The 72,089-nt window shown below is 38.6% G+C and overlaps 1 protein-coding gene and 1 non-coding gene across 2 annotated transcripts; one reads left to right on the plus strand and one right to left on the minus strand.

Annotated features, from left to right (window-relative positions):
- Positions 1–7,724: 7,724 nt before the first annotated feature.
- LOC139031514 (placental prolactin-related protein 4-like) lies at positions 7,725–22,748 on the minus strand. Its single transcript, XM_070456923.1, has 5 exons — positions 22,694–22,748; positions 12,536–12,726; positions 10,436–10,528; positions 8,495–8,674; positions 7,725–7,793 (listed from the first exon to the last, which is right to left on the minus strand). The coding sequence occupies exons 1-5, from the start codon at positions 22,746–22,748 to the stop codon at positions 7,725–7,727; spliced, it is 588 nt and encodes a 195-aa protein (XP_070313024.1).
- Positions 16,381–16,487, plus strand: LOC139031655 (U6 spliceosomal RNA). The gene has a single exon (XR_011484159.1). It is a non-coding gene; the product is annotated as a U6 spliceosomal RNA (small nuclear RNA).
- Positions 22,749–72,089: the final 49,341 nt, after the last annotated feature.

Raw genomic sequence — 72,089 nt, forward strand, 5'->3', positions numbered from 1 at the left:
AATCATTTCAACTGAAGAGAGGGAAAATGTTCAAAATAATCATGTTTGCATGAGTTTGCATAAAGCCTCAGGGATGGAAATATTTTTGAAGTTAGGCAGAAGAGCAAGAGACCTGATTGTCCAGGGTAAATAAACCTTGAATCTGGAACATAAGAGAGCAAGTTTGCTGCCCTCAGTGGGTTCCTATTTGTTTTTTAAATCACCTCCTTTTCTTCACCTCTACTCCCTACATCGCCGCCTCTGCTTTAGTATTTCTTTTCCCGTGGGACAGATACAGTCACCTGTTAACATACTCTACAGTGTATTTGGACCCATGGTTTTGTGGGTTATCTGCCTTCCCTGGGGCTCAGACGGTAAAGCGTCTGCCTACAACACAGGAGACCTGGGTTCAATCCCTGGGTTGGGAAGACCTCCTGGAGAAGGAAACGGCAACACATTCCAGTATTCTTGCCTGAAAAATCCCGTGGATGGAGGAGCCGGTTAGGCTTCAGTCCATGGTGTTGCAAAGAATCGGACACGACTGAGCGACTTCACTTCACTTCTATCTTCCCCAGCTAAAATATAAGTTCCATGAGGACAAGTGTCTGCCTGTCTTATTTACTGATGTAAACCAAGCACCTATAAGCGTGCTTGAGGCAAGTGGGAATTAAGAGAATATTTGTTACGTGACCAATGGCAGAGTACTGTGGGCTTCTCTGGTGACTCAGATGGTAAAGAATCACCTGCAACGTGGGAGACCTGGGTTTGATCCTTGCATTGGGAAGTTCCCCTGGAGGAGGGCATGGCAACTACTCCAGTATTCTTGCCTGGAGAATCCCCAGGAACAGAGGAACCTGGAGAGCTACAGTCCATGGGGTTGCAAAGAGCTGGACATGACTGAGTGACTAAGTACAATGTAGCACAGCTGAGTACTTTAGTGACTGAACAACAATATAGTTTCAGAATTTAGTGGTTTTTATTAGCTAGTATAACTAAACTGTTCTGCAGTTAATGATGCAAGGTTAAGGTGCTCTTCTGTTCTCTTTATCACCATAAACATAAAGTACATTTGGAGATAAGGTTTTAGACACAATATGCTAGCTAGAATGTATCTTTGAAAAAAAAAACCAAATAATGTTAGTTGCTTTCTTTATCCAAAAATAAGTATATTCCTTTAGGAAAAGAGTACGTATATGGGTGTGTGTACATTTTTTTGTACATATATGTATATAAACCAATATATGTTTGACATATAAAACAGAGTGATTATATGATCATCATACATCTATAACATATATAATGTTATATTAGTTTCAGGTGTACACTGTAATTATTTGATATGTGTATATATTGCAAAATGATCACCACAGTAAGTCTGGTTAACATCTGTCATGATATAGTTACAAGGTTTTTTTTTGTAATGAGAATTTTAAGATCTCTTAGCAACATTCAAACATGCAATAAGTGTATTCATTTTTCAATTTAGTGCAGTTAAGTGGGACAAGTCATTCCAAGTCTTAGCATTAAAGAATCATGTTTGAATAGTAGAATTGAATAAGATTTCTCAGTTCCAATTCATATAGAGCTTTCTTGAAAAATCCACCCCTGATTAGGCCCACCTGGCTGCCATCACACTTGGTATGATGTGCAGGCAGAGATCTGTCTTTAAACCATATGTTTCTTTTCCACTTGTCCATGCATTTTTTCCCTCAACATCTTTCATTGCCTCATCTGTCTTCCTTGTATTTATTATCAAAATATGTTATAATTATGGCAGAAGACGTCTAAGTAGCTAGAGTTTCATCTCCTGCATTTTGGAAAGAGGCTCCGAAGGAGTTCTTCCAATATTAGAGTTTTACTTTCAGGAGATTAGAAAGATTTTCAGTTTCAAGAGTCTATCAATATGAATATTATCTTAGGACTGAACACTTTTGATTATTTGATTAGTTATTAGCCGACCTTCTGCTGAGAGTAAGGCAATGAAGGGATAGTAAACAAGTGTGGATTCAGGTGAAAGGAATGAGAAACTCTTGGAGGAAGTAGACACATGTTTAAGGAGAGCATTACTTACGTTTTGTTTAGGATTTGGGTTAGGCTGGCTCTGTAAAGGAATGGATTGTTTTTGTTTTATTTCCATTCATCCTCTATGCTTTACAATGTACATCTTATTTAAGTGTTGAAAGTGACCAGTGACTTACCGCTTGTTATCACTGGGTAGTCCTGCTTTGGTTCTGGTATTTGATAGATTCTAGCAGAGACTATTGAGTATACTTATTTTGTGATTTGCTGTAGTAACTTGACATTTTTTGATGATTTCTGGTACAAAGTGAATGAAATACAGGAAAATAAAGTTCAGATGCTTTTGGACAAAGCCTTCGTTTATCTCCTCCCTTCTCTCTGACTTTCCAGCCATTTATTTACTCATCTAGTCCCATGTTCTTGGATGCCTTTTGACTCTTAATATCTGCCTCATTCTGTGTGTGTGGTTAAGGACTATTTCTTTTCCTATATCTTTCCTATCCTTTGCTTCTTTTAGCTTGGCAGAGCGCTCTTTGATTTTCCTTTAGTGTCATAATATTCGCAGCTGTTTCTGGGCTGCTGCTTTTTCTCTATCAGTCTCAACACCCACAGCCTGTCAGTACAGGTTAATATTTCTTTTTGTCAATTCTGGACATACTGCTCTCTTGCACTAAAATTTCCTGTTGCCTTGCAAAATCATTACAAACTCTCCAGTTTGGCATAAATGATCCTCCCTAATGCATAAACAATCCTTATGGGATTCTCTCCATTGTAATCCTGCAATAATGTATGTTGCACATCATGGCAGCATAATCATGAGAGATGTATGTGTGTTAAAAAAAAATGAATATTTCTTGTGTTTTTGTCAGACTTGATTATTCACTGATACCTTATATTGCTATATATATTAATATCTCAGCTCCTTTAGTCCCTGATGTAGTAGATATGTACATCATAAGATGATCCTAAATGAATTGACAGATATTCTGTCTTCCTATTTTTGCATATTAGTATCCCATCAGTCTTTCAAAACTCCATCATACAGCCATCACAGTGGTATTACTACAAAAACTCCTTGTTCTCACATCCAGATGGCTCCTAGCTGTACTTCAACCCACTGTAGCATGTTGTTTGACATCACTTCTTATCCTTACTTGGCTCTGCCATCAGTTCAGTTCAGTCACTCAGTTGTGTCCGACTCTTTGTGACCCCCTGGACTGCAGCAAACCAGGCCTCCCTGTCCATCACCAACACACGGAGCTTGCTCACACTCATGTCCATTGAGTCAGTGATGCCATCCAACCATCCCATCTTCTGCCACCCCCTTCTCTTCCTGTCTTCAATCTTTCCCAGCATCAGGGTCTTTTCTCGTGAGTCAGTTTTTCACATCAAGTGGCCAAAGTATTGGAGTTTCAGCTTCAGTATCAGTCCTTCCAATGAATATTCAGGACTGATTTCCTTTAGGATTGACTGGTTTGATTTCCTTGCAGTCCAAGGGACTCTCAAGAGTTGCCTCTAACACGCATAGTTCAGAAACAGAAATTCTTTGGCAGTCAGCTTTCTTTATAGTCCAACTCTCACATCCATACATGACTACTGGAAAAGCCATAGCTTTGACTAGATGGACCTTTGCTGACAAAGTAATGTCTCTGCTTTTTAATATGCTGTCGAGGTTGGTCATACCTTTTCTTCCAAGGAGCCAGCACCTTTTAATTTCATGGCTGCTTTCACCATCTGCAGTGATTTTGGAGCCCCCAAAAATAAAGTCTGCCACTGTTTCCAGCTATTTGCCATAACGTGTTGGGAACAGATGCCATGGTCTTCATTTTTTGAATGTTGAGTTTTAAGCTAGCTTTTTCACTCTCCTCTTTCACTTTCATCAAGAGTCTCTTTAGTTCTTCTTCACTTTCTGCCATAAGGGTGGTGCCATCTGCATATCTGAGGTTATTGATATTTCTCTTGGCAATCTTGAGTCCACCTTGTGCTTCATCCAGTCCAGCATTTTGTATAATGTACTCTGAATATAAGTTAAATAAGCAAGGTGACAATACAAAACCTTGACATGCTCCTTTCCCAATTTGGAACCAGTCCTTTGTTCCATGTTTGGTTCTAACTGTTGCTTATTGACCTGCATACATATTTCTCAGGAGGCAGGTAAGGTGGTCAGGTATTCCCATCTCTTTAAGAATTTCCCACAGTTTGTTGTGATCCACACAGTCAAAGGCTTTAGCAGAGTCATTGAAGCAGAATTGATGTTTTTCTGGAATATTCTTGCTTTTTCCATGATCCAGTGGATGTTGGCAATTTGATCTCTGGGTTTCTCTGCCTTTTCTAAATCTAGCTTTAGTATCTGGAAGTTCTTGATTCTTGTACTGTTGAAGCCTGTCTTGGAGAATTTTGAGTGTTACTTTGCTAGTGTGTGAGATGAGTACAATTGTGTGGTAAGTTTGAGTATTCTTTGGCACTGCCTTTCTTTGGGATTGGAATGAAAACTGACCTTTTCCAATCCTGTGGTCTGCCATATAATATAGTAATTTTTGTGTTTATGTCATTCTTTCTTTCTGCACAACTTGAGAACCATCTTCTGGACAATAGAGATTCAGTTAAGTCCTTGTTGTCTCCATGACACGTGATTTACTAATCTAATTGGTCGCTGAACTTTAGGCCTTTTCATTTGTTTGTTTCCGTTCAATAACCACTGCTACTGTTCTTGCTATAGCAGGACGGTTTCTTCAAGTGCAGTCTTACTTGAAATCTGTAAAGGAGGGAAAAATCAATGCACTCTGGATAGCAAGGGAATGACTGGTTTAAATCTACCCCAAATATCCTCTTTTCAGCTACTTCTTGCTGTCTCTGCAGAACGCCTATGACTCGGGTCAGTATTGTCTGAAATCTCTAGTATTCTGTTTATATGTCATGGTTAAGCAGGGAGACACCTTTCATTATCACCATCGGTATTGTTGATCCAGAGTCATAAATTTATACTTGGAATAAGCTTTATAAGAGACAAATACATGAAGATGTGTGGGCTATTAGTCAGTGTATGTTTCCTACAGTTGCTTTGTCCCCCTTTATTGCCAAATTTCTCCTCTAATAAATACCATCTTCTTTGCTAGAAATACCTAGACACTGAAGGAAAGAAAGTTAAGAGGGTCACACAGTGAAATTAGATATTTTCAGCAATAAAGGATTTGGAAAGCAAGTGCATACAGGTCTTTACCATGATCTTCTGCAAGAAAGATGGCATTTTGCATGCATGCAGGAGCAAAAGGAGAGATTAATAGATGAGTTTGAGGCAGAGTATTCTGTCATCTTCTGAAAGGTTTGGGTCATCACAGCTAGAGGCAGGAGCAGGACTCAGGCAAAGATAACCCTGGCTTTGAGGGAAGAGATTGGCTTTGCTGGACAGTGTTCCTATATGTGTGTGAAGGGTGTCTATTTATGACACTAGAAAATTTCCCTGGATTCTGTGCTGAAGAGGTAATAGGTTTTGTCTCTAGAACTACGTCGACTCAATTAGTAGCAACAAAAGAATACTCCTAATACAAAGGACAGTTTCAGAAAAAGAGGAGAAAAGAGAAAGTGGAGGTAACAGGAGATGATATTTGCTCTTAGGGCATTAAAGTTAAATCATATGTATATGGGTCTTTACCAAATACAGTATTTTAATACTAATAGCATTTCACCCTTCAAAACCCAAATCTTTTATTCACTTTCCCTCTTCTGTTTTTCCATCCTGTCTTTCTCTTTCCTTCCTCTTCATTCCCCTTTCCCTTCTACCTTTTTATTTCCCATTGTCTTGTTTACTAGAAATTCCTGCTAAAGCCATAAAGATACTGCAAAACCAGCCCAGCAACCTTACGGACTTCTCAGGGGAGCTCGCCCAGAGATTGGCCCTCATCACAGTTTGTCTGGAGGCAGTTGAATAAGGTGAGCAACCCTAATTCAGTCACATCTTTGTAGTCTCTATAGAGACTTAGTACGTTTGGAAGGTTTTGTAATTCAGGGAACTATAAGGGATGTTTGTAAGGCCAAATAATTATTTACAAAGATAGTTACTATAAAAGGAGGAAAGACTGGTATCTCACTCCTCAGAAAAATGTTTCTTTATGGACCCAACTTTCTGATCTACTCTATATCTATGTGACCAGACAGAGAATTGTCCAGAGACCTCAGCAAGGGGATCAGATGCACACCAGCATTTCTGCCATTCAGTTGTTTGGAGTGTTTATGATACATGGGTTTTCTACGGGTCAGCTAGTGGGTAGCTGACTTTAGGCTAATTGAGCGGGGGAAACAGAGAGGCTGTGGAGAATACTGCAGGTGGTGAGCTGTGGGAGCCAGAACATTTCCCCTGATTAAAGACGAAAGTATGAAGTCAGATATCTCCAACTTGTGAATGTGCTGGAAAGTCACAAGGGTGCCCCATGAGAGAGACATTCGTCAGTCAGGGGGAATTCCAGGTCAGTCCCTCTTGACCACCAATGGGCTACAACAGCACCATGTAAGTCAGTGATGTCAGAACTTTCCCATCTCGTTACCATCTACCCTGTTCCAACATGGCCCAAGGAATGAAGATCCAGAGAGGGAGAGAGAAGGAACCTTGCAGAAATGGACACATCGATGCTTCCTGGTAGGTCCCCTGGGCCTCAGCAGGGGAGAGGGAAACATTGAATAGGCTGAATATGAGATGGAGTTGACACTTGACTGCCCTGGTCTTGTGAAACCCAGAGTGATAGAATGTATGGAACGGTTGCAAGGTGATGCAGAAAATGAGGATGCAGTGGAGTGTGGGTGAAGACAGCCACTGGAGGAGGATGGAGCCAGTTCATGTTTGTATCTGCTATGGTCTCAACCTCTGTGTCCCCCAGAAATTTCATATGATGAAATCCTGATTCCTGTGGTCATGGTATCCAGAGGTGGGGTCTTTGTGAGGTGATGGTTATAAGGATGGAGCCTCCTCAATGAGATGAGTGCTTTTATGTATGAGACACACAGAGCGCCCGAGCCCTGCCCCCGTGTGAGGATACAATAAGAAGTGTGAGACCAGAAAGGATCCTCCATGACCATGCTGTGGAAATCCATCTCCATTGTTTTTAAGTCTGTGATATTTTGTTATAGTAACCCAGAAAGACTAAGACAGCATCCTAACAATCTTTAGACAGTTCAGTAAACCTCATTCTGTTTGTACAAAGGTATGAAGCACTTATATTGTCTGGTGTAACACTGTGATAGTTGGCTGACAGTTCGCGGCTGGCTTTCATAAAGAATCCTGAGAATTCAGTCTTCTTGGTAGCATGACCAGAATGATGAACAATTGTCTAATTCTTTGATTCTAATAACTTGACTCAGAATAGTTGGCTGTGATTCTGTAATCTCTTAATGGTCTTCTCTGTAATTCCAGCTTCTGCTATTTGTGACTGATTTTAATAGGAGCTTCATTCTCTCAATTGTAGGAGTGGATTTTCTTTTGATTTTTCTATTAAATGAAGATAAGAAATGTTGACAAATTGCCTTCTTAGATTTTGACATCTCTAGAGAGTCTGTGTTTATTTTTCTAAGAGGAGACCCATTTCACAAAGCATGCATTAAAAAGCTGTATATTTCAAAGAAGCTTGCTATGGGATAGATCATTACAACCATTTCAGAGCTGGATGGGATGGATGTGGATTTAGCACTTGTCGTAGAGGAGTTGGCATACCGGGAGTTTGGTGTAAATGTCAGTTTTACATGAATCTCTGCAGGCACTGGAGCAGGTTATAAAATGAAGAATGACGCTTATCTTCATCGCCCATCTACAGGGATGGGCGTCCTTACCAGACAGTGTTAGCTTAGGCCATCTTCCTTTTGACTGTAAGAATAACCTGAATACCCAAAAGATAATGACTTCTTATGTGTTTTATTAGTATTTGCTTATCTTTGTCCCTTATAATTATCAAATTAAGATTTGGGGAAGACATACATGAATATAAAACTCTCTAGATATGGATTTTGGAGTCAGCCGATAAGAAACCTATTAGGAATCTAAAAAGTAGAAACATAACTCAAGTTTAGCTTTAACTTTCTCTTTTCTTCCTTCCCACTCTCATCCTTTAATTTGAGAAGAACAGAGAAAGAAGACACGTGGAACTTCAATAGCAGATGTCCTGGGATACTTTGAAGAAAATGCTGATCTTGGAAATTCTTTTCTCTAGTTCTCTTACTCTTAAAAATATTTCAACCACCTGTGCCCAGGAAGAGGCAAGCTTTTGGTGGAATTGTGTGCAATGCAGGGAAGGCTGCACATGTCAAAAATTGCAGTGAAATTCTGATTCCTTTACAGTAGAATCTATCACTATGAATGACTAGGCTCCTGCTTTATGTAGTAGCAGTCTAGCATATAGAAGTCATGAATCTTTTTCTTACAAAATGAGATATTTCAAAACTCCTTATGCATTACAGAGGTCACCTCTTTCATTCATGAACAAAGCAAGAAAGCCCTCTGCAGGATGCTCACCTGGCTGAATCGCCTCTCTATGAGTGCTTGAAGTTCTTGTATTTTTTTCACATTCTCTTTGACGCTTGATAGGATAGCATCTGAGACTTCTTTCATACTCTGCAGGTCCTTGACTAGCTGATACAGAGATTTATTCCAGGAGTACAGTAACATGAATATCCACCTAATAAGGCCTTTGTTCTAAGCAACCATAAGAAACAGTCACATTAAAATAATCATAATTCAGTGCTTTTGGTAACATGTGATCTTTGCTCAGAGCAGCTGACCTAAAGAACTATTGGTTATTCCTATGTGTATGCAGAGATTTTTGAAGGTAGTAAAAGTTGCTGAAGTATAAAGCATAAGCTGTTAGTTCACACTTCACTGAATTAAATCTAGGCTACTTTAGTAACTAATTCTTCTGATGAGTTCTAATTTATAACATGAAGAATTTTCTTTTTTCCTCTGAAATTCTACCACCCACTCAGTGAGTTCTTTTATGTTTGCATATTTGCTTGAGAGAAATCTAAGTATTTTATGACAAGTCAGTATGTGCCTGCAGTACCTGACCCAGGAAAGAGGCATTCCACCTGTGCCCACATCATTGTCACCCAGTGATTCTTTTGTATTAATGAATCAGATGAGTCATTTGTATTGATTTTCGATTGGTAATTTGTTTTATGATATTACAACAAAGAGACAATGAAGAAGACATGACATTCCTAAACAGGCTTCTTTCCTCAGTTGATCCCAACACCAGCCCCCATGCTGGTATCAGAAGAGTCTGTCTTGTTGACATGTGTCCGGGCAGAAAATGGCACAGCATTGTCTTTAGTAACAGCATCAGTGGGATTCACAAAGGAGGGTTTTCCTGCTAGTTCACTACTACTAGAAAAATTGAGCATGAAAATCCTGGGGGCTGAAGACCTCTAATTAATAGGCTTGATTTCTTTACAGCCATGAACTGTTTTAGTGGTAAAGAACAGAGAACTGAATAGGATTAAATATAGTAATGCACATAAAGTGCTTAGTAAAATGTATGGCCATGTAGTAACTCTCAATAAATTTTAAATTCAAGCTTATTGAAAAATCCCTCCTCCTCTTCCTCTTTGACCTTTTTCCTTTACTTGATCATCCTCATTATTAATGAGCTTAACAGAGGAAAAGAATGCTGGTATCATTAAGAAAGTTGTAGAGAGAGAAGATAGTATTTTAAGGGGGGATGCATGTGAAAATATTTTAAATAATGTTAGGATGAAGGATAATGCAGGAAATCAGAAAGGAGAGATTATAATGGTGAAAATTTGGAGCTGCCATAAATGATTGAGGCTTGATATGTAAACTGTGTTGTCCTCAGAACAGAGGCAATTGTTGCGGCCATGAGAAGCAAAGCAATGTTATATAGGCCATTGTGGGGGAGACTTACAAATTAAGAATAAAAGGTGACAGAGGGGTCATTGAGAATGATGAATGAAGGAGGTAGAAGCAGAATCAGGAGAGCCTTGAAGGCAGATGCGCTGGCTCAGTGGTGCAGAATAGGACTCCGTGTAGGAGTCACTAGTCACAGGGAGTACTCAAGACTGGGGTGTGTTTCTTACATGTTCATGAATTTTGCAATCTTATATTTTACACATGGAAGTTCCATTCATTTCATGTTTTCATACAGTATAATAGCTGCAATCCTGTGTCTAATGCATTGGTTGAACTAAAGTTGTCTGCATGGACAATTTATAGATCTGTTATTTTTTTTGCTACTACAGATCTTTAGTCATCCCTTGATTTCACTCATTCTTCATCAACTGCATAATATAATTTCTCTTCAATTGCTTACAGTTCCTCCACCTTTCTCTGCATGTACAGTTACCATTACCTCTAATAATCTGATTCTTGGTAACACTAATATACTGTCTCATTTGATCTGGTGAAAAACCCAGGTGAAAGACTCATGTGCATGTGTTGGACTTGTTCTTTTTCCTCAGGGGCATGGAGGGAAGTGGTATGGCAGCTGTTGGTGGTGGTGATATAGTATTTTCTGCCCTGGGCATACCGTTCATCCTGAAAGTGATCAGGCAGTTAGTTAGGGTTTTTGGCCATTTAGTAGATGAACCCATTACCAGAATGATAACATGTTTGATAGATGTGTAATTTTTTTTAATGGGGGGGGGGCGTCACAAAATCTGAAAGTCATTCTCTTCCTACTTTTTCTCTACATTGTCTCTATAAAAAATGATTTTTCATCTAACTTTTCTAAGTTCAACCTTTTCCCTTCTCTGTTTTATTATTATCTTTTTTTAAATTTAGTATTTGAACCCATACTACATATGTACCAATATTTGGTGCTTCCCACATGACAGTAGTGGTAAAGAACATTCCTGCCAATGCAGGAGATATAAGAAGACTCAGGTTTGATCCCTCGGTGAGGAGCATCCCTTGCAAGAGGGTACAGAAGTATACTCCAGTATTCTTGCCTGGTGAATCCTATGGACAGAGGAGCCTGTTGGGCTACAGTCAGTAGGGTTGCAAAGAATCGGACACAACTGAAGTGACTTAGAATGCATGCACGCACCTATATTTAACCATTTAATCTCTTGTTTACTGTGGGTTGGAGCCAATATATTCCCTTATAAGGAATTATACAGTTATGACTTCAACTTATCTCTGAATCTGCACACCAAAAAGCTTAGTGCTCATTCCAGGTGCAGAATACAATGTTGTTTATGGTGACAAAATGGTACCTCAGAAAAGCATGGCATAAAGTTATAGGAAATACTAAACAATGGACTGAGAATAATAAGAGTAGAAAAATCTAGATAACACATTGACAGAGAAAAACTAATCTTTAGTGAAAGTTATGAACATTTAAAAAGATTACTTGGAAGAGTTGGAAAAAACATGGAGAGTCAAAAATGGAGGATGAAAGAAAAACTAGTGAATAAAGCAGCCGTGAAATTAAAAGATGCTTACTCCTTGGAAGGAAAGTTATGACCAACCTAGATAGCATATTAAAAAGCAGAGACATTACTTTGCCAACAAAGGTCCGTCTAGTCAAGGCTATGGTTTTTCCAGTAGTCATGTATGGATGTGAGAGTTGGTCTATAAAGAAAGCTGAGTACCGAAGAATTGATGCTTTTGAACTGTGGTATTGGAGAAGACTCTTGATAATCCCATGGACTGCAAGGAGATCCAACCAGTCCATCCTAAAGGAGATCAGTCCTGGGTGTTCATTGGAAGGACTGATGCTGAAGCTGAAATGCCAGTACTTTGGCCACCTGATGCGAAGAGCTGACTCATTTGAAAAGGCCCTGATGCTGGGAAAATTGAGGGCAGGAGGAGAAGAGGACGACAGAGGAGGAGATGGTTGGATAGCATCACTGACTCTATGGACATGAGTTTGGATAAACTCCGGGGGTTGGTGATGGACAAGGAGGCCTGGTGTGCTGCAGTTCATGGGGTCACAAAGAGCTGGACACGAATGAGCAGCTGAGCTGAACTGAAAAAGAATGACATGAATGTAATAGAAACCTTTAGCACCATTTTTTTTATTAGTTTTCTGCTCTACTGTGTTCTCCTTGATTGACCTAAAAGAATTAGCATACAACTTTCAAATATCTTCATCAAAAAGAGAATAATTGTTTCCAGTTGTAAACCCTCCTTCTATTGTAGCTCTAAACCTATTCCCTGCAAATCTTAATTTCTGTTGTATATTCCAGTGAGCCTATTGTATTATTTCATGGCATTCCTAGCTGACAAATACAAAATCACTTATTTTGGAAATTTAAGAAAGAAAATGAATGAAAGGAAATTGAAAAAGTTATTGCACTCCTTAGGAGTCTTTGAGATTTCACAAAACTGATCCTTTCTTCGATTTCCACATCTTATGAGCTGACGGCTTCTTTGACCTAGAGAGTGTGTTATTTGAAGTTTGGCTGATGTAGCCTTCTTGTCTAAAGGATAGTATATTCCAGTCACTTCCGCAAAGGTTCCTTCTGGGATCCTTGTGGGCTACAGTCCATGGGGTTGCAAGAGTCACACACGACTTAGCAACTAAACCACCACCACCACAGTACTTAAAAACTCACTGAACATTTTCGAGGAGAGGTTATAGCTGTCGTGGGACAGGTTGGTGGCATGGGTAAACAGGTCTTTAAGGGAGTTCAGGCAGAGGTCATTCCCGTGAGGACGGAAGGATGTGCAGAAGTTGCCTTGGCACAAGAGCAGATTTGACATGATCAGCAGCAGGAGCAGGTGGGACCCTGCTTAAATAAAAATATGAGCCATTCTGAGATGATCTAGTCACCTGAGGTTATCAAATCCATCCTGTGGAGGGAAGCCTTCTCTTTCCCTGTTGCTCTGAGCAGGAGTTGGTGCTGTAGTAGCTGGGGTGGGGAAGAAGGAGCGCCTTCTGTGTGAATTTAGATGGATGATGATATTTGCACAGATAGATAGTTGGAGAAGTAGGTTACTCCCTGCATTTTTGTATTGCTCCCAGAAATGCTTCTGTGCTCTGCAAACATTTGGAACTTAATTCTGAGCCAGAGTGTTTAGGCCATTCTTTTAAGACAGTTTAATGTGGGGACTCTGCAGACTCTGAGCAGCGAGGCCCTCTAGGAGTTTGTAATTTTTTCACTCTACATTGACTAATGCTTGCATTTTAGACACCGAAATGACAAGATAAGTACAGTTGATCTGTGTGGTTTACCATCACGCTGGGGTAAGAGTAAACACATGACTGACTGATCGCTGCTATTGAGTACAGAGAGAAGACTAAGAGAAAAAGGACCCTGTGCCTTGGGTCTGCTGACTCAGCTTCGTGACCCCGTGCAGGTCTTTGATACTTTCCCAAAAGCTCTAAAACATCTTAAAATGTGTGTTTCACAGTAGCCCTGTGAGATAGCCTTCATCTTCACTATGATCATCAAGCTATGTTAATGAAGATGCAATGACTTGGAGAGGGCAAATAATTTTCCTCAGTCCCATTATTAGCAGATGGAGGTGACTGGGCACCAATACAGTCAGTCATCTGTTCACTTCCTGAGGTCACATCACACATGCCTGTGGGCTCTCGGTCTGCATGTGTGTAACCAGGACCATATCAGGAGCTGTGATGACTTGGCTTAAAGTGAAAAATATTTTGTCTTTGACTGCAAAGCAGCAGTGACCCTAGAACATTCATTTTATCCACTTGTTCTGCTCTGTCTATAACACACTCACTGTTAACGTCTTTGACAATTATCAGTGTGGGGGCCTGGTTCTCCTGGCTAGCCTTGCTTCTAGGCACCTTGACAGGTCTTCTACTTTTATGCATCTTTAATCTTCTCATTACGTTTGTTTCTTTGAGACAATGGCAGGTAAATCTCCAGATGGTCATCCAAGAATCTTACCTGCTCAGCACCCAGGACCCCATCACTGGCTCTGCGGACACGGCCTGGCCTTTCCTGACTGTGATGTTTCAGGGAGAAAATCCATCTGTCTGGTCAGGAGCACATCCTGACAACCATGGGGCTGTTTTCGAACCATCTCCGAACATCTCCTCTTTGACAGTAGAACTAGACTTCAGGCTTCCATGATGTATTGTAATATTTCAGAAATTATTCCTGGCCCTACCTTTGGCCAACAGAAGCATAAAATCATAGACTCTTACAAGAGTGATTTTAATATTTCTTTTCCTGTCCATCCTTTGTAAGTAAGCAGAATTTAAGACTGAAGTGAGCAAGAATTGAGTTTGGACAAGAGAACTGATAAAATACAGATTTTATCCACCTGAATGAGATCTGAATATGATTCTTTTTCCAGTTTACCGCAAGAGTGGTAATTTAATGAAGGATAAGATATCAGCATTTACTAGGTTTTCTCTGCTCTTAGTTTAAAGGGGCATGGTATCTAAGAATAAAATGGTTATTTAAAATTAAGTGATGATTTCACAGTTTGTATGGAAATACAAAAAACCTCGAATAGCCAAAGCAATCTTGAGAAAGAAGAGTGGAACTGGAGGAATCAACCTGCCTGACTTCAGACTATACTACAAAGCCACAGTCATCAAGACAGTGTGGTACTGGCACAAAGACAGAAATATAGATCAATGGAACAGAATAGAAAGCCCAGAGATAAATCCACGTACGTATGGACACCTTATCTTTGACAAAGGAGGCAAGGATGTACAATGGAAAAAAGACAACCTCTTTAACAAGTGGTGCTGGGAAAACTGGTCAACCACTTGCAAAAGAATGAAACTAGAACACTTTCTAACACCATACACAAAAATAAACTCAAAATGGATTAAAGATCTAAATGTAAGACCAGAAACTATAAAACTCCTAGAGGAGAACATAGGCAAAATACTCTCCGATATAAATCACAGCAAGATCTTCTATGACCCACCTCCAAGAATATTGGAAATAAAAGCAAGAATAAACAAATGGGACCTAATTAAACTTAAAAGCTTTTGTACAACAAAGGAAGCTATAAACAAGGTGAAAAGACAGCCTTCAGAATAGGAGAAAATAATAGCAAATGAAGAAACAGACAAAGGATTAATCTCAAAAATATACAAGCAACTCCTGAAGCTCAATTCCAGAAAAATAAATGACCCAATCAAAAAATGGGCCAAAGAACTAAACAGACATTTCTCCAAAGAAGACATACAGGTGGCTAACAAACACATGAAAAGATGCTCAACATCACTCATTATCAGAGAAATGCAAATCAGAACCTCAATGAGGTACCATTACACGCCAGTCAGAATGGCTGCTTTCCAAAAGTCTACAAGCAATAAATGCTGGAGAGGGTGTGGAGAAAAGGGAACCCTCTTAACACTGTTGGTGGGAATGCAAACTAGTACAGCCGCTATGGAGAACAGTGTGGAGATTCCTTAAAAAACTGGAAATAGAACTGCCATATGACCCAGCAATCCCACTCCTGGGCATACACACTGAGGAAACCAGAACTGAAAGAGACATGTGCACCCCAGTGTTCATTGCAGCATTGTTTATCATAGCCAGGACATGGAAGCAACCTAGATGCCCATCAGCGGACAAATGGATGAGGAAGCTGTGGTACATATACACCAAGGAATATTACTCAGCCATTAAAAATAATACATTTGAATCAGTTCTAATGAGATGGATGAAACTGGAGCCAATTATACAGAGTGAAGTAAGCCAGAAAGATAAAGACCAATACAGTATACTAAGACATATATATGGAATTTAGAAAGATGGTAATGATAACCCTATATGCAAGACAGAAAAAGAGACACAGTTGTATAGAACAGACTTTTGGACTCTCTGGGAGAAGGTGAGGGTGGGATGATCTGAGAGAACAGCATTGAAACATGTATATTATCAGGTGTGAAACAGATCGCCAGTCCAGGTTGGATGCATGAGACAAGTGCTTGGGGCTGGTGCACTGGGGTGACCCAGAGGGATGGAATGGGGAGGGAGGTGGGAGGGGCGTTCAAGATGGGGAGCACATGTAAATCCATGGCTGATTCATGCCAATGTATGGCAAAAACCACTACAATATTATAAAATAATTAGCCTAAAACTAATAAAAATAAATGAAAAAAAAATAAAATTAGGTTTTGAAAATAAAAGGAGTGGTTCTCAAAAAGAAGACATGTAAGTTGGAGAAATTTGGGACTATCTCATCAACTAAAGAACTTATTGTGACAGACAACGAGAGTAATAACTTGTATAACATAGACATATTTGTGTGCATATATTTCTGTGCATGTATACATGTGTTATTCATAAATATATGCTTAATTCCTACATGGAACTTTGGACCTTATAAAATTCAATTTTATAAGAGGCAGTAAATATAGCAGAATACCCTAATTCCTAATGTAATTGATCATTTATTGGTAGATGACTAACTATATGATTTTTTTTTCTGTTGAAATGTTTTTTGTTTGCTTTGGTAGCATATATATTAAAAAATTGGAATAATACTGAGAAGATTAGCATGGCCCCTGCCCAAGGGTGACACACAAATTTGTGAAGCCTTCCATAGTTTTCTGTAACAACTTTGAGGGGTTGCAATAGGAAGGAAGGTGGGAAGGAGCTTCAAGAGCAAGGGGACATAGATATACCTATGGCTGTTTCATGTTGATCTTTGGCCAAAAACAGTACAGTATTGTAAAGCAATTTCAGTTCAGTTCAGTCTCTCAGTTGTGTCCAACTCTTTGCAACCCCATGAACTGCAGCACACCAGTCCTCCCTGTCCATCACCAACTCCCGGAGTCCACCCAACCCCATGTCCATTGAGTTGGTGATGCCATCCAACCATCTCATCCTCTGTTGTCCGCTTCTCCTCCTGCCCTCAATCTTTCCCAGCATCAGGGCCTTTTCAAATGAGTCAGCTCTTCACATCAGGTGGCCAAAGTACTGGCATTTCAGCTTCAACATCAGTCCTTCCAACAAACACCCAGGACTGATCTCCTTTAGGATGGACTGGTTGGATCTCCTTGCAGTACAAGGGACTCTCGAGTCTTCTCCAATACCACAGTTCAAAAGCATCAATTCTTTGGCGCTCAGCTTTCTTCACCATCCAACTCTCACATCCATACATGACTACTGGAAAAACCGTAGTCTTGACTAGACAGACCTTTGTTGGCAAAGTAATGTCTCTGCTTTTTAATATGCTGTCTAGGTTGGTCATAACTTTCCTTCCAAGGAGTAAGCGTCTTTTAATTACATGGCTGCAGTCACCATCTGCAGTGATTTTGGAGCCCAGAAAAATAAAGTCAGCCACTGTTTCCACTGTTTCCCCATCTATTTGCCATGAAATGATGGGACCAGATGCTATGATCTTAGTTTTCTGAATGTTGAGATATAAGCCAACTTCTTCACTCTCCTCTTTCACTTTCATTAACAGGCTCTTTAGTTCTTCGCTGTCTGCCATAAGGGTGGTGTCATCTGCATATCTGAGGTTATTGATATTTCTCCTGGCAATTACCCTTCAATTAAACATCAATAAATTTAATTATTAAAACTGTTATTGGGGATCATATAACAGGTTCAGATGTCCATTGTATGACTAAAGAGGATCTGACTGCAAACTGATGGTGTCAATTATCATTGGTTAGTGATTCATTAACTTTATAGTTGAATGAGAAAAGTAAACTAACAAACACTATTGTCTGTGATTCAGTGTCATAGCAAGCTATAATCCTTGTCTGCATTTGCTTTTAGGTGGTATAGTGCCCAAACTTTGAAACTGAGGCTGTTCCCAGAAGCGCACAGTCATGAGTCCTGCCCAGGGTTTTTGTTCCCAATGCTGGAGGCTTCTGTTCATGGCCCACTAAGTCTGAAATTTTCTTTCCTGAGCATTCTCTGGTTCTATCATGTGCACAAGTCTTTATATTTTGGTTTTCTAATTTGATTCTATTATTCTTTTGATCAGACTACCAAGTCTCTTTATGATTTATTTTTCAGACCCTTTTGTGCTTTGACTTTTCTGATGCTTATTAGTATATTTGCTTCCATGTCTACCTCTCTGAGTAGTTTTCAGCATCTACATATACCCTACCCTATTCTCTTACTGTCTGGATTTTGGTGTTTAGCATCAGCATATTTTTATGAACTTCATTTTCCTTCTGGTGAAGTTTCTGGTATACAGCTTAAGCTGGTTGGCTCCCATCTGGCTTGTTTGTGTTGTCTCCAAAAAATTAGAGAACTCTGCTTTCTTTCTAGGCAATACTGCCCCTTCTTTTGATACCATTGCTAATTTTCTGTGATTTCACTTCCTGCCTCATAAGCTTTGTCTTTCTCAATCTACTGTAACTTGAGTGCTATGTGTCTCTATGTTGGTATTAATATTCTAAATAAATATCAACCTAGTATAGCGGAGAATTAAAGGGAATAAAATTACAGTACTATTAGTAATAATAATAGTTATTACTAATAATCATTAGTAATAATACATTCCCCTGAATTATAATCCAGTAATGCTCCCAGTTTTAAATGACTTTCTATCCATGTGTTATTGAGGTCCCCTAACTCATTTTTCCTTACTAGATGTTTCAATTTTGACATAGAGTGTAGAAAACAATGGAGTGGAAAATTCTGAAAATCACCTTGGATTTTAGATGCCTCAAGATTAAGTATGTAATTATTAGCTTTTTATAGTTAGTAGGGCTATTCTCAGCACATATAGCTCAGTATAGGGTGATTGCTATTGAGTGAAGGATGTATACTATGAACTGCAATCACCAAACAGGTGATTGGAAATAAAGAAAGCAATGCCAGAAAGACACAGGCTTTTGTTCTGGAAGGAAAAACTTACAGTGTCTCTCATCTACAGTCTAATCTTCAGATTTTTCAAAACACTTACTCTTCCTTTGCTCATTTAATAATTTGGGTTATTTGATTTTTTTTCCCACTGAGTTGCATGAATCTCTTATATATACATGGATATGAAGCTCTTACCAAATATGTGATTTGGAAATATTTTTTTCATTCCATAGGTTGCCATTTGATTTTATTGATGGCTTCTTTTACTATGCAGAAGCTTTTGAGTTTGATGTGGTCCCACTAGTTTATTTTTGCAGCTCTTGCCTTTGCTTTGATGATTGGGTTGTATGAGCTGCTTGTATATTTTGGAAAGCAATCCTTTATCAGTTGTTTTATTTGCTATTATCTTCCATTTTTACCAAAAGTCACAGACTGGCTGGATGGATACAAAGACAAGACCCATATATATACTGTCTACAAGAGACCCACTTCAGTCCTTTTTTTAAAATTTTATTTTATTTATTTATTTATTTTCAATCTGGTCAACCATCCATCTTTTTTTTTTCCATTTATTTTTATTAGTTGGAGGCTAATTACTTTACATCATTGCAGTGGTTTTTGTCATACATTGAAATGAATTAGCCATGGATTTACATGTATTCCCCATCCTGGTCCCCCTCCCACCTCCCTCTCCACCCGATCCCTCTGGGTCTTCACAGTGCACCAGGCCCGAGCACTTGTCTCATGCACCCAACCTGGGCTGGTGATCTGTTTCACCCTAGATAATATACATGTTTCAATGCTGTTCTCTTGAAACATCCCACCCTCGCCTTCTCCCAGAGTCCGCAAGTCTGTTCTATACATCTGAGTCTCTTTTTCTGTTTTGCATATAGGGTTATCGTTACCATCTTTCTAAATTCCATATATATGTGTTAGTATACTGTAATGGTCTTTGTCTTTCTGGCTTACTTCGCTCTGTATAATGGGCTCCAGTTTCATCCATCTCATTAGAACTGATTCAAATGAATTCTTTTTAATGGCTGAGTAATATTCCATGGTGTATATGTACCACAGCTTCCTCATCCATTCGTCTGCTGATGGGCATCTAGGTTGTTTCCATGTCCTGGCTATTATAAACAGTGCTGTGATGAACATTGGGGTGCACGTGTCTCTTTCAGATCTGGTTTCCTTGGTGTGTATGCCCAGAAGTGGGATTGTTGGGTCATATGGCAGTTCTATTTCCAGCTTTTTAAGAAATCTCCACACTGTTTTCCATAGTGGCTGTACTAATTTGCATTCCCACCAACAGTGTAAGAGGGTTCCCTTTTCTCCACACCCTCTCCAACATTTATTGCTTGTAGACTTTTGGATAGCAGCCCCACTTCAGTCCTAGAGAAACGTACAGACTGAAAGTGAGAGGATGGAAAAAGATATTACATGCAAATGGAAATCAAAAGAAAGCCGGATTGGCAATTCTCATATCAGACAAAATAGACCTTAAAATAAAAACTATTATAAGAGATAAAGAAGGACACTACCAAATGATCAATGGATCAGTCCAAGAAAAAGACATATCAGTTTTATTTATGTACCCAACATAGGAACACCTCAATATATAAGGCAAACACTAACTGACATAAAACGGGAAATTGACAGTAACACAATAATAGTAGGAAAAGTTAACACCTCACCTATACCAATGAACAGATCATCAAAACAGAAAGGAAACATAAGCCTAAAAGGAAATACTAGACCAAACAGACCTAATTGATATCTTCAGCACATTCCATCCAAATGCAGAATACACTTTCTTCTCAAGTGCACATGGAACATTTTCCTCATCTTGGGTCACAAATCAAACCTCAGTAAATTTAAGGAAATTGAAATTATATCAAGCATTTTCTCTGACCACAACACTGTGAGACTAGATATAGATTATAGGAAAAAAAACAACTTTAAAGAACACAAACACATGGAGATTCAACAACACATTTCTAAATAATAAACAGATTACTGAAGAACTAAGGGAAATAAAAGAATTCCTAGAAACAAAGTACAATGAAAACATGATGATCTAAAACCTATAGGATGCAACAAAAGTAGTCTAAGAGGGAAGTTTATAGCAATACAAATCGTACTTTAAGAAACAAGAAACACATTGAATAGACAACCTAACTTTACATATATTTATCTTTTTAAAAATTTATCAGTGTCTTAAAGGTTTTGTATAAAATCTTTCAACACCTTGCTTAAGTTTATTTCTAAGTGTTTTATCTTTTTGTGATGCAATAGTAAATGGGCTTGTTTTCTTTATTCAACTTTCTGATAGTTTGTTGTTGATATATAGGTAGGCAACTGAGTTTCATATATTGGAATATAGTAAAGAAAATGTATGCTACATCTTTAACGAATAGACATTTTTCCACAAATAAGACCTATAGATGATCAAGAGGCATATGACAACATGCTCAACATCACTAGTAATCAAGGAAATGCAGATCAAAAGCACAAGAGATATCACCTCATACCTGTTTGAATGACTAGTACCAAAAATGTAAGAAATGACAAATGTTACTGAGGATGTGGAGAAAAAGGGGTGCTTATGCACTGTTGGTAGGGATGTATATTGATGCAACTCCCATGGAAAAATACTGTTGAGGTTCCTCAAGAAATATAAAAGAGAACGGTTATGTGATCCATTATCCCACTTCTGGATATATATTCAAAGGAAATGAAATCTTTGTCTCAAAGAGATATCTGTATTCCCATGTTCATTGCAGCATTATTCACAGTAGCCTTGTTATAGGAACAACCTGAGTATCTTTCAACAGGTGAATGGATTAAAACAATGTGATGTGACATATATAGGTAAATATTATTTAGCCATTAGAAAAAGAAAGAAATCCTTCCATTTATGGCAACATGGATGAAACTGGAGGGCATTACGCTAAGTGAACTAAGTCAGGGAAAGACAAATACCATATGATCTCAATTATAAGGAATCTAAAAAAAATGGAACTCAGAGTAAAAAAATGATTGCCAAAGCCTGGAGGGTGGGGGAAATGAGAGACTTTTAAAGGTTACACATTTTCATGTATAAAAAAGTAATAAGGTCTGAGGATCTAATGTTTGAGCCTCATGATCTAACCATGAGATCTAATCATGAGCTTGAGCAAGCTTTGGAAGTTGGTGATGGACAGGAAGCCTGTCGTGCTGCAGTCCGTGGGGTCACAAAGAGTTGGACATGACTGAGCAACTGAACTGAGGATCTAATCTATAGCATGGTTACTGTAACTAATAAGATGGTATTGTATATTTGAAATTGTCTAAGAGAGTGAACATCATCGAGTGGCCTCACTGACTGGATGGGCATGAGTTTGAGTAAGCTCTGGCAATCAGTGATGGACAGGGAAGTCTGGCGTGCCGCAGTCCATGGGGTCGCAAAGAGCTGGACATGACTGAGCGACTGAACTGAACTGAAGAGAGTGGAACTTACCTGTGTTCTCCTCAAAAAGCAAAAGTTAAACATGTGTGGTGATGGCAATGTTACTTAATAGAAAGGGAAACTCGTTTCTAATACATCCACAAATGGGGGTGGACAAGATGATGGAGGGGTAGGTGGAAGTGGGGTACACCTCTCTCCACCGATGCATCAAGAATGTCTAAAGACGCAGCAGTTCTCACAGAAGACCAGGTGAATACTGGCAGGATGCCCTGACTACTGAGAAGGAATATCCGGATCCATACAGAACTCGGTAGGACAAAGGAAAGAAGGGACAAGGAGGAAGGGGAAAGAAGGAGGAGCATGTGGGACCAGCCTGCACCTGGGGGTGAGGGAGCTGAAGTGTGCAGGGGAGAGATCCCCGCCTCCATGGCCATCCACTGGAATGGGGGAGTCATTTGAAGCTGTTGGGGAGTGAACTAACTAACCTGTGACCGACTGAATGGAGTGAGAACCACAGACAAGCCATGCTGCAGCCTTTCATACCTTGGACAGGGTTGTAAGTCCACTGGTGTCCACGGAAGCTGGGAGCTGGAGCCATGGGGACTGCAGAATGATCCCAGGGTTAGGACCCCTGTTGACCGTGGGGAGTCAGCTGGATGGGGTGGGATGGAGGAAATCTGCTGCATCACATGCTTCTTAAGGAAAGCCACCAGGCCATAAAAGTAGGGTTCAACTGCCTGTGGAGTAGAGCTATCTCTTTCTCCATGCTGGTACCTGTAGGTTGAGCAATAGAGAAAGACTTCAGTCCTTGAGTGCCTGATGCACTAAGCAATGGAGAATTTTGAATGTCTATATACCCTACCCTACCCTATTCTCTGTCTAAACTGTGGATTTTAGCATCGTAATATTTTTATGAACTTAAATTTCTTCTGGTAGAGTTTCTGGTTTACAGATGAAGCTAATTCCTCACATCTGACTTGTTCTTGGTATTTCAAGAAACTTTGAGAACCTTACTTTGTCTCAAGGCAATACTCGCCTTTATTTTAATACCATTGCTGACTTCCCATACTTTCATCTCTTGCCTAATATATTCTGTCTTTCTCTAGTCACGATAACTTTAGTAGTATATGTCCCTATGTTGGTATTAATATTTATAATCAACTAGTAACCTGATGCAGCAGAGAACCAAAAGGAATACAATTACAATAGTAATAATAAATTATCCCCAAATTATAATCCATTAATGCTTCCATTTAAAAATTATTTTCTTTGTGTATATTATTGAGGTCTCTTAACTCATTTTTCCTTACTAGGTGGTTCAATTTTTAAATGAAATATAGAAAACAATAGAGTGGTAAACTCTGAAAATTACCCTCCTTTTTATATACCTAATTAGTAAGTATGCAAACATTAGTTTTTTTTCCCCCAGTGGTACTATTAGTACATATTATAGTTCACTGTGGGGTGTTTGCTATTGCTTGAAGAATGTACACTGTGAACTGTAATTGTCAAACAAGTGAGTCGAGATGAAAAAGATGAAAAGGCACAGACTGTTGTTGTTCTAGAAAGAGAACCTTTCTGTGTCTCTCATCTACAGTCTAATCTTCAGATTTATCAAAACTCTTACTTTTCTTATACTCCATTAAAAATTTGGATCATTTGTTTATATTTGCCCTTGAGTTGTATGAGTATCATGTATTTTTTAATATTAAGCCATTATCAGATATGTGATTTGGAAATATTTTCTCACAATCCATAGGTTGCCATTTGATTTTGTTGATGTTCCTTTGTTTGGAGTTTGATGTGGTCCCACTTGTATATTTTTGCAGTTGTTGGCATTGCTTTTGGTATGAAACCCAAAAACTCATTGCAAAGACCATTGTCAAGAAGGAAGATTACCTCAATGTCTTCTAGGGGGTTTAATTGCTTAAAGTCTTATGTTCAAATGTTTAATCCCTTTTTAGTTGATTTCTGTGTATGGTAAAAGACATGGGCATGGTTTCATTTTTTCATAGGACTGTCCAGTTTTCCCAGTGCCATGTTTGGAAAGCTTGTCCTTTCCCCACTGGATATCCTTGGCTCCTTTTTCATAAGCTAACCGACAATATATGGGTGTGCGTTTCTTTCTTGCTTCTCTGTTCTGCTCTGTTGATCTATGTGTCTGTTTTTGTGCCAGAAGCAAATCATTCTGTTTTGATTACTATAGCTTTCTAATACAATTTGAAATCAGCAACCCTAGTCTCGAACTGTGTTCTTCTTTCTCAAGATCACTTTGACTCTTTGGTATTTTGTGATTTAATACAGCAGATAGACCAAGAAGAGATGGGAAAAGCACACAGAGGAACTGTTAAAAAAAAAAAATCTTAATGACTCAGATAATCACAAAGGTGTAACTTCTCATTCAGAGCCAGACATTCTAGAATGTGAAGTCAAGTGGGCCTTAGGAAGCCCTGCTGCCCATAAAGCTAGTGGAGGTGATAAAATGCCAGCAAAGCTATTTAAAATCCTAAAAGATGATGCTGTTAAAATGCTCCACTCAATATGTCAGAAAATTTGGAAAAGCCAGCAGTGGCCAGAGGACTGGAAGAGGTCAGTCCTCATCTCAGTTCCCAAGCAGGGCAGTACTAAAGAATGTTCACGCCACTGAACAGTTGTACTCATCTTCTATGCTAGTAAGGTTATTCCCAATTCCTCCAGGCTAGGCTTCAGCATTATGTGAGCCCAGAACTTCCAGATGTTCAAGCTGGGTTTAGAAAAGGCAGAGGAACCAGAGATCAAATTGCCAACATCTGCTGGAACATAGAGAAAGCAAGGGAATTCCAGAAAACATCTGCCTCATTGACCTCACGAAACTGTGTGGATCACAACAAAGTGGAAAATTCTTAGAGATGGGAATATGAGACCAACCTTATCTGTCTTCTGAGAAAACTGTACACAGTTCCAAGAGCAACAGTTAGAAGTGGACAGGGAACAATAAAGTGGTTCAGATGGTTCAGAATTGGCGGAGTCCGTCAAGGCTGTGTATTGTCACCCTGCTGATTTAACTTATATGTAGAGCTTGTCATGTGAAATGCTGGGCTGGATGAGTCCTAAAAGCTGGAATCAAGATTGATGGGAGAAATATCAACAACCTCAGATATGTGAATGATACCACTCTAATGACAGAAAGGGAAGAGGGACTAGAGAGCCTCTTGATGAGGGTGAAAGAGGAAAGTGAAAAAGCCGGCTTAAAAGTCAATATCAAAAAAGCTAATATGGCATCTGGTCTTATCACTTACATAGCAAATAGAAGGGGAAAAGGTGGAAGCAGTGACAGATTTCCTCTTCTTGGGGTCCAAAACCACTGTGGATGGTGACTGCAGCCATGAAATTAGAAGACAAAATTGCTTCTTGGCAGGAAAGCTATGACAAACCTAGACAGTGTGTTAAAAGCAAAAACATCACGTTTGCCGACAGAAGTCTGTACAGTCAAGGCTATACTCTTTCCAGTAGTCATGTATGCATGTAAGAGCTGGACAGACAATAAAGAAGGAAGAGTACTGAAGAACTTATGTTCATGAACTGTGGTGCTGTAGAAGACTCTTGAGAGTCCCTTGGACAGCAAGGAGATCAAACCAGTCAATCTTAAAGGAAATCAACCCTGAATACTCTTCGGAAGGACTGATGCTGAAGCTGAAGCTGTAATACTTTGGCCACCTAAAGTGAATAACTGACTCATTGGAAAAGACCCTGATGCTGGGAAAGATTGAAGGCAGAAGAAGAAGAGAGTGACAGAGGATGAGATGGTTGGATGGCATCACCAATTTAATGGGCATGAACTTGGGCAAATTCTAGGAGATGGTAAGGAACAGGGAAGTCTGGCGTGCTGCAGTCTATGAAGTCACAAAGAGTCAGACATGACCTGGCAACTGAACAACAACAACAACAACAACATTTTTATACAAGTTGTAGAATTTTTTTTTCTGTTTTGTGAAAAGTGCCTTGGAATTTTGAAAGAGACTGCAGTGAATATGTAGATAGCTTTGGGTAGTATGGATATATTAACAATATTAATTCTTCCAGTCAGTAAATATGAAATACATTTCCTTTTGTGTCTTTTAAAAATTTCTTTCATGAGTGTCTTGAATGTTTTCATACATAGATCTTTCAACACCTTGCTTAAACTTATTTCTAGACATTTTATTTTTTTGATGCAATTGTAAATGGGATTGTTTCTATTTCTATAATTTGTTGTTGGTGTATGGATAGGTAACTGAGTTTTATATATTCAAATACAGTATATAAGATGCATGCTATTTTTTTACAGAATAGACAATTTTTCCCCCAATAGGATATACAGATGGCTAAGAAGTATAAGACAAGATGCTCAACATCACTGTCAGGGAAGTGCAAATCAAAAGTACAACAGATACCAACTAATTCCTGTTTAAATGGCTTTTACCAAAAAGTAAGAAATAAGTGTTGTTGAGGATGTGTACAAAATGGAGCTCTTATGATCTGTTGGTAGGAATGTATATTGGTGCAACTCGCATGGAATGCCTTCTGGAAGTTTCTCATGAAATTTAAAAAAGAACTGTTATGTGGCCATTAATCCCACTTCTGGATGTATATTCATTTCTGGATATATATTCACTTCTGAATATATATTCAAAGGAAATGAAATAATTATCTCAAAGGGAAATCTGTACTCCCATGTTCATTGTAGCAATATTCAGAGTAGCCTAGGAACAACCTGTTATAGGAACAATCTAAGTATCTGTCAATAGATGAAGAGATTAAAACAATGTGATGTGATATATATATATATGAATTTTATTTAGCCATTAAAAAAGAAACAAATTCTTCCATTTGTGGCAGCATGGATGAAATTGGAGGGCCTTATGCTAAGTGAAATAAGTTAGAGAAAGACAGATACTGTATGATATCAGTTGTGAGGAGTCTAAAAAAAAAATGTGGTACTCAGAAACAGAGTAGGAAAGTGATTGCCAAGGCCTGGAGGATGGGGAAAACAGGGGTTTGTAAAAGGTTATACATTTTAACATATGAAAATTATAAGGTCTGAGGATCTAATGTATAGCATGATGACTACAACTGATAAAATAGTGTTGTATAATTGATGCTGTCTAAGAGAGCGGATCTTACCTGTGTTTTCTTCAAAAAATAAAAGATAAACATGTCAGATAGCTATGTTACTTAAGTTAATAGAAAGGTAAATTCTTTTCTAACACATACGTAAATGAGGGTCAGCACTGTGGTGGAGGGGTAGGTGGAAATGGCAAGTATATCTGACTGGGTTGCCATTTCTTCCTCCAGAGAAGCTTCCCGACCCAGGGATTGAAACGTCTCCTGCATTGCAGGCAGATTCTTTACCTAATGAACCATCAGGGAAGTTCTAACAAAACTCCCATATAACCTAGAAACTCTACTATTGGGCATATACCCTGAGAAAACCATAATTCAAAATAACATGTGTACCCCAAAGTTCATTGCAACACTGTTTACAATAGTCAGGACGTGGAAGCAATCTAGATGTGCATTGAGAGAGGAATGGATAAAGAAGTTGTGGTACATCTATACAAGAGAATTTTAATTTACCTTAAAGAGAACTGAATTTGGGTCACGAGCTGAGGTGGATGAACATACAGCCTGTTATGGAGAGTGAAATAAGTCAGAAAGAGAAAACCAAGTATTGTATATTAATGCATATATATGGAATCTAGAAAAATGGCACTGGTTAACCTATTTTCAGGGCAGGAAGAAAGGCACAGAGAACAGGTTTGTGGATACAACGGGGGAAGGAGAGGGCAAGTTGACTTGAGAGAGCAGCACTGAAACATAGTACATGACCATCTGTAAAATATTAACAGACAGCTAGCTGAAACTCCAACACTTTGGCCACCTCATGCAAAGAGTTGACTCATTGGAAAAAACCCTGATGCGGGGAAGGATTGGGGGCAGGAAGAGAAGGGAATGAGAGAGGATGAGATGGCTGGATGGCATCACCAACTCGATGGGCATGAGTTTGAGTAATCTCCAGGAGTTGGTGATGGACAGGGAGGCCTGGCGTCCTGCAATTTTGAGGTTGCAAGGAGTTGGACACGACTGAGCGACTGAACCAAACTGAGCGGGAAGTGGCTGTATGACACAGGAAGCTCACCCCGTGCTGTGTGACCACCTGGAGAAGTGGGATGGGGTGCCTGGTGGGGGACTCAAGAGGGAGGGGGTATATGTACACTTCAGGCTGATTCACATCACTGTACAGCAGAAACCAACACATTGTAAAGAAATTATACTCCAGTTAAAAGTAAATTTAAAAAATAATATATACATATATCAAATTATCATGTTATATACTTTAAATATCTTACAGTTTTATTTGCCAATTCTGTCTCAAACAATACTCTTATTCTGCTTGCTAGTCCCTATTCATGACATATGATTTATATATGTTGATATTTACATAGAAAAAAAAAACTTTGCAGTATCTACTGTGAAAGGCAAAATGGAGATTTTTCGATTGTTTAAATACCACTTAAGCAAAAGGATTAATAATTAAGTAGTTATCAGTGGATGAATAGCCCCTCAGCCTCTGGCCTCACTTTTAACTGGACCCTGCTTCTCCTCTTTCTAGCGCTTTGGTAGGTTCCTTATCTTTGAGGGCAAATTTAACAAGTCAGCTTCCATACAAATGTTATAACTGGGTGCTTAGTCCCCAGGGGTGACAAAGTCCCTTATCACTTGAAACAGCTTGTGTGCAATAAAGGCCACCCCCCATCCCCATATTAATTGTGTTTTTAAGGAGATCCAAAAGGCTACGGTAGCACTGAGGGAGAGGTTTTGGTTTCCAAGCTGGACTCCTCTTGTCGCGACTAGATCAATGGTATATGAAATTTTTCAGGCTGCTTGAGCAGCCGTGGCTGTCTTATGCTTGCATATGCCCATCACACACACACACACACACACACACACACACACACACACACACACACACACACACACCCCACATAATAAATGACTGGCATGCAAAGGAAAGTCAGGTTCCTATTTTCCAGTGACTGAAGATAAAAGATTTAGACTTCTCTGTTGCCCTAATTTTCTTCTTTTCAGAGTAAAATATGAATGAAAAAAGTGAAAATCCCACACAAAACCTTTAAATCAGAAGAGAATTTTAACTTTCCTCCTTCATTTTCTTAAAAATATTCAAATAAATATAAAATACAGAGAAATAAGTATATTTACACAGATATCCATAAAGGGTAGCTGAAGGATCTTCTAACAGGGATGTCATTAACTTTTGTGTGGAAGGTCTGTGACAATGTTTATGATGACCAGTCACTGAAAGTTTTGACATTTTTCATGTCACTGAAATATATTTTTTTTCTGGACACTTCAGATAATGAAGGCTTTGCGGGCTACACGCAAAAACCGAGAAACTTGCTCTTGTGTTGCTATCACCACCTCTGATTTTTGAACCTCTGGGGGTGTCTTATAAACAGAAGTCTCAGCTGAAATGGCTGCTGTTAAAATGTCCATGTGTTATATACTGCATGTTCTATTTAAAAAAATATTTGTATTATTTGTTACCATAACAGCTGGAATTTTTGACTACTTTTCCATTCTGTAAGAAATTTTACATTTTAAAATGTGGGTGTTTGTATTAAAGTTATAGGGACTTTGCATGAGTTTTTAAAAATTAATGCTTTGATCAAATTTTGGAACTGGAAAATAGGATTGGGGTGACCTGATTTCTCTCATTCCTTTTGCTTGGTTACAGAGTGTGAACCACATGAGACGGTGACCATTCTGCTCCTTAAACAATTCCTGGGAAGTCAGTCCACAGTCTCCTTTAATGATTCATCCACCCCAGGACTCAACAACCCAGATTGTTGAAGTTTCTTATTATATATACCTTGAAGCTTGAAGTCATTCCATTTTTTTTTCCATTTTCTGTGAAATTTGAAACCTCTTTAGTCTAATAATTCCTAATATACTTTAATGTGATTATTAAATGTTCTTGAACATAATTTTTTATAGGTAAGCCATCTTAAACATTTAGCATTTCTCATGTCTTCCTTTCCGCTCTGTCTTTTGTATATTTTGGCATATGAATAAATAATCATGATTGAAATTATTTCAAAACTTCTTAATTTACAAAGAAATTTTTATATACATGCTGGTCTTAGTCTCATTGTGATAAACAAGGAGACAAGGGTTTCATGCACTTAGGGAAGAAAGAAATCTGGGAAGGAAGAAGGAAGTTAAGGTGATGTGTAATGAAGGGTTGAATAGAGCAGGAAATGGATGTAAGAACATGAAATAATGGGATGCTTACATATTTCAGTGGCCAAACTATGTAAGATAGATGGGTCTGCAAAGAACAGTTGCCCTTTTCTGATTCACTAATTTTTGTAGCAAAATCAAAGCCTCATATTTTTTGCAGACCCCTGCCTGATTGAATCCCATCCTGACAAAGTTGGCACACAGATGCTCCGCACACAGGTGTGTACACAGACCTTGACAAGTGAAATGAGCCGATTTGCATTGTGGCTACCAATCACTCTTTGGTCTGCCCCTCGTTCCCTCCAATTTTCTGTACTCTTCTCGCATGTTCTACCAGGTAAGATGTGGGAAATGGGTAGCTCAAACACACACATTAAAAGTTGTAGGGATAAAGTTGACTCCATTACAAATTAAAGTTATGCTGCTGACTCAACTGTAAAGAACCCAGCTGCCAATGCAGGAGACCCAGGTTTGATTTCCTGAGTGGTGAAGATCCCCTGGACAAGGAAATGGCAACTCATTCCAGTATTCATGCCAGGGAAATCCCATGGACAGAGGAGCCTGGTTGGTTACCATCCATGGGGTTGCAAAAAGAATCAGGCACAAATTAGTGATAAATAACAAAATCAGGGAAGTCTTTCCCCCATCATTCCCTCTTTCTGGCCACTGCTGAATATGATTTAAAAACTGGAGATTTGGAGTTGTAATTGAAAATCAGAAATATATATTACTTTTCCAATTGAAGGAGGAATCTGTAAACTCAGTCCATGAATGCTTAAAATCTTAGAACTTCATTAAGTTGTGATGACTACAGTGAGACAGTCAAGGTTGAGAAATAGAAGCTCAGCCTTCTCTCCCCAGCAAGACAGCTGCCAGATGACGCTGTGCTCTGAGCTTGTTCTCTTGGCCTCTGTCCTGCTTGTCTCCTGCATGTGGAGCAGGAAAACTCAAAAAGCTATTAGGATTTGGGGGGCTCAGATACCCAATGGCAAAAGTTTTCCCCAATCCCACAAAGAAAACAACCTTTTTTTTTTTGTTCAAAATTGGAAACTTTAAGGGAAGATTTATGGACCTTCGGGTTTATAAAACCATCTGGTGCTTTGTAGTTTTCAGGCTGGTTGCTTTGAGAGTTCAAAGTTTGGACTGACCACACCACTACTGCTACCGCTCCCTTCTTCTTGAATAGTTAGTTCAATTTAGTTTCTACATTGATACCTAAGAAGCTAGTCTTTTAAACTTACTGGAAAACTTGTAAAAATCAGTAGGATTTAGGAGAATGTACCTGTTACTTTTTAAGGGCATTTTTACTGTTTGTCCCTTGCTGCATTAAGGAGTCCAGTTGGTGACCTCTGAGTTTCCACTTAGCTTAGCTTCCTTGTGGGAGCACTGTGTAACTTGGGGTTTGTTTTGGCAGTTGGTGACCTTTGACCCCTCTCAGTAAAGTGTTTAGGTTGAGAAGGCCTGAAAAGAGCTTTCAGATGGGATATTTCGAACCTCTTCCAAGCTAGAGCAGTCTTCCTTTCAGCATTGCAAACCCTTATATAGAAATGGTTTCCAGCCTCTATAGTGTTCTGGTGGAGCAAGTCAGATCAAAGGCTTGCTATTTGAAAAATGCACATTCACATTGCAGAGCGAAAAAAAAAATGTTTTGCAAGTCAATAATATCACTTCAAAGTGACTCAAGTGTGTTCTCAATTTCAAATGAAAATGGAGAACATGAGAACAGGGTGTATAAGTTTTCTCTGCCTAATTCTGTTTGTAACTGAGATGAAATCTCAACTAACCTTTACTGCTAGTGACGGGTCCCAAGGACTCTGGGTGTAGGGCAATCTGCTTATTAATTGCCTGTACCTGTGATAATCTTGTACACTTAGTTTACAAGGGTGACAAACTTTCATTCACCTCACACCTTTGGAATGCAAATTAGTTACACTTTATTAAAGGAATAGCATTTTAGGGAAGAATATAAAATGAGAAACAGAGATAATGTGGATTAGCCCTTTAGATACCTTTAGTCCCAGAAAATTAGTTGTATTCATAGGACTGTTTTCTGTTGTTGTTATAGTATTTGTTGAGTACCCATTTTATGGGTGTCTGTCATTCTCCTAGGTACAGTATAATTGTATCTTTAGATTACACAACATTTTAGGGATAGGGCTGTTTATTTTTTTCTTTGCATGTTCAACATGCTTTATGATAACATTAGAATAAGTCTTCTGTGTGCATCTATGCATGCAAAAGTTTTAGTGTATTATATTGGTACTTACTTGACATATGTTTTTGCATACATTATCTGATTTGCCAGAAACTAAATATTAACCATATTGTGATGAAAATGAACTCTCCTGACAACTCTTTCTTTCCCCATATTCTTTCCTGAAATGATGATGGTGAACTATAATATTGTGGAAGTCTATGTTCAGAATGTAAAGCTCAAAACATGAGACTCAGAGATTGAATCTTGAGGTCTGATCTGTTCCTTAACTTTGACTTAACCTGTTAGACATTATGTCAGCAGTTAGGCAAGGAATATTTTTCTTTCCAGAACAGTAGCTCTTATTTTGCTTCTCAACCTCTGATGCATCTACTTGTTTGCATCCTCTTTCCAACACAGTGCTAGCATGTCAAAGTTCATATGAAGACTGAGATGAAAACTGAATTGCTGCTCTTAAGTAATACTACACAGTCATTTGTTTGGAAAATGGGGAGACTCCAGATTGAGCAGATATGATACACAGATATTTGTCTAAACTGGTTCTGGATCTGACTCATCTGTGACTGAATCTTGGTTACCAGACCTGCATTTCATTTCTACTTAAACTCTGAAAGTGCTTTGGAGATTTTGATCAGGTTCTTTTGAATTTACTTTTAGTTAATCCCCTTAGACACAGTTTATAGACTAAGGGGAACCTCCCAACACTTTGCAGAATGAAATTGCATCCCCTAAAATGGCTACTTCTTGTATTGCTCAGTGACTGATTGGTGTAAGAAAGCAGGCTGACTTGGGCTGTTTTCGTTCCTACTGTTTTGTAGTCAGTAGAAAAGAAAAGGGCTCTGTAAGCATAGTTGAGTGAATACACAGCTAGAGGCTCAAGATTTTAGAGTCACCTTTTGCTTACTCACTTCTCCTTTCCTGTCCTCATATCACATCTGTCACCAGTTTTCTCAGATGATTCCTCCAGAGAGTGGGTGTTTCCACCTACCTCTGACGTGAAATGCACTAAAAATAGTTTTGAGCTTTGACAGATATATCAACTTCAGTTTTTCTAACTAGCAGCAACAAATAAATTCTGACCTGGAGATTACTAACCTCATGTTTGCCAACTGGGGTTGATCCATGGTTACCATCACCATTTAGGAAAGTACATTTCAATATATCACATGATGTGAGTTTCAATTGCAAAGTTTTGGGAATCTTCAGAATCCATCTGTTGTGATAACTGAGAAATTTAGAAAATGTCTGAAACTGTATATATGCAATTTTATATGCTGTTTTACATATAGATATGATTTATATATATATAACCTTAAACATGTATGGATGTGAGAGTTAGACTATAAAAAAAGCTGAGTGCCAAAGAATTGATGCTTTTGAACTGTGGTGCTGGAGATGACTCTTGAGAGTCCCTTGGACTGCAAGGAGATCCAACCAGTCCATCCTAAAGGAGATCAGTCCTAGGTGTTCATTGGAAGGACTGATGCTGAAGCTGAAACTCCAATACTTTGACCACCTCATGCAAAGAGTTGACTCATTGGAAAAGACCCTGATGCTGGGGAGGATTGGGGGCAGGAGGAGAAGGGGATGATGACAGAGGATGAGATGTTTGGATGGCATCACCTACTCAGTGGACATGAGTTTGAGTAAACTCTGGGAGTTGGTGATGGACAGGGAGGTCTGACGTGCTACAGTCCATGGGGTCGCAAAGAGTCAGACATGACTGAGCAACTGAACTGAACTGATGCTTATATATATATATAAATTGCAAAGGTTATTTGCATTAAATACTTTTTACCTTTATCAAGAAAGGGCAAAAGAAATTCAGTCTTTCATGTTACTTTGTTTGGTCTTTTCTCTTAACCTTCTGAATCAAGTTCTAGTTTTCACTCTCAATTGCGTGGTATCCAGACCAAGTTTGTTATTCTCCCCAAGCTTATCAAATACTTCATCATGGGGTCATCTTCATGTGTTTTCTGACTTCTACATTTCATCAGAGCAAACCCACAGTTTGCCTCAAAACCATCATGAGAGTCTGCCAACCTTGGCCTCTTGATCATTTGTTTGATATTTTTATACTAATCACGCATTTCTAGGTAAGTAGGCACACATATCCATGCTTTTCTGCAATATTATGGCAAAAGCCTTGGTCAGTGGTTTTCACAGGGAGTGGGGAAGCTATATTTTTAGTACTAGAGTTACCCCTGGGGCCTGGGTAAAATGCAGATTGCAGAAAAGAAGACATGACCATTCCAAGAACTTTGGCCTTTGACCCAGAAATATATCCTAATGGGTCTCTGGCTGAATTTCCACAGTGATTCTTAGCACAATAAAACTGACAACCATGAGTTTTTCTGGAAATGTTTACACTGTAGTTTCTTAACCACATGTGAACACCATTGAAGCATTTATAAATAATCTTTGGATTCTCAAAGTTCACAAACATTTGTCTGACCTTGAAAAAGGCCACAGGGAGGGTATATGGAATTCCGGATCTGGAATAACTGAATTAAATGAGATAATGTATGTGATAATTCTCTGTGACTTGTAACTACAACACTAATGTTGATCATTGGTATGTATAGTTTGATTATTTTCTTTAGGTTCCATGGAATAAGATTTAGGTTAGGTCAGATTATTTGGTTTCTGTATGTGTCATAGTGAAACATAAATTGAATTAGGTTCAGATAACTGATTCTGTTCTTGCTTTGGTATACCAGTTTTCTGTTGGTTCTAGACCCCTTCTACCCCTATTTGTAGGGAATGTTTCTTTCTTCTGCTTTCTGTCTGTCTCTTTCTCTTAGAAATCATCTATTCCCCACCTGAGTCTATGTTTTGAGGGTGGGCTGACCCTATTTCCTCACTCTAGGGATGGCCCTCTGTCTTGATCTGAGCACTCAGGATTCACCTAATTTGTTTATGGTGGGCTTGTGAGTAGTGCTAACTTAACTATACTTGCCTCTGGGACTTTGCTAGAACTTTTGGGATGAGTAAGGATACAGCTTCTAGTAGTTGCATTTTCTGTTCTGTGGGGACAGCCTGCCTGTCAACCTGGAGCTAAGGAGAGGGATGGAGAAAAGAGACACATTCCTGATAATAAAGGTTGGACTCTGCCTTCCTCCCATTCTCCAACTCAGTCCCACTGAACTTCCCTGCTCTGTGGTCCAAAGAACATCTCCATGTTTTTGTCTGTTTAATTTGCTTCACAGAAGCTTCTGTTCCTGGCAATGGAATGTTCTGGTTTCTTCCCACCATCATTCACTGGCTGGCTAGTGGTTGTGTTACCTTGAACTTGACAGCCGTGTTTCCTCAGGTTCAGTGTTTTCATGTGTAAAATTAAATTGTAGCATTTAGAAATCAAACAAACGGTATACAGAAATGAAAATATTTCAGGAGTGTTATCAAGTTATGGGACTTGGGTGCTATTAAATGAGTTGATATAAGCCTAGATCCAATAATGGGAGAAGGGGGACATCAGTGGAACTTAAACAGAGTTTTGCAGGGGAGGACACCTTGAAGAAACTGTGATTGTATCTGGGAAAATTTAAGAGGAGGGAGCCAAGGGAATATGTTCACTGATCTCATTCTGTTTCCTTCCATCCATCTCCTGCCATGGCTTCCCATTTGTTGATTCCAACAAGAAGACAGAAAGTAAGGGGGCGTGTTGATGTGGTCCCTAGGCCATCCCACAGAGGCCATAACAATGGTGGAGAAGGAAGAAAGTATATCCAGAAGGGCAAAGAGAAGGTATCTGGCATGGCAGATAATCTTGGACTTGTCTTTCAGTTCTAAAATTAAATGAGGATGAATAAAAGTCTAGAATGACATGACATTTGGATTTGTTTGGTTAATGTACACATATGAGTGAGCAAAGAGGAGGGAAATCTTACATTACTCCCCCTCTTTTCTGCATATTTAATATCCAGTTCATCAAAAGTGTGACTTATTATGCCAGTGGTGTTTTACTGTTTCAGGTAACATGGCAAAAGAGTCAGATAATTTACTAGTTAAATTAGACAATAAATTGATTCAAATTATTCTTGAAAGTTGATTTAAAAAATTAGAATAGGACTTTGAGTGTTGATTTTGAACATAGATTTAGAAAAGTGCTTTTCTTTGCAGTAGAGTTGAATAGCTTTAACTTACTCAACTAACATGTGTTTGAAAAAAAAATCAGAAATGTAGACTCATAGAATTGGAGAACGAACTAGTGGTCAGTAGTGGGTGGGGGGTTATTTAGTGATGGTGAGTGTGCAAACTATTGGATATAAGATAGGCTGAAGGATGTTTTGTACATGGGTAATGTAGCCAACATTTTGTAGTAAATATAAATAGAATGCAACCTTTAAACATATGTATATTTTTTTTAAAAAAGCAGAAGACAGACAAACATTTATTTTTAAAAACTAACCACTAAACGGAGGCCTAGTGTTTCATCTGGTTTCTCCACTAAAGAGGTAGGAATTTGTCTAAATGCTTGAGAAAAGCCTGACCATGTTAGGCTTATTGCAAGACCACAAAGTATGTATAAAACCACATATACCATTATTTGTGGGTGATTTAAAGAATGTTCGAGTAAGTTTTTCTCCATACAAATTTTCCCTCACTTATTTATTTCCTGAGTAAGATAAGCTCCATTGTAATGGCACAATAGAATATTTAGAGGTGTTGTTAAGTCCTAAATCGTGTCCAATTATTTGCAACCCTACAGACTGTAGCACGCAGACTTCCCTGTCTTTCTGAATATTCAGAGAGAATAATTTGTTATAAAGATATGGAAGTCTTACAAATTTAGAAAAAAAGCCTGTTCAACTCTGATTCTTTGGTTAGAACTGCATCCCTGTCGATCCGAAGTCTAAATGTACGCGTGTTAACCTATAATGCAGAAACACCGCCCTCCTCCTCGGTGGCAGTGATGGTCTGTGTCTACAGTTAGGGAAGTAAAACAGGCTTCTTCTGCTGTGGGATGGCTCTCCTGTGCCCCGCCCACCAGAGAGGTCTGTGTGTGGCCATCTCCATCTATGCGAACCTTGTGTGTGGGTCAACCGCAGTTCTATAGCACCCCCGCCAAGAACTTTGTCTTGGCCACTGGAGGTGCAAACTGCAGGGTCTCAAGATTTTATTCCATCCCAAAATGGTTTCATCAGAAAGGTATAATTCATAGGAGTAAAAACAGACTCCCGGGAAAAGAACGCAAACCATAATCAAGATCATGGTCTTGATCGTCTTCATAAATTTAAGAGAAAAATCTCACCAAACTGATTGATATATATTCTCAAATAACGTTTTTATTGGCTGCCAGCATGTAAAGGTGGAGCATTCATAATCTGGAGGTCACAATCTTTCCACCTACAGACAGTCTCCTGCCACATTCCTTTCCATTTGCATTGGTGAACTGCAGTCTTTGCACCCAATGGTAGAGTGCAAAGATAAGGGATTTGACCCAGAAAAAAATTCAACCTCACATCACTTGTAACAAGTGAATTGTTTCACACTAAAGGTAGCCGTTTTCTTTTTCTTTAGTTTCTTCTATGCACCAGGCAGTATAAGAGATGTTTAATGTAGTCTACATTGTCACATTTATATTTTTATTCACACGATCATACATGGCAGGGATGATTCTCTAGTTATTTTATAGCTGGAGAACTTGTTTTTCTCTTGCTTTCCTTATCCCTCTTACATATTATACTTTGTTGTAAGTTCTAAGCATTCTTTTTCTTAAATCTTTTAAAGATTTCTTCCTTTTCTTTCCAGACCTTCTACCACAAACTGCTCCATCAATCTCCTGGGTGATCCCCAGTTGCCGAATTAATATCCCTGGAATCCCCTTTTGCTCCCTGTAATACTGGCTGTGTTCTTCAGCTGGACTTTGCTTTAAAATTACAAGTAAAATTGTGTCTCTGCTCCCTAAACCCTTGAATGGCTACCCCTTTTCCCTAGAAGAAAGCCCACTTTTCTTTCCACTGTCCTGGGTCTATCCTAGATCTGGCCCTTGCCTGGGCTTCAGCTTCACTCCTGCCCTGTTCCCCCCTCTCTCCAGGCCAGCTGCACCAGACCTGAACAGTTCCCTGAACATACCATGATCCTGCACTATCTTCCTTGCCTTGTTTTGCTCTGCCTAGAATGTTTTTTTACTATAGTTTGTTCAGCTTCCTCCCATGTATCTTTTAGATTTTTATCTTCTGCGTCAGTTCCTTGGACAGTGACTCCTAACCCTTTTGACTAGGAGCAGAGTTCCCTTGCTCTCTGCCCCCACAGTGTGAATCCTTCCTGTTTCCACATCTCTTCATGTTTGTGATTACTTGTTCAAATACCTGTCTTTTCCGCTAGAATATAATCCTAATGAAATCAGTGACCTCTCCTGTCCCATTTATCAAAGTATTTTCTTTCTGTAATGTAGAATCTGGTGCTGGGGAGGCATTCAGTTGTCAAATACATAAAGATTTTTAAGAAAACAGAAAACTGGAGAGGTTCAATCCCCTGTTCTGAGTCATACAAGTTATACCTCTGGCCACACCTGGATTAGAACCCACGTGTGTTTATCAAGAGAGTCCAGCTTTCCTCCATTTGACTGCTACCTTGGGGAAGGGCTGGTGTGACTAGAAAGGTTCATTTATACTTTTTCCTGTTTTCTGCCCTTGGAACATTATTTTGGATCCAGTTTTATATAATGGAAGGTTCTAAGATCTTTGTGATAATGAACACATACTTTAAAAGAGTATTTTGAAAATTATAGATGTCTGCTTAGTGATATTTCTACATGTATCAGAAAGTTATATGGTCTAGAAGGTTCTTGTGAAATCTATCAGTAACTACTTTTAATTTTCATCTTAAATTTTACGTTAAAATTTTAAGTAAGTATTTTTTGTTTTGTTTTGTTTTTATCATCTTCTAAGGGCTTCCCTTATGGCTCAGATGTTAAAGAATCCACTTGCAATGAAGGAGACCTGTGTTCAGTCCCTGGGTTGGGAAGATCTCCTGCAGGAGGGCATGGCAACCCACTCTAGTATTCTTGCCTGGAGAATCCTGATGGACAGAGGAGCCTGGTGGGCTACAGTCCGTGGGGTAGCAGAGTCAGACATGACTGAGCAACTCAACACAGCACAGCACAATCTTTCTTAAGTACAGTTTTCCCTGAAAGATTGCTTATAAATCACAATGTTACTTGGGTATTTCCTCTTGTATGTGGAATATGAAGAGGAGAGAGGTAAATTGCTGCCATATAACAGCATTTGTTTTTGTTGATGAGGGGAGAAATTCATTTGTTGACAAGCCATTGGCATATGGCAGGTGAGTCTGGTTCATGATTGTGAGTGGTTAGTTAATCTGTGAAATTTATTAATTCCCAGTCCAAACAATGGTGAATAATAGCAGTGCAAACTTTGGCTCTGGTTTTGTTTAGCTTGTTTCTGTTGGTATTACCTCTTTGAAAGTGAAAGTTGCTCAGTTGTGTCTGACTCTTTGTGACCCCATGGACTATATAGTCCATGGAATTCTCCAGGCCAGAATACTGGAGTGGGTAGCCTATCCCTTCTCCAGAGGATCTTCCTGACCCGGGAATCAAACTGGGGTCTCCTGCATTGCAGGCAGATTCTTTATCAACTGAGCTATGAGGGAAGCTCAAGTCGTTAGCAATTTACAAAGATTACAGATTTCTTGAAACCAAAGAATGTGAGGGATGTGCACACATTCCTTCATTTCTCCTCCAGACTTTATTTTTTCAGGCATCTCTAATAAGATGAGAATTTCCTGAAGACATAGAAGCAAACATCTATGGCTGGCTCATGGTGGGAGAGTAGGTATTTGTTTGCTTTAAATTTTCAGGAGTCATTGATTTTTCATATGTGCTGCCTGGCGCTTACCTGCTTCTGTTTGTTGCCAGTTCTACTCTGGAGGGAGGTTTTCGGACAGAGCGTCTTTTTGAAATCCCATGAACTTAGCTTTTTCATCAGTGAAAGTGTGAAAAAAGTGTAGCTGTGGGGATCTTCTTTCAAATACAACTGGAATATTAGTGGAATTTTGTTTTTCTTGTTACCTGCATACATTTTGTAACTTTCCATTGGACACTGTATGATTTCCAAATTAATTTGGTCATCCTCGATGCAGAATTTGTGGTGTTTATTGTGCAACAGTAGCAGTGACAGTCTTTGCAGGTTTGTTTGATTTTTGATAGTGAAAAAATTCATCCCAGTGCTACTGCTCTTTGCTTATAAAACTGACCAGTTATGATTGCATTTGTAACCATGAGTGAGCTTAGACCTTTCTTCAGTCTCTCTCTAACTCCTAAGAAAGAATTTCTTAGGTAAAGACTGCAGAACTAGACATTTGAGAAATGCTGCAATGTTTCAAATGATGCATGAATGTAGAAGAACATTTTCTGTTGTAGTTCAAGTGAAAGATGAACTTGGTTTTGAGTATCAGCAGTGGAATTTTAAACCTTTGAGATACTCAATGAGATTCTGCATTTCTCTCATTAATTCATGTCTTTTGCAGTTTTAAATCTAGGAGGAATAGTCTTCAGAGGGGAAAACCCACTGGAAGTGTCAATTCACTAAGCAGTGAAGAGTTAGTTTATTTTCAAATAAGTAAAGATGTTGGATGGGATACTCTTTACAGACTTTTAGTATGTTTCACAAATCAGTTCTCAAAAATGTGAAATCTCTCTATATTTTTTTGGGGGGTGGAGGAAAGGTGAAAATTCTAAGTTGTGAATTCCAGTTGCCTGGAACAAACTCCCACTGTGTTTCTACTGCATTGGCATTTTTAGTATTCTTAATTTGTTCGGCAGACCAAATGATTTTACTCATAGGGATCGTCAGATGAGTGCTCCCTGTAATTGACAACTTTGTTTTTGAAGCAAATATACACTTTGTGGAAATCTGACAATGAGGAGACAGAACAAAGCAGTTGTATGAATTGATCAGGAAACGGATGGATAACTGGAGCAATGAAGTTATTCATTTATCGTTTGTTTTATGACAGCCACTGTAGACAGGTTTTCTCAGCATACTTTCCCATGGATATAGAAATGAGGGATTGTCATTCTACCGCGTATGGGACAACTCTATTGCTTCCTACCACTATTTGAAACAGAAGATCCACAATTCTTGGGCAGGAGACAAGAAAAGTCACGACTAGACTCACAGTTATTATTTAGGTTGTAATTAGTTAGCATTCAGCATGGGTGAGGCTTTGGGTTACCTTAGATGAACTAGTTTCCTCAGTGGGTGCTATGGGTTAAGTTCTTGTGTTCTCTGAAAATTCTTATGTTGAAAACCTGATGCCCAAGGTGATGGTTTTAGGAAGTGGAATCATTGGAAAGTGATTAGATTATGAGGGTAGAGCCCACATATGGGCAGAGCCCCCATGAATAAGATTAGCGTTCTTTTGAAAGAGGCCTGAAATACTCATCCCTTCTATCCAGGGGTGGAAGAAATGTCTGTGTCCTGGAAGAGGCTCTCACTTAACCATGCTGACACCCAGATCTTGGACTTCTAGCCTCCAGAACTGTGATAAATAACATTGCTTATAAACCACCCCCCCAGCCTTTGGTATGTTGTAATAGCAGCCAAAATGGACTAAGACATTAGACAAGATTAAATGGGGGGAAAAAAGTTTGTCAAGCTTGTTTTCTCTTCCATAGTCGTGAAAGTAGAACAGGTAGAACAGATATTCAATTCCAGATAAAGTGGCACATGATAACATACTCCATAGAACTGTAAATTTCCTTTTGTAGTCTTGTGACATGCTCCCCTGGGAAGGCATTTTCTTAGATGTAATTGATATTTGAACCAAAAGATTGTGAATAAAACAAATCACCTTCTATAAGGTGGGTGGGCTTTATGCAATCAGTTGCGGGCCTTAAGAACAAAGATTGAGGTTTCCCAAAATAAAAGCAACTCAGCCTCAAGACTGTACCATTAACTGGTACCCAAATCTCCAGCCTAGGCCACAGAGATGGAGCAACTAGACACTAAGGCCTGCCACTGGGCTCTCATCTAAGTCCTAATGTAACTGCTCTTGATTTTAAAAACTTATTTTTACTTCTCTAGGCCTAAGTTTTCTCAACTACACAGGAAATTAGATTCGAAAATCCTTTACATTTCCAAAGATTATGCAAATCTCTGTATAAAACATGATCCCAAGCTGAAGATTTATTTGTGCCTCTCTCGAAAAGAAAATGATTTCTTGTGCAGCTTCCCTGTTAAGAACTCTTATAGTCCTTATTATGTGCTCTATCTCACAGTGTATTTCTCTTGCTTAGCTTTAGGAAAATTTCCTTGATAGAAATAATAACTTGACGGTTATGGAATGCTATTTTTATCTCTTTGGTCTTCCACTGAAAAGCATGAGTTGCAATTAATGCACTCTAGTGAGAGAAATTGGTTGAAAATGTCAGGATGTCAACTTGAAGAAGTTTACTAGTTTAAAAATGGGTCTTGGTGTATACAGAAAAGGTATGATTTGCATAGTTTTGTTTCCTGCAATAGTGTTTTTTCCCCCAAATAACGTATCTGTCCTTTTCTTTTTTTTTTTTTTTCATCTATTTTTATTAGTTGGAGGCTAATTACTTCACAACATTTCAGTGGGTTTTGTCATACATTGACATGAATCAGCCATGGATTTACATGTGTTCCCCATCCTGATCCCCCCTCCTACCTCCCTCCCCATCCCATCCCTCTGGGTCTTCCCAGTGCACCAGCCCTGAGCACTTGTCTCGTGCATCCAACCTGGGCTGGTGATCTGTTTCACCCTTGATAGTATACGTGTTTCAATGCTCTTCTCTCAGAACATCCCACCCTCGCCTTCTCCCACAGAGTCCAAAAGTCTGTTCTGTACATCTGTGTCTCTTTTTCTGTTTTGCATATAGGGTTATCATTACCATCTTTTAAAATTCCATATACATGCTTTAGTATACTGTATTGGTCTTTACCTTTCTGGCTTACTTCACTCAGCGTATTGGGCTCCAGTTTCATCCATCTCATTAGAACTGATTCAAATGAATTCTTTTTAATGGCTGAGTAATATTCCATGGTGTATATGTACCACAGCTTCCTTATCCATTCGTCTGCTCATGGGAATCTAGGTTGCTTCCATGTCCTGGCTATTATAAACAGTGCTGCGATGAACATTGGGGTGCACGTGTCTCTTTCAGATCTGGTTTCCTCGGTGTGTATGCCCAGAAGTGGGATTTCTGGGTCATCTGGCAGTTCTATTTCCAGTTTTTTAAGGAATCTCCACAGTGTTCTCCATAGAGGCTGTACTAGTTTGCATTCCCACCAACAGTGTAAGAGGGTTCCCTTTTCTCCATACCCTCTCCAGCATTTATTGCTTGTAGACTTTTGGATAGCAGCCATCCTGACTGGCGTGTAATGGTACCTCATTGTGGTTTTGATTTGCATTTCTCTGATAATGAGTGATGTTGAGCATCTTTTCATGTGTTTGTTAGCCATCTATCTGTATGTCTCCTTTGGAGAAATGTCTGTTTAGATCTTTGGCCTATTTTTTGATTGGGTCATTTATTTTTCTGGGATTGAGCTGCAGGAGTTGCTTGTATTGTCCTTTTCTTATTTGCCTGAAGTTATATAGAATACATCCTCTTTTTGAAAGGGCAAATTGACAAAAAAGGGAACTTTTATCTGGAATAGCAGTTAAGATTTTGTCCAGTTGTCATCTAATCCAAAATATAAATCTCACTATGGGACCATCATCCCTAGGAAGGTGAAATTCCCACATAAATTGTCCCTAACATCAGTTTGGCAATCATTCATTTGATACATGCTCCATTCAAATACTCATGGTACAGAGGAATATACAGAATTATGACTTCTTTGAGATTCAGATTTCTCATCTCTGAAATGCTTTTAGTTATAATATTTACTTCAAAAAGAACTAAATAAGCTGGTCTGTGAAAAATACCAGTTTCTGGCATGGTTGATACTCAGTAAATAGTAACTTCAGTGCAGTTGGTGTGGCCTTTGTCGCCCTAAGGGAACTGAACTAAAGTAGTGGGAATAGGTGTTGTTCAGATCATTAACTGTAACATAAGCCAGAATGTGGTCAGTGAGATAAAAATGATGAGAGTGAAATTAGGAAGCCATAAGGAGGGATGGTACTTTCATCTAGGAAAAGTAGGTAACAATTCATCAAGGAGGTTAATTTCTTTTGGACCATGGAAGAGAGGTTAGGTGTTTGTGTTCAGTGTAGGAATATTTGATTTGTAGACTCTCCTTAAAGTATTTTTATCAGTCATGATCTGAGAGTACAGCTAACAAATTAAACTCCTGTGGTGAAGTATAAGAATCCTATGGTAAAAAGTAGATTTAAGTGGTAGGTTCAGAGCACTGTCTGTCTTCCGTCCTATTCAGCCTTTTTGACAGTGACTTGATTATCACATTATCTTAGGATATGAAAGTGGGAAGGCTAGTATATGTGGAATGTGAAAGTGAAAATGTTAGTTGCTCAGTCATGTCTGACTCTTTGCGACCCCATGGACTGTAGCCTGCCAGGTTCCTCTCTCCATGGGATTCTCCAGGCAAGAATACTGGAGTGAGAAGCCATTCCCTTTTCCAGGGAATCTTCCTGTCCCAGGGATTGATCCTAGGTCTCCTTCATGCAGGCAAATCCTTTACCATCAGAGCCACCAGGTATGTGGAATAAGAGACTGCAAATCCAATGGTTTCCATCTAATAAGGTGACAATTAAAAAAACAAGTGCATCCACAGTTCTGTAATTATGTCCAAATAATCAGGTATAATGGTTTAGGTGGAAAAAAAACCTCATGATTTTAGTTCACTGTAAGATATGGGAGGCAGCATCTAAAACTTCATGGAAATTTTACTCCGAAGGAATAAAATGGATTCATTCAATAAGCATCTAATGAAGGTCTGCTGAATGCAAAGAATGGACAGCAGTGAAGAGTGCGCATGTGGATGTTGTAACTCAGGACTTAAATTTTAATAGAAAAGCAGAAATGAGATACATTTCAAAGTTAAATGTTGCACCACAATTGGGACAAATGTTGAGGGGAGATACACAGAATGCCATATGTCCACATAACAAGGAGACCTGAGCTGTGTCAGAGTCAGGAAAGGAAAGGCTGCTTTGTGGAAGTGGTTTTTACTGAGATCTGAAATATATCAGGGAAGTAATCAGGTCAAAGACAGAAGGTGTTCCAAGTGGAGGAAAGGACATTTATAAAGAGCTTTAGCCATATGTGAGAATATAGAGTGAGAAGAAAAGACACATGAGGATTGAACCTTCAAGGAATTTAGTCTACTTGGTAAAACTTATGATAACTAGACAACGAATACAAGGTGAAATATGGTCAGTGCTATGAAAGAGATAAGAATGAAATTTTTCAGAGCATAGGAGATAATTCCATTTGCCTGGGAATTCGGTAGAGATTCAGTTAAACTTAGGCAACTTGGTTTCTGCTTTTGCCATTGAGTTTTATGAGTTTAGAAAAGTGACTTAATCATTCTTGGATTTATTTATATATCTCTAAAATGGGTGGATTGTCTAGTTGATTTCCAAGGTTTTTTCCTTTTCTGAATATCCAGTTAATCCCACTGGGTAATTATCTGGAATAAAAGCCCCTTTTACCTGCCAAGAGTAATGACTGATGTAGCTAGGAAAAAAAAAATATAAAGAAAGTATTGAAATCATTGATTTTTTATTTTTTCAGTTTTATTGAAATATAATTAACAAACCTGCAAGATATTTAAAGTATACATGATGATTTAAACATATATATACTGTTAAAGAATTCCCCCATCAGGTTAATTACACATCTATTAATATCGCCTCACATATTTACCTTTTTGAGATCTTTCTTGGTGAGAACATTAAAGTTTTATTCTCTTGCATGCCTGCTAAGTCACTTCAGTGTTGTCTGACTCTTTATGACCCCATGGACTGTAGCCTGCCAGTCACCTCTGTCCATGGAAATTCTCTAGGCAAGAATACTAGAGTGGGTTGCCATGCCCTCCTCCAGGGTATCTTCCAAACTCATGGACTGAACTCATGTCTCTTATGTCTCCTGCTCTGGCAGATGGGTTCTTTACCCATAGCACAACCTGGAGAGCCCTTTACTCTCTTAACAAATGTCAATAATACATCACAAACCATAGTCACTATGTTATACACTAGATCCTCAGACCTTATTCATCTTGGAGGTTAAAGTCTGTACTCTTTTACTAAATTCTTTCCTTTTTCATTGATTTTTTAGCATTTATTTTTATGTGATCTGAGACATATTCTTGTGTTTATGGTTTTGAATTCAGGAAAAAAGATATCCCCTTCCTGTTGTAAACACTTTAGTGATAGGTCCTTGAGGAACCATCTTTATCTAGCAGCTCCATAACCACCTGTATCATTGTGTGAAAACAAGATGATTTATACAGGTAAGGAAAATAAAGAGAGAGCTTAGTGAACTTAAGTGGTTATTGGAAGTTGTATCAGAGTTAAGGATAACTGAAGAGGAAAAGCAAAACTCTTGGAGACAGGCAAGAACAGGGAGCGATGAACACATTTATGCCCACAGGGCAAAGGGAGAGAGTGGACCTTGCAATCTCTAGAGAGACTTGTATATAGCTGCAGTTGAAGGCAAGAGCCTCTGGCCAGAGCTCTGGGCTTTGGTGAAGAAACTTGGTCATCTCCCAACAGAAAAGGAGTCAGAGGAAAGAATCAAATAACTTAATCTCTTTCTCCGCTGACTCTCCAGTCTCTTGCTAGTGACTCCCATTGGCCAAACTCAAAGAGAAGTCAGAGCCCAGGGAAGCCAGAGGAATGCAGTCTGGTCTGGTCAATCTCCAAAGGTTCATAACATGGAAGAAAAGGATCAAGGGTGGTTCTAGAAGGACATATAAGGAATATCCCACACACCCATCATTTCTACATGGTATAAATGTTTTCTTTATCCTGTAAATGTAGTTGTAGTTGTTCTTCATAGACATTTAGAATGACTCTTGGCATTATTAACTTTAAGGGGAAAAGTCACTTTCTGATCTGACCTAGATTTGGGCATTTGCCACTATCGTGCTATTAACATAATGCTGTTACTGGGACCCCAACTGACTGTATCGCTGATTTACTTAAACCCTTTGAAAAAATAGATAGTGTCACCTGACTTAGGAAGGGACCAGAAGCTATCAAGATATGTTTTTATACACTGTTGGATTCATTTGGCTAACTTATATGTGTGAGAGTGAGGACTTGTAAGTCCAAATTTATGAGTTACCGCTCAGTAATTTTCTTTTTCTGTGTTGCCTTTGTCTTGTTTTGGTGCAGGGCAATACTGGCCCCACAGAATTATTTTAGGAGGGTTTCCTCCCTTTTGATTTCTTTAACAGATTATATAAATTTGGTCTTAATTTTTAAAATGCTTGTTAGAATTCTCCAGTAAAACCATCTTGGATTAAAGATTTCTTTTTTGAAAATTTTTATATTACAGTTTCCATGTCATTAATGGTTATAGGACTATTCAGATGATCTACTTGGGTGGTTTGTGATAATTTATGAATTTTGAGGAACTGTTCATTTCTTCTAAGTTGTCACCCCCATGAATACAAAATTATTTATAATATTCTCTTGCTAAAATTCTTAATAACTGTAAGATCTGTATGATATCCCCTACCTCATTCCTAATATTAGTTATTTGTATAGTTTTTCTTTTTGTCAGTTGTGCTAGAATTTTATTAATTTTGTTTTTTCAAAGAAGCAGCTTTTTGTTTTATTGATTTTTTGTTGTTTTCCTATTTTCAGTTTCATTAATTTTTACTTTTTGTTATTTCCTTCTTTCTGACTGTGTTGGGTTTATTTAACTCTTCATTTTTAGTTTCTTGAGGTATGAAATTTTATTATTGATTTCAAACTGTGATTTCTTATGGACATTTAGTGCTAAAAAATTTCTCAGTGCTGCTTTAGCTGCATTTCACATATGTTGGTATGTTGTGTTTTTGTTTTCATTAAGCTCTGTGTATTCCTGAATTCTATTGATATTTCCTTTTCTACCATTGGATTTTTAGAAATCTGTTTAATTTACATGTTTAGAGATTTTCTTATTGTCCTTATGTTATTGATTTTTTTTCTCCTGTCATACTTAGAATACATTGTTTTATTTCAACACAATGAGCTTTGTTTTGTGGCTAAGAATATGGTCTATCTAGGTGAATATTTCTTGGGTAAAAACATGTATTTTGCCAATGTTGGCGAGAGCATTATATATATGTGTGTGTTCATGTTTATATATGTGTGTATATGTCATTTAGGTCCTGTTTCCTTGTGACCTTCAGATCTTCAGTATCCTTGCTGATTTTCTGTTTGGTAGTTCTCTAGTTCTCTTAGTTTCTGAGAGGAATGTTGATGTTCTGAATTATAATTACAGATTTACTTATTTCTCCTTTGAGTTCTATCCATATTTGCTTCCTTTATTTTAAGACTGTGTTGTTTGATGCATACATAGGATTATTATCCTTGCCTGTTGGATTGATTCTTTTATCCGTATGTAATTCCCTTGTGTTCCTCTTTGCTCCAGGAATTGTCTTTGCTTTGAAGTCTACTTTATCTGATATTAATCTATCCTTTTTATCCTTTTATTTTCAGCATATCCATGTCATTAGTGAGTTTCTTTGAAACAGTATGTAGTGCCTCATGTTCTTTTATTCACTCTGCCAACTCTGTCTTTTGATCAGTGTATTTAGACCGTTTATATGTTAGGTGATTAATGATATGTTACTGCTCAAGTCTGACATTTTATTATTTGGTTTTGTTTGTTCTTCTGGTTCTTGTTTCTCTGTTTCTATTTTATTCAGTTTTTGTGTTACTTGAACCCTTTTTAAGATTTTAATTTATTTCTGTGCTTTTGAGTGTCTCTCTATTTTATGGGTCTATTTGTCTGTTGATCTTTCAATCATATCTATGATTTATCACAGCCTGTTGGTATCAGTATTTTACATTCCTTGATGAGGAGTGGAGATTTCTTTCCGTTTAGGGCCTTCCTTACTTTTAAATATCATTCTTGTGAGTTACAGATGATATAATTTTTGTTGCAGTCATTACATATGATTAATAAATGTTATGAGGTAAAGGACAATCTATTGTATATACTCAGTTCTTTCCATTGTTCTCTTCTCCCAGTGTTCTGAGAGTCTTTCTTTTGCTTTTCCCTTTCTCTGTGAAGACTTTCTTTAGCCACTTTTAAGGGTAGATATGCTAGTGACAAATTCTTTTAGTTTTTTTCATTATTTGAGAATGCTTTTATTTCTCCTTTATTCCTAATGGATGATTTAGCCATGTAAAGAACTTTAATAGTTATTTTCTTTCAGGACTTAAAAAGGCATCCAGAGTTCATAAGAGAAATTCACTGATATCGGAGTTGATGTTCCCCTACAGGTAACACATCATTTCTCTTCTTTCAAGATTTTTCCTTTGTCTTTCATTTTCTGAAATATAATTAGGATGTGACTTGGTGTGGGTTCCTTTGGGTTTATCCTATTTTGAGTTGCTGTGCTTTTTAAATCTGCATGTTTGTATCTTTTCCACATTAAGAAAGTTTTCAGCCATTATTTCTTTGTGTAATCTTGAGACCTGTTTTCTTTCAAATTTTCCTTTTCTGGGAATGTGATGAGATGAGTGTTGGATTTTTTATTGTTATCTGACAGGTCACTAATTAAAGATGCTTACTCCTTGGCAGAAAAGTTATGACCAACCTAAACAGCATATTAAAAAGCAGAGATGTTACTTTGTCAACAAAGGTCAGTCGTCAAGGCTGTGGTTTTTCCAGTAGTCATGTATGGATATGAGAGTTGGACTATAATGAAAACTGAGCCCCGAAGAATTGATGCTTTTGAACTGTGATGTTGGAGAAGACTCTTGAGAGTCCCTTGGACTGCAAGGAGATCCAACCAGTCCATCCTAAAGGAAATCAGTCCTAAACATTTATTGGAAGGACTGATGCTGAAGCTGAAACTCCAATACTTTGGCCTCATCATGCAAAGAACTGACTCATTGGAAAAGACCCTTATGCTGGGAAAGATTGAAGGCAGGAGGACAAGGGGAAAACAGAGGATGAGATGGTTGGATGGCATCACTGACTCAACGCACATGAGTTTGAGCACTCCTGGAGTCCGTGATGGACAGGGAGGCCTGGTATGCTGCAGTCCATGGGCTTGCAAAGAGTCAGACACGACTGAGTGACTGAACTGAACTGACAGGGTTCTAGGGTTCTGTTGTTTTTTTTCTTTTTCAATCTGTATTCTACTTATTATTCAGATTATATGAATTCTGTTAATCTATCCTGAAATTCAGTGATTCTTACCTTTTGTCATCCCCATTCTGCGAATTATTGTTTTATTGTAACTTTTGTGTATGTTATTTTCATTTGATTCTTTTTTATAACTTCTGTTTCTTTGACAAGATTTTTTCTCAGTTATTTGAAGAGAATTTGTAATTTAGCTTGTGTGTATTTATGATAACTGCTTTAAGGCTTTTATCAGATAATTACATCTGATTAATTTCAGTGTTGACATTATTGGTTGGTTGTCTTTTCTCGGTTCAGTTTTCAGTTTCTTGATTCTTGATATGACAAGTCATTTTCAGTTTTTGCTTTGATATTCTGTCCTATGTTAGAAGACTCTGGGGTCCTATTTAAATCTTGTTTTACCAGAAAGTCATCCTGTTTAGGTTTATTGTGGCTTTCCAGGCTTAGTTTGTGGGCTCTGTTTCTATTAACAGTTTAATTTTAAAGCCTTTGCCATGTTATTTTGATCTGTTTAGCCAATCTAATGCTGCCTGGCTGTGTCTGAGGAAGCAAGAAGTGTTTCCCCAGTCTAGGCCATTGGGTGTCTCTAGATGAAAGAAGGCAGTTCAGGTTCTTTAGGGGGAAAGGGGGTTTCTTGGGCCAGGCTTGTTGAAGCAGGATCTCCCCTCCTAGTGCCTCCCAGCAGCTCGGTGTTTCTGGACAGAGGCAGGAAGTTTTAGGTTCTTGGAAACAGAGACTTTACAGGCGTTCTGCCTGTGTGGTTGAGTCCCTCCTGCTGGTTCTACCCACCCCCTCTTGTATTCCAGTGCAAAAGGGGGTTTTAATCTCACAGAGGCTTCCCTGGCCAGGTACATGTTCTAACCGAATCTTCTCTGCTCTGGGGGACCACAAGTGCTTCCAAGGCTGGCCTGCTGTTTGTGATGGGGTCACATTACAGCTGCTCTCTGGAGGGGACTCACAGGCAATGTGGGCAAAAAGGCTTCCAAAACCCAGTTGCTCGTATTCTGCGTCTTGCTGTGCTGCACGGCAGCCTTGCATGGAAGGCTCCCCCAGGACACTACTCCCTATCCATCTTTCTGATGATTTGGTGCAGCTCATCTGGTGTTCCTTCACATTCATTCCTGGGGAGGAAGGGCCCTTCTCAGGCTGCCTTCTGACGCTAGGTTGGAGGTCAGGAATGCAGGGCCTGCGTTGCTTTCTTTCGTTGGGTGCTGCTGTGTCGCTCTTCCAGTCTTTAGGCCCTAATAAACTACTTCACCCTCTTCTTCAGTTCAGTTCAGTTCAGTCGCTCAGTCGTGTCCAACTCTTTGTGACCCCATGAATCACAGCACGCCAGGCCTCCCTGTCCGTCACCAACTCCCAGAGTTTACTCAAACTCATGTCCATCAAGTCGGTGATGCCATCCAGCCATCTCATCCTCTGTTGTTCCCCTTCTCCTCCTGCCCCCAATCCCTCCCAGCATCAGGGTCTTTTCCAATGAGTCAGCTCTTCACATGAGGTGGCCAAAGTATTGGAGTTTCAGCTTCAGCATCAGTCCTTCCAATGAACACCCAGGACTGGTCTCCTTTAGGATGGACTGGTTGGATCTCCTTGCAGTCCACGGGACTCTTAAGAGTCTTCTCCAACACCACAGTTCAAAAGCATCAATTTTTTGGCACTCAGCTTTCTTCACAGTCCAACTCTCACATCCATACATGACCACTGGAAAAACCATAGCCTTGACTATACGGACCTTTGCTGGCAAAGTAATGTCTCTGCTTTTTTTTTTTTTTTTAATGTCTCTGCTTTTTAATATGCTGTCTCGGTTGGTTATAACTTTCCTTCCTCTTACTATCAAAGGTCTCATTTAGTGGCCTCTTGTTATTTCCGGAACAAACTGAGGAGTGGGCACAAAGAGATCAAGTCTATCTTGTCTGAACCAGAAACTCAAGGTCTTGTTTTATAACCTAGGGAAGAGATTTCAGTGAGGGAAATTGTGGAGGAAAGTGGACAAGAGTCCACAGTAGGCAGGAGATGAAAGTCATGTCGCCCTTTTCTTTGGAAGTCACGGGAAGCTCAGAAAGTATTTACTCCAGGTGATACATATATTCAATTCTGAGTACACTTTCTGTTTCAGCAAACTGTAAGTCTTCTGTATTTTTTCATTAATTTTCCTTACAAATGGATATATATAGCCGTACTGTTTTATTTATCCTTCTAGGCCAATTGTTCATGTTATGTCTTGAGACTTAAACCCGTGAGAAAAAGAAATCTATTTGTATTATTTAGCAATAGATGAATTGATGGAATAATAAAATAACCAATGATGATTAGTTGAGCTTACAAAATTTTATATATGCATATGAAGAGAGATGGACTTTCTTGGTAGCTCAGATGGTAAAGAATCTTCCTGCCATGCAGGACACCTGGACTCAATCCCCGAGTCAGGAAGATTTTCTGGAGAAGGAAATAGCTACCCACTCCAGTATTCTTGCCTGGAGAAATCCATGGACAAAGGAGCCTGGCAAGCTACAGTTCATGGAGTCACAAAGAATTGGACACAAGTGAGCAACAAACTCTAATGTGAAGAGAAATATTCATAGATAATTTCATTCCTGGCCCCTTGTGGTATTCTGAAAGCTTTGAAGTAAATGATATGTAAAATACATTACTTTATTATGATAAGCTACTGTGGTATAACTATGTCTGTACATTCAGAATCCATTATTCCAGTGGCCTTAAAAATGAGTGTCCTTATCCCTTTAGGAAGGAAATGGGAGCATTTTTATTTATTTTTAGCTCACTGTCATTTAACTTATATTTTATGTATATTTTTAAATGTCATAATATATTAGAATAGCAGTGTATATATAATATTTCTACATATTATAATTTGGGGCACTGATAGTGTGTTGTAAAATGAAAATAATGTAGAGATTAGTTCTTCAGGAAACAGAAAATTATCAAAATTTGCTACATTAAATGTTACTTAATTTGAAGGAATTTGTCCCAAATCATTTGTGAAATCAGTTCAACTGAAGAGAGGCAGAATGTTCAGAATATTCATGTTTGTATGAGTTTGCATAGAGCCTCAGAGATGGAAACATTTTTGAAGTTGGGCAGAAGAGCAAGGTATCTGACTGGACAGGATAAACTTTGGATCTGGAATGCAAGAAAGCACGTTTGCTACTCTCAGGAGGCCCTAACAAGTTAGGTGATCTTTAAATCACCTCCCTTTCTTCACTTTTACTTCCTAAACCCCTTCCTCTGCTTTACCATTTCTTTTCCCATAGTACAGATCACCTGTTAACATACCATGTACTGTTAACATACCATATAATTTGATTTATGTTTATTGTGGGGTCTTCCCCCACCTAGACTATAACTTCCATGAGGACAAGTGTCTGCCTGCTTTGTTTACTGATGTAACCAAGTACCTATATGAGTTCCTGAGTCAAGGAGTAATTAAGTAAATATTTGTTTAATGACCAGCAATAGCAGAGTACTGGATTGACCTATAGGTTTCATAATTTAGTGGTTTTTATTAGCTATTATAACTAAACTGTTCTGCACTTAATATTACAAGGTCAGGATGTTTTTCCATGTTTATATCAGCATAAACATAAAGTACATTTGGAGGTAAAGATAAATATGAAGATGCATTTAGGTCCAATATACTAAGTAGAAGTAACTTTGAAAATAAAACCAATAACTTTTAGTTGATTTGCTTTCTTTATTCAAAATATTAGTATATTCCTTAAAAAAAAACTTTCCATATATATGTGTGTGTATATATTTGTTTATATGTAACCTAGGCTTCCCTGGTGGCTCAGAGGTTAAAGCATCTGCCTGCAATGCGGGAGACCCAGGTTCGATCCCTGGGTCGGGAAGATCCCCTGGAGAAGGAAATGGCAACCCACTCCAGTATTCTTGCCTAGAGAATCCCATGGACAGAGGAGCCTGGTAGGGTACAGTCCACGGGGTCGCAAAGAGTCTGACACAACTGAGTAAATTTACTTTCACTTTATGTATAAATTATATGTACATAACATAATGATAATATGTCCATTATACATATATAACATTATATTAGTTTCAGGTGTATACCATAATTATTAGATATATGTATATATTGCAAAATGATCATCACAGTAAGTCTGGTTGCCATCTGTCACTATACAGTTACAATCTTTTTTTTCTTCTGATGAGAACTGTTAAGATTCTTAGCAGTGTTCAAATAGGCAATAAACATTTTCCTTTTTTGACTTAGTGTAGTTAAATGGGACAAGTGGCTCTGAATCTTAGAACCAAAGAATCATGTTTAAACTATAAAGCTGAATAAGACTTCTCAGTGCCAGTTGATATAGAGCTTCTTGAAAATCCACTCCCGTCTAGTTCCACCTGGCTGCCATCACACTTGGTATGGTGTGCAAGCAGAGATCTGTGTTTAAAACATCCTTTTTTTCCCCTACTTGTCCATGCATTTCTTCCTCAACATCTTTCATTTGGCTTTCCTGTCTTCCTCATTTGGCTTTCCTGTCTTCACTACCAAATAGGTTATAATTATGGCAGAAGATGTCTAAGTAGCTAGAGTTGCATCTGCTGCCTACTGGGCATTTTGGAAAGAGGCTCGGGAGGAGTCCTTTCAATATTAGAGTTTTACTCTCAGGGGATTAGAAAGCTTTTCAGTTTCAAGAGTCCATCAAAATGAAAATTATCTTAGGACTGAACACTTTTTAATTATTTATTTGATTAGTGATTATCTGACCTTCTGCTGAGAGGAAGACAATGCAGGGATAGTAAACAAGGGTGGATTCTAGTAAAAGGAATGAGAAACTCTTGGAGGAAGTGGACACATGTTTAAGGAAAGCATTACTTATGTTTTGTTTAGGTTTGGCGGTCGGGCTGGCTCCGTAAAGGAATGGGTTGTTTTCATTTTATTACCATTCATCCTCTGTGCTTTACAATGTATGTCTCATTTAAGTGTTGAAAGTGACTAGTGACTTACTGCTTGTTATCACTGGGTAGTTGTGCTTTGCTTCTGGCATTCGATAGAAGTCTAGCAGAGACTTGAGTATACTTATTTCTGTGATTTGCTGCAGTGACTTAATATTTTTTGATGATTTCTGGTACAAAGTGAATGAAATACAGGAAAATAAAGTTCAGATGCTTTTGGACAGAACCTTAATTATTTCCTCCCTTCTCTCTGACTTTCCAGTCATTTATTTACTCATCTAGCCCCATGTTCTTGGATGCCTTTGTGACTCTTATGTCTGCCTCATTCCCTCTGTGTGGTCAAGGCCTAATTCTTTTCCTGTATCTTTCACATCCTTTGCTTCTTTTAGCTTGGCAGAGCCCTCTTTGATTTTCTTTTAGTGTCATAATATTCCCAGCTCTTTCTGGGCTGCTTCTTTTTCTCTTCCAGCCCCAACACCCACAACCCCTCAATCCAAGTAAAGATTTCTCTTATCTAATTCTGGACACACTGCTCTTTTGCACTAAAATTTCCTGGTTCCCTGTTGCCTTTAGAATAAATGCAAACTCTCCAAATTGGCATAAATTATCCTCCCTAATATAATGCATGAGTAATCTGTGCAAGATTTTCCCTATTCTAACCCTACAGTAATGTATATAGCATATTATGGGAGTATAATCATGAGAAATATTACATGTATATTAGAAAAATGAACATTTCTTATGTTTTACTCAAACTTGAATATTCACTGATATTTTATAATGCTATATGTATTAATATCTCAGTTCCCTTGGTCCAGGACGTAGGCTATATGTACATCATAAGATGATCCTAAATGAATTGACAGATATGCTGTTTTCCTCCTTTTGCATATTAATATCCTATCAGCCTTTCAAAACTCAATCAACAAGCCAATGCAGTTGTGTAACTCCAAAAAATGCTTGTTCTTAAATCCAGATGGCTCCTAACTGTACTTCAATGCACTATAGCACTTTCTTTGGCTTCACCTCTTATCCTTACTTTGCTCTACCTTATAATATAGTAATTTGTGTGTTTAAGTCATCCTCTTTTTCTCCAAAAATTGAGAACTAACTTCTGGAAAACAGAGATTTATTTAAACCTCAGTATATGGTGTTGTTTCTCTGAAACATGATTTACTAATCTATGAGGTCAGTGAACTTCAAGGGTTTTTCATTTGTTTCCATTTGCTAACCACTGTTATTATTCTTGCTGTAGCAGAGCCATTTCTTCAAATGTAATCTTACATGAAAGTCCGAGGAAGAGGATAAAATAAATGCACTCTGGATGGCAAGGGAGTGATTGTTAAAAGTTCCATGAATGTCTTCTTTTCAGCTACTCCTTGCTGAATCTACAGAACACCTGTGACTCAGCTCAATATTTTCAGAAATCTCTAGTGTTCTGTTTATATGTTATGGTCAAGCACAAAGAGGTCTTTCAATATCACTGCCTCTGTCCTTGATCTAAAGCTTTAAGTTTGTGCTTGGAATAAACTGTATAACAGACAAATACATGAAGAAGAGTGTGGGCTAATAGTGAGTGTATGTCTCCTACAATTTCATTGTCCCTCTTTTTGCCTAATTTCCTCTCTAATAAATGCCATCCTCTCTGCTGGAAATATCTAGACATTGAAGGAAAGAAAGTTAAGCAGGTAACACAGTAGAATTAGATGTTTTCAACAGTAAATCATCTGGGAAGAAAGTGCATACAGGTTTTCCTATGGTCTTCTGCCTTTTAAAAGAAGAAGGTGAAAATAGAAGAAAGCTGACATTTTGCATGCATGCAGGAACCAAAGGGGAGATTGTTAGATTGGTTTGGAATTGAGTATTCTGTCATGTTCTGAAAAGTTTGGGTCATCACAGTTAGGGGCAGGAGCAGGACTCAGGCAAAAATAACCCTGGCTATGAAGGAAGAGGTTTGTTTTGTTGGACAGTGTTCCTCTATGAGTGTGAAAGGTTTCCCTACATGACAGAAGAAAATTACCCTGGATTCTGAGCTGAAGAGGTGCCAAGTTTTGTTCATCTCTAGAACTATGTCAACTCAATTAATAGCAACAAAAGAATACTAATACAAAGGACAATTTCAGGAAGAAGAGAGAAGAGAAACTGGAAGTAAAAGGAGAATATGAAACGGTATTTGCTCTTAGGTTATATTTGGGTCTTCACCAGATACAGTGTTCTAATAACATTTTATTCTTCAGAACCCAAGTCTTTAATTCACTTTCCCTCTTATATTTTTGTTTCCTTCCACTTTTGTGTTCTTTCCTTCCTTTTCAACCCCCTTTCCCTTCTACCTTTTTATTTCCCATTGTCTGTTTTCTGGAATTCCTGCTGAAGCCCTGAAGATGCTGTAAAACCACCCAGCAATATCACTGCTTTCTCAGGAGAGCCAGGCAAGAGCTTGGCCTTCATCCCAGGTTGTTTGCAGGCAGTTGATTAAGCTGAACAACCTTAATCCAGTCACTTCTCTCCAGTCACAATAGAGACTAAGTCTGTTTGGAGGGTTTTGTAATTTAGGGCCCTAGAAGAGGTGGTTTGTAAAGCCAAATAATTATTGTAAAGAAGATCTAACAGGAGAGAATGGTATCTCACTCCTCAGATAAATATTTATGGATCCAACTTTCTGATCTACTCTGTGTCTAGGTGGCCAGTCAGAGAATTGTCCAGAGAACCCAGGATGGGGTCAGATGCACCCCCGTATTTTTGCCATTCAACTGTTTGGAGTGTTTATGATACATGGGTTTCCTGTGGGTCAGCTAATAGGCAACTGACTTCAGGCTAATTAGTTTTAATTTAATTAATTTTCTCCAGTAGGGTGCTTGCAGAGTGAGGGAAACAGAGAGGCTGGGGAGAATACTGCAGATGGGGAGCTGTGGGAGCTAGAACATTTCCCCTGGTTTAAAAAGAAACTATGAAGTCAACTCTCCCCAACTTGTGAATATCCCTGGGAAATCCAAGGGTACCCCACATGAGAGACACTTGTCAATCAGGGGGAATTCCAGATAAGTCCCTCTTGGTCATGAAAAGGTTACAGTAGCACCATGTGAGTCAGTGATGTCAGAACATTTCCATCTTTTCACCCTCTATCCTGCTTCCAGCATGACCAGAGGAATGAAGATCCAGAGAGGGAGGTGGGAAGAACCTTGCAGAAATGGACATATCTGCTTTCCCTGGTAGGTTCTGTGGGGCTCAGTAGGGGAGAGGGAAACATTAGGCTGAATACGAGATCGGGTTGCTACCTTACTGAGCTGTCCTTGTTAAACCCAGAGAGGTAGAACGTATGGAATGGTTGCAAGATGATGCAGGAGATGAGGATGAAGTGGAATGTGGCTGAAGCCAGTCACTGGAGGAGGATGGAGCCAGTTCATGTGTTTGTATCTGCTCTGGTCTCAACCTTTGTATCCCCAAGAAATTTCACATGATGCAATCCTGATTCCTGTGGTTATGGTATCTGTAGGTGGGGTGTTTGGGGGGTGATAGACTTATAATGATGGAGCTGCCTGAATGAGATGACTGCTTTTATATATAAGAGACACACAGAGCTTCCTAGCCCTCCCCCCATGTGAAGATAAAATGAGAAGTGTGTGACCAGAAAAGACTCTGCCTGACCACGCTGTGGAAATCCATTTCCATTGTTTATAAGTCTGTGATATTTCATTATAGCAGCCCAGAAGGACTAAGACAGCATCCTAACAATCTTTAGACAGTTCAGTAAACGTCATGCTATTTGGGTATACTAGTTGGAAAGCATTTATATTGTCTGGTGTAACACTGTGATAGTTGGCTGATAGTTCGTGACTGGCTTTCATTAAAGAATCCTGAGAGTTCAGTCTTCTTGGTAGTGTAACTAGCATGAAGAATAATTATCTAATTCTTTGATTCTAATAACTTGACCCAGAATAACTGACTGTGATTCTAATGTAAGCTGTTAATGGTCTTCTTTGTAATGCCAGCTTCTGCTACTTGTGACAAATTTTAATAAGAACTTCTTTCTCTCAATGGTAGGAATGGGGTTTCTTTTGAATTTATATTAAAGGGAGATAAGAAACATTAACAAATTGTTCTTAGATTTTGACATCGCTACAAAGTCTGTTTGTTTTTATTAAGATGAGATCCATTACACCCAGGCATGCATTAAAAAGCGATAAAGCTCAATGAAGCTTGCAGTGGGATGGATCACCAGAGCCATCTCAGAAACGGATGGGATGGATGTGGACTTAGCACTTTTTGTTGTAGACTCGGCACACCAGGAGCTTGGTGTAAATGTCAATTTTATGTGAATCCCTGCGCAGGCAGTGGAACAGATTATAAAAATGCAGAATGACGTATATCTTCATTGTCTGTCTGCAGGCCTGGGGGTTCTGACCCCCAAAAGTCAGGGTAGATCTTGTTTGTCTTGACTTCAGGATGAACCTAAACACCCAAAAGATAATGACTTCTTATGAGTTTTATTAGTATTTGCTCTTCTTTGTTCCTTCTAATTATCGAATTAAGATTTGAGGAACATACATGAATATAAAGCTCTCTAGATACAGATTTTGGAGTCAGTCTAAAAGAAACCGGTTAGGAATCTAAAAACTATAAACATAACTCCATTTTGGTTTTGACTTTCTCTTTTCTTTCTTTGAACTCTCATTCTTTGTTTTCAGGAGAACTGAAAGGATATGAGCAGAATATTACTAGTGAATGTACTGGGATATACTTTGAAGAAAGCACTCATCTTGGAAATTCTATTCTGTAGTTCTCTCACCCTTGAAAATGTTTCAACCACCTGTGCCCAGGAAGAGAAAAGCTTTTGGTGGAATTGTGTGCAATGCAGGGAAGGCTGCACATGTCAAAAATTGCAGCAGAATTCTGATCCATTTACAGTAGAATCTATCAGTGTGAATGACTAGGCTCTTGCTTTATGTAATAGCAGTCTAGGATACAGGAGGCCGTAATTTTGTTCTGACAAAGTGAGATATTTCAAAACTCATTCCTCATTACAGAGTTCACCTCTTTCATTCAGGAGAAAAGCAAGGAAGCCTCAGCAGGGTGCTCACCTTGCAGACTGCCCTCTTTATGACTGCTTCAAGTTTTTTCAGTTTTTTCCACATTCTCCCTGGCCCTTGATAGGATAGCATCTGAGATATTTCATACTCCGCAGGTCCCTGACTAGATGATGCAAAGGGTCATTCCAGGAGCACACTATAACACAAATATCAAGCTCTTAAGGACTTCATGCTAAGCAACCATTGGAAATAATCTCATTAAAATCAGCATCATTCAGTGTATTTGGTAATATGTGATTTTTACTCAGAGTAGCTGGCCTCAAAAATTCCTGGTTGTTCATTTGTGTATGCAATTATTTTTGAAGGTGGTAAAAGTTGCAAAGTTATAGAATGTAGGCTATTGTTTATACTTTGTGAATTATTAAAAAATCTGGCATATTTAATAACTAATCCTTCTGATGGGTTCTAATTTAACATGAAGAATTTTATTTATCCCTCTGAAATTCTGCCATTTACTCAGTGAGTTCTTTTATATTTGAATGCTTTGCTTGTCCTGGGGAGAGAAATCTAAGTATTTTGTTGGAACTCAGTATGTGCCTTGAGTACCTGACCCAGGAAAGATGGATTCCACTTGTGTCCTCATTATTTTCACCCGATGTTTCATTTATATTAATGAATACAATCAGCCACTAATGTGTTCATTTTTGATTGGGAGTTTGTTTTATGATATTAGAACAAAGCAGCAATGAAGAAGTCATGACATTCCTAAACACGCTTTCCTCAATCCATCCCAACATCAACCCCCATGCTGGTATCAGAAGACTCTGTCTTGTTGACATGTGTCCAGGCAGAAAATGACACAGTGTTGTCTTTAGCAACAGCATCAGTGGGATTCACAATGGAGGGCTTTGCCCCCTAGTTTCACTACTAGGAGCATTAGGCATTAAACTCCCAGCAGCTAAGCCTCTCTAATTAAAATACTTGCTTTCTTGATGTCTATGAACTAGTCTAGTGGTAAAAGGAAATGAAGAGCGCAGAAGAGGTGGATAGACATTGCAAAGAAAATAGGATGGGATATGAGAGTTAGGAGCTGTAAAGAAATTCAGACTGTATAGTGAATGGCAGCATAGTTTTCTTGGGGGCGTTGTAGCTTAACAGTTAATAGTGAGCGCTCTGAGTTAGATGAGATTCAGACTCAGTGCTTACTACCTGTGTGACTGGTGCAAATTCCATCACTTCTATGAGCCTCGGTTTCCTTATCTCAAGATTGAATATAGTATTGCACATAAAGTGATTTGTAAATTGTGTGGCAATGTAATAGCTCTCAATAAATTTTAAATTTATTTTAAATTCATTAAAATAAGTCCTCTGCCTCCTCCTTCCTTCATTTTATCATCCTCATTATTACTGAGCTTAGAAGAGGAAAAGAATGCTGGTATCATTAACAAAATTGTAGGCAGAGAACAGATTCTATCTAAGGGGAGATGCATGTGAAAATATTTTAAGTAATATTAGGACTGTGGTTAGTATAGGGAATCAGAAGGGAAAGATTATAATGCTAAAAAGTTGGAGCTGGGATAAATGATTGAGACTTGATATGTAGACTATATTGTCATCACAAGAGAGGCAATATTGCAACCTTGATATGCAAAACATAATATTTTGTAGGACATTTCAGAGAGAAGACTTATAATTAAGAGTATGAGGTGACAGAGGAGTCATTGAAAAATGAAGAATAGTTTCAGAGAAGTAGAAGCAGAATCAAGTGAGCCATGAAAGTCAGAAGTGATGGCTCAAGTGGTGCAGTGTAGGTGTGACTCCCATGGAGGAGTCTCTAGTAACGGGGATTACTCAAAACTGGGACGTTTCTTACATATCCATGAGTTTTGCAAATCCTGTTTTTTACAGAATGGAGATTCCATTGAGTCCATGCTTTCACACAGTAAAGTAGCTGCCATCCTGGGTCTAATGCATTGCTTGAACTAAGGTTGTTTGCATGGACAATTTAGAGATCTGTTACTGATTTTGCTGCTACAGACCTTTAGTCATCCCTTGATTTTACTCATATTTCATCAGTTACATAATGTAATTTCTCTTCAGTTGCTTACTGTTCCTCTACCTTTCTCTGCGTGTGTGGTGACTGTTACTGTAATAATCTGAAGCCTGGTAGCATGAGTGTACTGTCTCAGTTATTTGGGTGAAAAACCCAGATAAAAAACTCACGTGAGTCTGTTCCATTTGTTCTTTTTCTTCAAGGATAGAGAGGCATGAGTTGTGGCAGCTGTTGCTGGTGTTGATATAGTATACTTTGCCCTGGGCATACTGTTTATTCTTGAAGTGATCAAATGAATTCAGAGTTAGACTTGTTTGGACATTCAATTAATGTACCCATTACCAGAATATTAACATGCTTGATAGATGTATAATTTTTTTAATGAGGGTCATGTAAAAATGGAGTCATTCTTTTTTTGACGTTTTCCTTCCATAATCTCTAGAAACAATGTTTTATCATCCAACTTTTCTAAGTTCAACCTCTTCCCTTCTTTGCTCTTCTCTTGTTTAATTTCACCCTTCCCACAAGTTATTATTTGGATAGCAAATGTTGAAAATGCCCCAGATATGAACTATTAAGTGTTTTATTGTGAGTAGGAAAATCTAGCTAACACAATGATAGAAAAAACTAGTCTTCAGCAAAAGTTGTGAACATTTAAAGAAATTATTTGGAACATTTGGAAAAAAAGAAGAACAGTTAAACTGGAGGATAAAGGAAAAACTAGTGAGTAAAAAGAACAACATGAATTTAATAGAAACACTGAGCACCATTTTTCATCAGCTGTCTGCTCTACTGTGGGCTCCTTGATTGACCTAGAAGTATTAACATGCAACTTTCAATGTACCTTCATCAGAAAGAGAATAATCGCTTCCAGTTCTAAACCAACCTTTCTCTGGTAGTTCTAAACCTATTCATTGCAAGTCTTAGAACAATAATTTGTAGCATTTAAAAACTATCATTATTTGTTTTTGTGACATGGAATCAACTTTGTTTAACATATCCCATCCACCCAGTTCAGCCTGGCAGCGTAGTTCTCATTTACTTATTGTGGCCTGGGTGAAAATGCCCAGAAAGACATCGAAGGACCAAAATATCAAGCATGCTTCCTTTTCCCAACTCCACCTAAGACTGCTTTATGTCAGGTAATGTTATGGACTGAATGTGTATTTCTCAGATTCAAATGCTGAAGCCTCAGTCCCCAATGTTCTTTGTTTGGAAACTGGCTTTTATGAGGGTTCTTCTTATTGGTCAGTGGCTAGTGTGAAAGTCGCTCGGTCGTGTCCGGCTCTTTGCAACCCCCACATACTTCTCAGTCCATGGAATTCTCCAGGCCAAAATATTGGAGTGGGTAGCCTTTCCCTTCTCCAGGGGATTTTCCCAATCCAGGGATCAAACCCAGGTCTCCCGCATTGCAGGCAGATTCTTTACCAGGTCAGTCGCTAGGTCATCTCCAAATCTTTGCGACCCCATGGAGTGCAGCACACTAGGCTTCCCTGTCCTTCACTATCTCCTGGTGTTTGCAAATTCATGTCCTTTGAGTTGGTGATGCTGTCCAACAGTTTCATCCTGTTTCCCCCTTCTCTTCCTTCCTTCAATCTTTCCCAGCATCAGGGTCTTTTCTAGTGAGTTGGCTCTTTGCATCAGGTGGCCAAAATATTGGAGCTTCAGCTTCAGCATTAGACCTTCCATTGAATATCAGGGTTGATTTCCTTTAGGATTGACAAAGTTGATCTCCTTGCTGTCCAAGGGACTCAAGAATCTTCTCAGGCACCACAATTCAAAAGCATCAATTCTTTGGTACTCAGCCTTCTTTATGGTCCAGCTTTCACTCCTGAAAAAATCATAACTTTGACTCTGTGGACCTTGTCAGCAAAGTGATGTCTGCTTTTTACTATGCTGTCTAGGTTCGTTATAGCTTCTCTTCTAAGGTGCAAACATCTTTTAATTTCACAGCTGTAGTCACCATCAGCAGTTACTTTGGAGCCCATGAAAATAAAGTCTATCACTGTTTTCATTGTTTGCCCATCTATTTGCCATGAAGTGATGGGACCAGATGCCATGATCTTAGCTTTTTGTATGTTGTGTTTTAAACCAGCATTTTTACTCTGCTCTTTCTCTCTCATCAAGAGGCTCTTTATTTCCTCTTTGATTTCTACCATTAGAATAGTGTCATCTGCATATCTGAGGTTATTGATATTTCTCCCAGCAATTTTGATTCCAGCTTGTGATTCATCCAGCCCAGCATTTCATATATGTGCTCTGAATGTAAGCTACATCAGCAGGGTGACAATATGCAACCTTGATGTACTCCTTTCCCAATTTTGAACCAGTTTATTGTTCCATGTCCAGTTCTAGCTGTTACTTCTTGACCTGCATACAGGTTTCTCAGGAGACAGCTAAGAAATGTGGTCTGGTATTCCCATCTCCTTAAGAATTTTCCACAGTTTGTTGTGATCAACACAAAGGCTCTAGCATAGTCAATGAAGCAGAAGTAGCTGTTTTTCTGGAAGTCTCTTGCTTTCTCTATGATCCAGTGGATTTTGGCAATTTTACGTCTGGTTCCTCTTCTTTTGCTAAATCCAGCTTGTACATCTGGAAGTTTTCGGTTCATGTATTGCTGAAGCCTGGCTTGAAGGATTATGGAGGTAATTAAGGTTAAATAAGTTCAGCATGGAACTCTGATCCAGTAGGATTAGTGTCTTTATTAGGAGAAACAACAGAGTTTTCTCTTTTGTCTCTGTGTCTTTCCATCTGTTTCTCTTCCCCAGGCCCCACCCTGTGAAGCCAAGCTGGGAAGAGAGAGCCCTTACTAAAACCTGACCTTGCTAGCACCCTGATCTGGGACCTCTAGCCCCCAGAACTGTGAGGAAATAAATTTCTGTTGTTTAATTCACTGAATCTATTGTATTCTGTTACAGTGATCCACGTTGACAAATACAGGTGCTTAACATTTGTTTTGGAGATTTAAAAAAGAAAATTGAAAAGCTATTGCACACTTTAATAATCTTTGAGATTTCTGTAAAACTGACTCCTTATTTTATTTCTATATCTCGTATGCTGACACCTTCTTTGATCTAGAAAGTGTATTATTTGAAGTTTGGCTGATACAGCCTTGTTTTTTAAAGGATAGTATAGCCCAGTCACTTATATGAAGGTTCTTTCTGGAAATAAACAAGATGTACAGTACTTACAAATTTGAGGAACATTTCCCCGGAGTGCCTGTAGGGATTGTGGGACAGTCCAACAGCTTGGGAAAACAGGTCTCAAAGGGACTTCAGGCAGTTGTCATCCCTGCTAGAACAGACAGGCGTAGAGACCACATCCTGGTACAAGAGCAGATTTGACACCACCAGGAGCAAGAGCAGACAGGACCCTGCTTAAATACAAGCACGAGCCACTCTGGGATGATCTATTCACCCGAGGTTATCAAAAGCCATCCAGTCTAGGGAAGCCTTATCTCTCCCCATTGCCTTGAGCAGGATTTGGTGGTGTAGTAGCTGGGGTGGGGAAGAAGCAACATCTTCTACTGTGTAAATTTAGATGGATGATTATATTTTCACAGATGTAGTTGGAGAGCTAGGTTACTCCCTGCATTTTTCTATTGCTCCCAGAAGTGCTTCTGTGTTCTGCAAACATTTGGAGCTTAAATTAATTCTGAGCCAGAGTGTTTAGGTCCTTCTTTTAAGACAGTTTAATGTTGAGACTCTGCAGATTCTCAGCAACGAGGCTCTCTAGGAGTTTGCAAATTTTTCACTCTACATTGATTAATGCTTCAATTTTAGACACCGAAACGACCAGAAAAGTTCAGTTGATCTGTGTGGTTTACCATCACTCTGGGTAAGAGTAAACACATGAATGACTGATCGCTACTGCTGATAAAAAGAGAATACTAAGGGAAAAAGGATACTGTAGCTTGGATCTGCTAACTCACCTTAATAACCCCATGCATTTCCTTGATATTTTGCCAAAAGCTTTAAAGCATTTTTAAAATTTGTGTTTCATAATGACCCTATGAGAAGACTTGACCTTCAGTGTTGTCATCAAATTACATTAATGAAGGAGCAACCACTTACAGAGGGTAACTATATTCCCCTAGTCCCCTTATTAGCAGATGGAGATGACTGGGTGCTAGTAATGTCATCTTTTCACTTCATTATGTCACATCACACATACACGTGGGCTCTCAGTCTTCATGTGTGTTACAGGGCCCACATCAGTAGCGGTGGTGACTCCATGCTTACAGAGGTCATTGCCATTGCTAGCAGAAAAAAAATGTGTCTTTTATTGCATGGCAACAGTGACTCTAGAAAGTTGACTTTATCCACTTGTTCTCCTCTGTCCATAAAACTTTTACTTTTGAAGTCTTTTGCAATTATCAGAGATTATATAGTCACCAATTTACTATCTCAGCAGATGGATAGATATGAACCACTAACAAATCAATAATTTATACTTACAAAAGGAAGAAACAATAATTAAAATAACTTTCATCACTTTTACTGCTCCAAAAGAACAGAAAGAATATAAAATATTAAAATGTGTTTATCAGAAAACTCCTTTCCTATGGGATCTTCAATAAATGTAATTGTCCAATCAAAAAGTAGGCAAGTACTAAAGATTTGTAGGAAAAACATAGCTAACCCCAAATACCTGAAAATACGTAAAAGACTCTTTACCATAAAATGTAACTAACAAAGATTTTAGCAGCAAAATAAGATGATTCATGTAGCAGACTTTCAATTATTCAAAAACATGTTTCCGAAGAGTTTATTTTGGGTACTTTATAGTCATGTAACATAGCTGATTAGATGTTTTATCTCCAAGTATAAATAGAAAGTACTTTGCAGATAGAGAAATTGGGATATCTGTACCTTTATCATCTGAAGGGCTTTTCATAGCCTAAGATAAAAGAGAAATGTTTTTGTTGTTTCATAAAATTATTTTAATACTTTCTTTGTCTTGCAATTTTTTCCTTTTTATTAATGTATATTGAAGTGGAGTTGCTTTACAATGTTGTATTAGTTTCTGCCTTACATAAAAGTGAATCAGATATACGTATGTAAATATATAGAAAGGTAGATAGATAGATGGATGGGTAAACTCCCTTCTTTTGGGGGTTTCCTTTCCATTTAGGTCACCACATAGCATTATTAGAGTTCTATGTGTTACGCAGGAAGTTCTCATCATTGGTGTTTAGCCACTAAGTCATATTGGACTCTTTTGTGACCCCCTGGACTGTAGCCCACCAGTCTCCTCTGTTCATTTGTTTTCCTAGGCAAGAATACTGAAGTGGGTTGCCATTTCCTTCCCCAGGGCACCATCTCAATCCAGGGATCGAACTTATGTCTCCTGAGTCTCCTACATTGCAGATGGATTCTTTACCACTGAGTCACCTGAGAAGCTCCCATGTTCTCATTTGTTATCTGCAATTTCCTTTTCTTGCAAATGTCAACCAAGAAAGTAAAGACAATTAGCTATTACGAGCCTGTTTTTACTTGTAAGATGTAATTTGGCTTAAACACAGTCGACAAAGTATTGTAGGAGACAGCTCTACTGTTATCATCTGTCTTATGGCTTCAGAGTTAAAAGTTTCATCAGATTGACTCATCTTGGCCACACCACATAAGAGATGAGGAACTAGAAAATGTTTGTTTCTACCTTCTGTCACTGTGATGAATTGGACTCAAGAGACACTTTTGGTCTTATTTTTGACCAAGGTTTTTCAACTTTGGCCTGGCTGGCATTTTGAGCTGGATAAGTACTTGTTCTGGGGGCTTACTTGTGCATTATATGTTTAGCAACATCTCTGCTCTCTGCCCACTGGGTACCACTAGCACCCCTGCCCCATATTAAGACAACCAAAGCCATCTCCAGACATTAACCAATTATCTCTGGAAGACATTCCTCCATTTGAGAACCACTGTCCTATTATACGTAGAAACACTGTCCTATACAATTGACTTCTAGAGCAGTGATTAGCTAGTTCTAAACTTTGTAATCCTGAAACTTCTGGCTAAGAGAATATTTCCTAAAATTTCTAATTAGCACATACCGTTCTGTGACGAACCTTTGTTGTCCATGGTGACGATGATTTAGGGAAACACACTTCACCAGAGAAGATCTCGTCCTACATCTTTCTCTTCCCCAGATACTGGCTTTATAAGGCTCTGACATCTTCATGAATACATTTAATCAGGCATTCCCTTCCCGTTTGCCAGTCATCTATTTCCGTCATTGAGATTACCCCCATAATTTCAAACATCGAATGGTATTCTATTTCTTATTCATATTCAGGAAGACATACTGGCCAGACATGAATACCTAGGAAGGATTTTGATTAATTAAATCAAAAGGAAATGAGAGATAATGAAGCTGAGGTCTGTAGTCTAGTTTGAGTTAGAGGACCTATAAAATTAGAGCAGTCATTTACTGTAACATTTACCTTCATTTCTCTGCAGTTTCTTGAATATAGCATTATCTTTTATGTAGATGTTTCATGTATTATCATTTTTTTCTCTTTCAGAATTGCTGGGCGAGGTTAAGATTTGAAAACTTATGTGCTACATACCAAGAAATATAGAATAATGAGGAGGAAGAAAGATTTTCAATTCATGTTATTCTCTTAATACATTCCCCTCATTTTTTCTTGATTTTTACACATTCAGTTTTGTCCTTTTAAAATGATGCATCTTGGCAGTAAAATGTACATTTTCATTTGTCTCTTTTGATTTTAACATGTATGTAAAGTCATATTTTCATCCCTAGTTTACATATTGAAAAACAAAGGATTGGAGAGATTAAATGTCAAGGATATAGAGGAAGTAATTAGTCAAGTAAGATACTGAAAGGTTTATCATTTCAAGAGGAATCAGGAGGGATGTGAAGAGAGCTGGAAAATGAATCCTTTGACATACATTGCCCCATTTTCTATGATGCACAAAATAGTCACACCTAACCTAGCAATCTCTTCAAGAAACTTAGAGATACCAAGGGAACATTTCATGCAAAGATGGGCACAACAAAGGACAGAAATGGTATGGACCTAACAGAAGCAGATGGTATTAAGGAGAGGTGGCAAGAATACACAGAAGAACTATACAAAAAAGATCTTCATGACCCAGATAACCATGATGGTGTGATCACTCACCTAGAGCCAGACATCTTGGAGTGTAATGTCAAATGGGACTTAGAAAGCATCACTATGGACAAAGCTAGTGGAAGTGACGGAATTCCAGCTGAACTATGTCAAATCCTAAAAGATGATACTGTTAAAGTACTGCAATCAATATACCAGCAGGTTTGGAAAACTCAGCAGTGTTTTAAGCAGGCCACAGGACTGGAAAAGGTCAGTTTTCATTCCAATCCCAAAGAAGGGCAGTGCCAAAGAATGTTTAAATTACTGCACAATTGCACTCATTTCCCAATGCTAGCAAAGTAATGCTCAGAATTCTCTAAGCTAGGCTTCAATAGTACATGAACTGAGAACTCCCAGATGCTCAAACTAGATTTAGAAAAGGCAGAGAAACCAGAGATCAAATTGCCAGCATCTGTTGAGTCATAGAAAAAGCAAGAAAATTCCAGAAAAACATCTGCTTCTGCTTCATTGACTATGCTAAAGCCTTTGACTGTGTGATACAACAGACTGTGGAAAATTCTTTGAGAGATGGAAATGCCAGACCACTTTACTTGTCTTTTGTATGCAAGTCAAGAAGCAACAGCTAGAACTGGACATGGAACAACAGACTGGTTAGAAATTGGGAAAGGAATATGTCAAGGCTGTATATTGTCACCCTGCATATTTAACTTAAATACAGAGTACATCATGAGAAATGCCAGACTGGATGAAGCACAAGCTGGAATCAAGATTGTCAGGAGAAATATCAATAAACTCAGATATGCAGATGACACCACCCTTATGGCAGAAAGCAAAGAGGAACTAAAGAGCCTTGATGGAAGAGAAAGTGAAAAAGCTGGCTTAAAACTCAACATTCAAAAAAGGAAGCATCCAGTCCCATCACTTCATAGCAAATAGATGGGGAAACAATAGAAACAGTGACTGACTTTATTTTTTTTGGGATCTAAAATCACTGCAGATGGAGAATGAAGATATTACAAGATGCTTGCTCCTTGAAAGAAAGGTCATGACCAACCTAGATAGCATATTTAAAAGCAGAGACATCACTTGGCTGACAAAGGTCCACAGAGTCAAAGCTATGGTTTGTCCAGTAGTCATGTGAGAGTTGGACTATAAAGAAAGCTGAGCACCGAAGAATTGATGCTTTTGAACTGTGGTGTTGGAAAAGACCCTTGAGAGTCCTTGGATTGCAAGGAGATCAAACAAGTCAATCCTGAAGGAAATCAGTCCTGAAAATTTTTTGAAAACTGATGCTGAAGCTGAAGCTCCAGTACTTTGGCCACCAGATGCGTAGAACCGATTCATTAGAAAAGACCTTGATTCTGGGAAAGATTGAAGACAGGAGGAGAAGGGGATGACAGAGGGTGAGGTGGTTGGGTGGCATCACCTACTTGATGGACATGAATTTGAGCAAGCTCTGGGAGTTGGTGAAGGACTGGGATGCCTGGCATACTGCAGTCTACAGGGTCGCAAAGAGTCAGACATGTCTGAGTGACTGAACAACAACCTTAGGGAGTTTATTCTGAAGAGACACAGTAGTTTTCAAGGACAAACATAAACATAGAAACACACACACATACACACCCTGGTATATAAAGCAGTAGAACAAAATTCTAGACAGTCATGTCCACTTTCCTCAAGAATAGGGGTGCACAAACTGTTACTAACTTATGATAGCTTTAATTCTCTGACTTCAAGCCACTCTAGGGTCAAGGTGACAAAAAATTCATCTTTCATGGCTCAAAATTTCCACTCACCTTTTAGAGATTTCCTGAATGAAATGACTATAATGAATATAAACCAAGTTGTGATGACTTTCTTTAATTTTTAAGTCTATGCATCTAACGCAGTCTGTGACCTTTAGTTTCAATTTTACCATCTGTTCTCAGGGTAAATTGACAGGTGAGGTGATTTTTAAAAAATTATGTCTTTCTAGGGCTTTCACTTTTCCTGTAGTTGCTCCCACTATGCTTATGCCTTAGCAGTTTTCTAACTAAATGCTCTTAGGGGACTTAGAAATCTTGACAAAGAC

This window comes from Odocoileus virginianus, chromosome 27, assembly GCF_023699985.2.
Source record: "Odocoileus virginianus isolate 20LAN1187 ecotype Illinois chromosome 27, Ovbor_1.2, whole genome shotgun sequence".
NCBI classification, from domain to species: Eukaryota; Metazoa; Chordata; class Mammalia; order Artiodactyla; family Cervidae; genus Odocoileus; species Odocoileus virginianus.

Excerpts from the sequence above, each read along its gene's own strand:
- LOC139031514 (XM_070456923.1), bottom strand. The coding sequence starts at position 22,748 with ATGGCTCCAGCTCCCAGCTTCCGTGGACACCAGTGGACTTACAACCCT. Across the intron at positions 12,727-22,693 it reads GACTTACAACCCTGTCCAAG|GGTCCCACCTGCTCCTGCTG; the intron begins GTATGAAAGGCT and ends TTATTTAAGCAG. Across the intron at positions 8,675-10,435 it reads CCCCTGAGGAAAAAGAACAA|AACAAAGGCCTTATTAGGTG; the intron begins GTCCAACACATG and ends ATGGTTGCTTAG.